The sequence below is a fragment of the Ylistrum balloti genome, unplaced genomic scaffold (assembly GCF_031769215.1).
Source record: "Ylistrum balloti isolate Yb309-2 unplaced genomic scaffold, AGI_CSIRO_Ybal_v1 Utg370888, whole genome shotgun sequence".
NCBI classification, from domain to species: domain Eukaryota; kingdom Metazoa; phylum Mollusca; class Bivalvia; order Pectinida; family Pectinidae; genus Ylistrum; species Ylistrum balloti.
The window spans coordinates 62,874-134,962 of NW_026782505.1; the positions used below are offsets into that span (position 1 = coordinate 62,874).

The 72,089-nt window shown below is 34.9% G+C and overlaps 4 protein-coding genes across 6 annotated transcripts; 2 read left to right on the plus strand and 2 right to left on the minus strand.

Moving 5' to 3' along the window:
• Window positions 1–3,338: 3,338 nt before the first annotated feature.
• LOC132559297 (limb region 1 protein homolog) lies at window positions 3,339–20,788 on the minus strand. The gene is made up of 15 exons (XM_060223912.1): window positions 20,717–20,788; window positions 15,639–15,732; window positions 14,844–14,877; window positions 12,451–12,590; window positions 11,515–11,618; window positions 10,767–10,893; window positions 9,544–9,624; window positions 9,211–9,275; window positions 8,541–8,655; window positions 8,148–8,240; window positions 5,973–6,049; window positions 5,546–5,623; window positions 4,688–4,761; window positions 4,187–4,344; window positions 3,339–3,568 (listed from the first exon to the last, which is right to left on the minus strand). Exons 1-15 carry the CDS (start codon window positions 20,786–20,788, stop codon window positions 3,339–3,341), a joined length of 1,542 nt encoding a protein of 513 aa, XP_060079895.1.
• Window positions 20,789–21,174: 386 nt separating this feature from the next.
• LOC132559292 (methionine synthase reductase-like) lies at window positions 21,175–38,270 on the plus strand. 3 transcript variants are annotated; one of them, XM_060223906.1, is made up of 14 exons: window positions 21,175–21,218; window positions 22,699–22,880; window positions 23,264–23,414; window positions 25,494–25,611; window positions 26,491–26,926; window positions 27,984–28,133; window positions 29,204–29,292; window positions 29,686–29,842; window positions 30,590–30,770; window positions 32,139–32,181; window positions 33,152–33,365; window positions 33,850–34,064; window positions 34,678–34,913; window positions 35,494–38,270. In XM_060223906.1, exons 2-14 carry the CDS (start codon window positions 22,731–22,733, stop codon window positions 35,571–35,573), a joined length of 2,220 nt encoding a protein of 739 aa, XP_060079889.1. In that variant the 5' UTR covers window positions 21,175–21,218; window positions 22,699–22,730; the 3' UTR covers window positions 35,574–38,270. The 3 variants fall into 3 exon arrangements, with proteins under 3 accessions (XP_060079889.1, XP_060079891.1, XP_060079890.1); XM_060223908.1 differs by having other exon boundaries at window positions 34,681–34,913; XM_060223907.1 differs by having other exon boundaries at window positions 29,207–29,292.
• A 1,377-nt stretch (window positions 38,271–39,647) lies between these two features.
• LOC132559299 (IQ calmodulin-binding motif-containing protein 1-like) lies at window positions 39,648–52,927 on the minus strand. The gene is made up of 14 exons (XM_060223913.1): window positions 52,819–52,927; window positions 51,069–51,231; window positions 50,455–50,593; window positions 49,848–49,947; window positions 49,329–49,428; window positions 48,138–48,233; window positions 46,800–46,874; window positions 46,489–46,597; window positions 45,804–45,913; window positions 44,390–44,532; window positions 42,202–42,350; window positions 41,896–42,027; window positions 40,336–40,492; window positions 39,648–40,024 (listed from the first exon to the last, which is right to left on the minus strand). The coding sequence occupies exons 1-14, from the start codon at window positions 52,925–52,927 to the stop codon at window positions 39,834–39,836; spliced, it is 1,773 nt and encodes a 590-aa protein (XP_060079896.1). The 3' UTR covers window positions 39,648–39,833.
• A 350-nt stretch (window positions 52,928–53,277) lies between these two features.
• On the plus strand, window positions 53,278–60,383 carry LOC132559293 (checkpoint protein HUS1-like). The gene is made up of 7 exons (XM_060223909.1): window positions 53,278–53,395; window positions 54,466–54,593; window positions 54,923–55,099; window positions 55,304–55,411; window positions 55,887–55,911; window positions 58,852–58,983; window positions 59,852–60,383. Exons 1-7 carry the CDS (start codon window positions 53,344–53,346, stop codon window positions 59,935–59,937), a joined length of 708 nt encoding a protein of 235 aa, XP_060079892.1. The 5' UTR covers window positions 53,278–53,343; the 3' UTR covers window positions 59,938–60,383.
• The last annotated feature ends 11,706 nt before the right edge of the window (window positions 60,384–72,089 follow it).

Below are 72,089 nucleotides of genomic sequence, written 5' to 3' on the forward strand. Positions count from 1 at the left end.
CTGGTCTGTGAATCATTTAGCCATCAGTACTTCAGTATACAAGTCACTCAACATTAGGGGTCAAAGGTTGATTACAATGTCAATAAGGCATTAATGAAAACTTGTTACATTGGCAATCAAAATTTAAGAATGGATTATAGATATTTTTTGTCAGAAGAAAACCAACCTACAGTGTATTTAACCACCACTCCATACTGATTTACCAATGGGCAACAACATCACACAGATAATCATGTCTCCATATCTAACAGGGCAGCCTCAAAGTACTACACACATCCGTACAAATGATCTTTCCATCACAATACACATGTATAACAATCATACTTTTTATATGGCTTTGTTACAAACCCTTGTAACCAATTCATTCCCATATGTCTATTACAAAACATTTATTTTAAAAATAAAGAAAAAAAAAACAAACATTCCACAAAAATATATAAATAAATAAAAAAAAATGCATAAATAAGTTTCTTTGTTCAAAGAAAAATCCCATACATAAATAAAACCAATTTTATCATAAAAAATAACATCAATATTTGCATTGCTAGGCTTGACACTTCACCACTTGTATAATTACAGCATGATCACTAAAGGCTTCATTGTATTAACCTTATAACCAGTTACTTTCATGGAGACAATATTTTCACTTTTTGTGCAGAGCAGTAAAGTGATAGAAAAAGTCTTTATCCTTGAAATAAGAAGTGTGTAAAAAGTATCCATGATATAATACTGTAACTAAAGTCTAACGACAAATTGGTAATGTCATTTGTCTTATCAACTGTCTCCAAGTCAAAAATAATACTAGAAAGGTACATTGACAGAAATGATTTGTTACCTGGTAAACAGAATACATGCTGATAAAAACATAATTCATTTCCGTTTTCATTAATTATACTGGTGTTAGTCTGATTAATCAGCGATGACATATTTGAAACTTTACATTGCAAGCAATTGTTGCAAAAATTTAGACGTCCTATTACATGAAGAATGCAAAAATTAAATTGGTTAAAAATTCAACTTTTTTGGTAACCACTGTGAAAATTCTGACCCATGAAAAAAAATTGGCTATATGGTAATTAACACGGTAATCATCAATAAACAGCTAACAGTAGTATAACTGAATGTGGTCACAGTCCAAATCTAGTAATTACTGACGGTACACCCTAGTCTAATTCTCCCAGTAATTACTGACGGTACCCCTAGTCTAATTCTCCCAGTAATTACTGACGGTACCCCTAGTCTAATTCTCCCAGTAATTACTGACAGTACTCCTAGTCTAATTCTCCCAGTAATTACTGACAGTACCCCTAGTCTAATTCTCCCAGTAATTACTGACAGTACCCCTAGTCTAATTCTCCCATTAATTACTGACGGTAATTACTGACAATACCCCTAGTCTAATTCTCCCAGTAATTACTGACAATACCCCTAGTCTAATTCTCCCAGTAATTACTGACAGTGACCCCTAGTCTAATTCTCCCAGTAATTACTGACAGTACTCCTAGTCTAATTCTCCCAGTAATTACTGACAGTACCCCTAGTCTAATTCTCCCAGTAATTACTGAAAGTACCCCCAGTCCAACACTCCCAGTAATTACTGACAGTGACCCCCAGTCTAATTCTCCCAGTAATTCCTGACAGTGACCCCTAGTCTAATTCTCCCAGTAATTCCTGACAGTGACCCCTAGTCTTATTCTCCCAGTAATTACTGACAGTGACCCCTAGTCTAATTCTCCCAGTAATTACTGACAGTGACCCCTAGTCTAATTCTCCCAGTAATTACTGACAGTGATCACTAGTCTAATTCTCCCAGTAATTACTGACAGTACCCCTAGTCTAATTCTCCCAGTAATTACTGACAGTACCCCTAGTCTAATTCTCCCAGTAATTACTGACAATACCCCTAGTCTAATTCTCCCAGTAATTACTGACAGTACCCCTAGTCTAATTCTCCCAGTAATTACTGACAGTACCCCTAGTCTAATTCTCCCAGTACCCCCAGTCCAACACTCCCAGTAATTACTGACAGTGACCCCTAGTCTAATTCTTCCAGTAATTCCTGACAGTGACCCCTAGTCTAATTCTCCCAGTAATTCCTGACAGTGACCCCTAGTCTTATTCTCCCAGTAATTACTGACAGTGACCCCTAGTCTAATTCTCCCAGTAATTACTGACAGTGATCACTAGTCTAATTCTCCCAGTAATTACTGACAATACCCCTAGTCTAATTCTCCCAGTAATTACTGACGGTACCCCTAGTCTAATTCTCCCAGTAATTACTGACAGTGACCCCCAGTCTAATTCTCCCGGTAATTACTGACAATGACCCCCAGTAAAATTCTCCCAGTAATTACTGACAGTGATCACTAGTCTAATTCTCCCAGTAATTACTGAAAGTACCCCTAGTCTAATTCTCCCAGTAATTACTGACAGTACCCCTAGTCTAATTCTCCCAGTAATTACTGACTGTGACCCCCAGTCTAATTCTCCCAGTAATTACAGACAGTGACCCCCAGTCCAACTCTCCCAGTAATTACTGACAGTGACCCCCAGTCTAATTCTCCCAGTAATTACTGACAGTGACCCCCAGTCCAACACTCCCAGTAATTACTGACAGTGACCCCTAGTCTAATTCTCCCAGTAATTACTGACAGTGACCCCTAGTCTAATTCTCCCAGTAATTACTGACAGTGACCCCCAGTCTAATTCTCCCAGTAATTACTGACAGTGACCCCCAGTCTAATTCTCCCAGTAATTACTGACAGTTATCACTAGTCTAATTCTCCCAGTAATTACTGACAGTACCCCTAGTCTAATTCTCCCAGTAATTACTGACAGTACCCCTAGTCTAATTCTCCCAGTAATTACTGACAGTACCCCTAGTCTAATTCTCCAAGTAATTACTGACAGTACCCCTAGTCTAATTCTCCCAGTAATTACTGACAGTACCCCTAGTCTAATTCTCCCAGTAATTACTGACAGTACCCCCAGTCTAATTCTCCCAGTAATTACTGACAGTGACCCCTAGTCTAATTCTCCCAGTAATTACTGACAGTGATCACTAGCCCAATACTCTTAACACCAATAATCTAATATTTTACTATTGTTACTGATTGTACAATCATCAGTACAACTTACTATAAATTGGTAGACAAAGCTTAATTAGAAGGAATTCCTCATAGGAAGTGATCCTGTCTGTGTGGAATTCCTCTTTGTTGTTATGCTGTGGGGGAATACATCACTATGTGATAATGGTCTCTGTGGGATTTCTTGTGTAGATTGCCGTGCATGTCGATTGTCATATGTCCAAATTGTCCACAAATGGGAATTTATCACAACTAATCTTCCTTGACGGATGTGTAGCTTTGGGGTTTGGTTTTCTTTTCCTTCTGAGACACCCAGGTCCACAGTCGGTTAAACACCTCTGATCTCACTGTGCCAGTAAACTTGTTGGTCAAGCACATGGTCGTTGTAGTGGCAAAGACAGCATTGCAGGTGAGAATAAGGTAGAAATTACCCAACCAGTCCATACTGCCAAAGTTTCCAATCAGGTCAAAATTTGTTATACCTGCAATATCAAGACCATCAAAGATCACTTAAGTATGAAAAATAACAAAGGGCAATAAGAGAGCTATGATTCCATCCTAGTCGTTAAGACCTATCTACCTCGGAAGTTTTATATTAATACCTCTTTTATTTAAGAGTAACACTCCAGATGCAATTTAACTATGAAAAGGGCAATAACTCCTAATTCTATACAAAAAAAAGAGTGATGGTTCTTGTGCACTGCACCTCTCCTTACTGTAATTTGTTTTATGTTGAAACTTTTTCATAGTTTTTGTGTTATGCTCTGGACAAAATTATGATGGACAGATGGATGGACCAAGCTGTGACTTTATGCTCTCCCTTTGGGGAGTAGAAAATCTGCACAAAAGAATTCATCAATGCAAAGATCAGGGAAGTTTAATGAAAAATCAACATATTAAATAAAATAATTGAGAAATGATAGAAAAGTCTTCAAAGAACAACCATTATCCCTCCCCCCTCCTCCTCCAAAACTCAATCCACATCAATTCATTTCATTAATTCACATATACAGCCTTGTACTTATTTAAGTTAAGCCTTGATTTAGATAGATCAGTTCAAATTCAGTAGATTTATCTCCCTTGTTATTGTATGTACTAACCCATGATCCGAGACAGAACTGGCAATGCTGAGCTCAGGATCAACAGCACAACACAATTGCCAATTATCTGAACCATGGACGTATCATGTGACACAGGTGTAAGTCTCCGGAAGAATGGCAGAGAGTAGAATCCCTCTATAGATGCAAACATAACATATCTAGACTGCGTCAAGGAAATCCTAAAGAATCAGAAATAATGAAAATCTCGACTATTTTCGAGATGAAGTTCTGTAAATATTCTGCACAGGACACAGGATCTGGCTTCAATTCAAACTAAGAACACCATCACATGAACTTACAAACTTATTTCAATTCCATCAGACTTGCATGAACACAGTGATGTTGAGTTTATAATTTTTTTATGCATTAAACATGGTTTCTTGCAAAAATCTGTACTGTACTAAATCAATGAATATTGGATTATCTCTTCTTAAACGAAGATCTTTAATAGAGTTATTTATATATATCTGTGGTTATGAAGCTTTCTGATGGAAAGGATACAGGATTAGGACTATCTCCAGAACAGCACCAACAGACCCTAGAGCAGATAAGGACGAGATTCCTAATACCGTCTCCTGTAACAAAAATAAAATTATTTAGACAAAGAATGAAGGTTTTCTTTCTTTAACAACATGTTATTTTAATTCAATGAACAAAACATTACACTGTATGTATGGCTGTATGGATTAGTATCGGCCTGGGTAACATGATATAGCTGTGTTAGGATGTCACCTACACCTAGTAAGTTCACATAAAACAGGGTATCGCTTAAAGTCATATTGACCTTGATGTTTGACCTTTTGCTCTGATCAGAAATCAGTGTTTAAGTTTGAGATTGATCAGTCCACAGGAACTGTCATTACTGTCCAGAATGATGATCAAGACCAATTTTCTATTTATAGTATAATTGACCTTGTTGGTGACCTCTAAAATCAATCCAAAGCCAGCACTCTGATCAGAAATCAGTGTTTAAGTTTGAGACTGATCAGTCCACATGAACTGTCATGATGATCTAGACCAATTTTCTATTTATAGTATCAGTGACCTTGATGATTGACCCTTCAAGTACAAAAATAATCACAATACTGTGCCAGTGCTGAGCCTGCCAAAGTCCAGCAGTGTTACATTTACTTAACAGAAATGATTACACACATATTGAATAAAGCAAAACAATTCATACCATATTATGATTAAATAAAGCTATGTCAAGCTTTGCAGAATTCATGGCTCCTATTGGATACCTGTATAATGCCTCCACAGAGATGTGACTACTTAGTTATGGGTTGAATACACTGTGATAGCGTCACCATTACAGGACAGAAATGTATGACTAAGTTCTGGCAGTATATTGTTATGTACCTTGGCTCCAACAGGAAGAGCTTTGATTCCCACCAGGAGTTCAAAGAAATGATGTGCCACACTTAACACACACAATACCTGAAACATACAAGACATCAATCATTGTTTACTCTGAAGATTATTGTTAACTTAATAAGTTTATCAAAATGTCTGTAATAGATTTAAAATCAGATCAAGAACATTTATTTAATATGAATTATCTGCCCTGTTCATTAATCAGGAACTTGGACCATACTACAATCTGTTCATGTCAATATACTAGTACATCAATTCCTGCCGTACCTAGACCTAACAATATACACAAACATCATGTCATTTACCCAACAGAAGTAGGTGTGATTGTACTTCGTGATGAATAGAAAATAGAGAATTTCATACCAGAAAAAATACCAGACAGACAAGATAAATGTTGTACTGTATACTCAACTGTTAATGCTAACAAAGCCAGAATGACCAGTGGATATCCTAGGTTCCTTCTGAGAGGAGATATTTTTTTCCTTTTTTCTACAACAGAAACATGACAACTTTGTATACATAATGACATAACATAAATAGTTTAATACTGGATTTTGTATGTATATAAAGTTTCTAAAACAAACCATTGTTTCAAACAAAGCAATCAATGGCTAAAAAAGACTTCTACAATTAGGATTATACTGGGTAATGTGCTTGTACAATTAGGGTTATACTCTGTAATGTGCTTGTACAATTAGAATTATACTCTGTAATGTGTTTGTACAATTAGGATTATACTGGGTAATGTGCTTGTACAATTAGGATTATACTTGGTAATGTGTTTGTACAATTAGGATTATACTTGGTAATGTGCTTGTACAATTAGGATTATACTCTGTAATGTGTTTGTACAATTAGGATTATACTTGGTAATGTGTTTGTACAATTAGAATTATACTCTGTAATGTGTTTGTACAATCAGGATTATACTCGGTAATGTGTTTGTACAATTAGGATTATACTTGGTAATGTGTTTGTACAATTAGGGTTATACTTGGTAATGTGTTTGTACAATTAGAATTATACTCTGTAATGTGCTTGTACAATTAGGATTATACTTGGTAATGTGCTTGTACAATTAGGGTTATACTGGGTAATGTGTTTGTACAATTAGGATTATACTTGGTAATGTGTTTGTACAATTAGGATTATACTTGGTAATGTGTTTGTACAATTAGGGTTATACTTGGTAATGTGTTTGTACAATTAGGATTATACTCTGTAATGTGTTTGTACAATTAGGATTATACTTGGTAATGTGCTTGTACAATTAGGATTATACAATTAGGATTATACTTGGTAATGTGTTTGTACAATTAGGATTATACTTGGTAATGTGCTTGTACAATTAGGATTATACTGGGTAATGTGTTTGTACAAGTAGGATTATACTTGGTAATGTGTTTGTACGATTAGGATTATACTCTGTAATGTGCTTGTACAATTAGGGTTATACTGGGTAATGTGTTTGTACAATTAGGATTGTACTTGGTAATGTGTTTGTACAATTAGGATTATACTCTGTAATGTGTTTGTACAATTAGGATTATACTTGGTAATGTGTTTGTACAATTAGGGTTATACTAGGTAATGTGTTTGTACAATTAGGGTTATACTGGGTAATGTGTTTGTACAATTAGAATTATACTCTGTAATGTGTTTGTACAATTAGGATTATACTCTGTAATGTGTTTGTACAATTAGGATTATACTTGGTAATGTGTTTGTACAATTAGGATTATACTCTGTAATGTGTTTGTACAATTAGGATTATACTTGGTAATGTGTTTGTACAATTAGGATTATACTTGGTAATGTGTTTGTACAATTAGGATTATACTTGGTAATGTGTTTGTACAATTAGGATTATACTTGGTAATGTGTTTGTACAATTAGGGTTATACTGGGTAATGTGTTTGTACAATTAGGATTATACTCTGTAATGTGTTTGTACAATTAGGATTATACTTGGTAATGTGTTTGTACAATTAGGATTATACTTGGTAATGTGTTTGTACAATTAGGATTATACTTGGTAATGTGTTTGTACAATTAGGATTATACTGGGTAATGTGTTTGTACAATTAGGATTATACTGGGTAATGTGTTTGTACAATTAGGATTATACTCTGTAATGTGTTTGTACAATTAGGATTATACTGGGTAATGTGCTTGTACAATTAGGATTATACTGGGTAATGTGTTTGTACAATTAGGATTATACTCTGTAATGTGTTTGTACAATTAGGATTATACTTGGTAATGTGCTTGTACAATTAGGATTATACTGGGTAATGTGTTTGTACAATTAGGATTATACTTGGTAATGTGTTTGTACAATTAGGATTATACTTGGTAATGTGTTTGTACAATTAGGATTATACTCTGTAATGTGTTTGTATAATTAGGATTATACTTGGTAATGTGCTTGTACAATTAGGATTATACTTGGTAATGTGCTTGTACAATTAGGGTTATACTGGGTAATGTGTTTGTACAATTAGGATTATACTCGGTAATGTGCTTGTACAATTAGGATTATACTCCGACTTTGTAGGGATCTAAAATGATCTACGTTCTTACTTACCTAACTCAGCTTTATCTTTTTCAATTTCCTCCAGCTGTTTATTAAGGGAGTCTTGTGTAGTGTGGCCGTTTGCTATAGTACTATGTTGGTGTTGTACTGAAGTGGAATCAAAGACAGTTTTCTAAATAAAAATACCATGGCATTTCTAGTGTCATTTCAGAGTAAAATATTACTGTTATCAAAGTTTAGAATTTTGACAGGAATTTGGGAACAAGTTTTAATCATATTATATAATAATGATATAGATATTCTTTCTTGCTAAAAAATGCATAATATTCATAAAGCCATGCTAATGAAATCTGAAAACTGAAGAGGAAATTTGTTCAAAATGTGTGCTTCCATAGACCCGAGTGATAAATGGTTTCACAGCATAATTTATTTTGATAAGAAAATTCATTTCATTCCTTACACATATTATGCAATGAAGACACTTACATTCAATTTTTCTACGTATGCTTTCTTCTTGCATTTTCAAAGTGGCAAACTCTTCATCTATATCTCTTAAGAACTGTAAAAATAAGCCACAATAAATATCAGGGAAATGTGGTCAATAGATTATAAATCCATGTACTTGTCACATAGACAACCTGTTAACCAGTCAATTCACCCATATAATATATTTTCCTATATATCACTAAGGGTAATATACCCTGAGGCAGTTTTCATTGGATGAATAAGTCAGAAAGTGATCGTGATGTCATAATACAGACAATAATTAAAAATGACATAAAAAAATGGCTACTTCTGTTTGATAGCGTTCTCACATATCGACTTGTCAAAATGTAGGCTTTTTAAGTTATGTGATAAAAAGTACAAAATTTGTTTTCATTTGAGCCAAGGTTTGCAAGAATAAAAGTTTCCCCAAGACTTGTGGTTATGAATTTATCATCAATGATCATAGTGTCAATTATGCCTCATTTCTTTCTAGGTGCTTTGAGTTTCACTCTTTAAGAAAGTTATATATGTATGTCGGGAAAATGAAAATTTCTAAAATTTCTCAACAAAAAGTCAATATATCAGAATAAAAGATGATAAGTATAAGTAGAAAAAGATAGGTACAAACCTTTGGTTTAACTACAAGTTTACCCATCACAGTAAACATCCGGGCAAATCCCACAGGTGTACATACTATAACATAAAACAGATGTCATCAGATTTTATCAAGAAAAGGCCTAACGGTCTCCATCACTCACAACTACACCAATGTCTGCTCCCATCTCTAGAGATATTTACCTAATTATTCATCCTCATTATCCTGAATTAAAGATAAGATGAAAGAATGACACTGAGACTCTTGTTCTCTTGCACATTGAAATGTGTCTCACCTTTGTGATGGAAATGATCTCGGACTTTCTCTTACACATAAGAACGACGTTAACACAATCAGAATACTTACAAAGTAAGACAATGACGCCAATAAATGATATGATTGCGTATAGATATGGCAAATAGAAGTTCCAAACATCTGACAGAAGATCTGAAACAAAAAACATAAACACTTTCAAGAACTGCTTCCTGACAAACAAGGCGGGGACTAAGCCCTGGTTTTAAGGATGTGTGCACCACTCAAATTGTTCTTCTTGTATTTACAATCATTGTATTTTAGGGGGTTTGACATTCTCTTGTTCATTTGAATGATGATGATCTGCTATTTATTTCTATTTCATCACAGATATGTGCTCCGTTAGCCCATTTCTTCCTGAATGGAAAACGGAAGTAAATGACAAGACATGAATACACTCTTGTTCTTTTATTTTTAAAAATACATCATGTATCAAAAATCTTCTATGCTGTGGTGCATTCTACAATTAGTACATTAACAACTTCTGAAAGATTGGTGCATTTGGTATAAACAACATTAAAATGTAAAACAAAATCAGCACAAACAAAAATCAAATTTTTGAATATTGCTTTCAGTACAAAGAGCTGAATTCAGATTTAAAAACCATATAAATATAACTGTATACTGTGTATATACAACAAAGATTTTCTGAACCATGTCTGATTACAATTAAGATTTGGTTAATATGATTTTTTTCACTTTGTCCACCATAACATATACATGTATAAGCAACAAAACACATACCACATACTGCACTTTAACTATCATTAGTCAGGTGTGAATTTTCTGCTTAATTCATAAAATGTTTATTTCTGTAGTTTTCCTACCTTGAATGACTTAGCCAGCTTAGCTCAAAACACAAATATATTTAAAGAATTACAGATAAAAAATGCTTATTGTTGGAGGATTTGTTTGAATTTCAACAAGCAGACAGGAATGGACAGTATCAGTGTTTGTAAAAAAAATATTTAACAAATAAGTATTTAAATTTCATCATAACTATTCCTTGATTTAGATGAGAAATTAAATGATGATACAAATTACTTATATCCGAAGACTTTTGCAAGAATTATATGGTATCAAATTAGTCCAGGTACACCTATATATCATCACTGACCAGTGTTGATAGAAATCCTCATGATTTGAATATAATTTACGATAATTAATCATTAAATTTAGAAGTAAAAGTAATATAAAGACAGCAGTTGCCAAGACTCATAATTCTAAACATTGAATTGCCTGGTAGATTAGTAAAATGAACAGGAGTTTACACTCACCAAATAATCTTTGTTTTTTGTGGATGTCATCGTCAAACAGGGCAGAAACTACCCACACACATCCCACAACAACAAGTATGAGAAGGAAGAGGACGATGATAGACTCGTAAACACGCGCCTTCACACCCTGAAACATGATCACATGTCATCAAGTCATCAACTCCAGAAACGATAATTCATATGTAATTTTCATTTTCATGGAACTTTTAACATGATATGATATAAACATTGTATCTATGTTTTCTACAGTCTCAAGGAAGACTTCTGCCATTGGCCCATGTTAATTTCATATTAAACCAGTGGTCAATTTGCTTGGTCAGACTGTATCAGTTGGACCAAGAGAACTTGTGTAATTTCCTCATGTATATTTGGTGAGCTGATTTATCCAAGTACAAATTAAAAAAATTGTATTGTTTTTGGCACTGTATAGTACATCTCTGTTTGTCTGTAACATGTTAAGAAATGAGTAGTGTGACCATGCAATATAGTTTCCTTATTTTGATAGTATATAGGGATTAGAAGCTGTCATTTTTTGTTTTGGTAACATCCCTAATCTGTTGTCAGTTCCATTAGATATAAATTTGTAGTTATGAATGGTCAACATGTCTGTTTTAATATGCATGACCTCTGTAATAGTTGCCTTTGATACTGCATATTTTTTTTATAAAGATAAATAGAAAAAAAAGATATTATGAATAAATAACATTGGTATCTGTACAAAATAATGGAAATATAAAAATCATCTTACCTTCTTGCATCCTACAAAACCTTCTGATTCCGTGAAAAAATAAGCAAATGGCATGAAGAAAAACAGTGAAACATTGGACATAGCAAACTGCATATTCCACAATCCTGAAAAAGAAGAAAGGGTTATGTATATGTATTGTGATGCGAACAAAAAGATGTTTTGTCTTTTTTTTTCATTTCATGAGAAAATATCAATGTAAAAAGAGGCTGAGTCGTCTTGACAGTTACCTGAGATCAGCCATATTGAATATAAAGGTTATAGGTTGATGTGTCATTAAAATAAAATTGTGACATTAATGTTAATAAGTAATATGTTTTCAGCCCTTAGGGTTCAGCCAGTGTCAATATTATGAATACCATCAAAACTGTCATCCTATACTCATAATTCTTACCAAGTTAATTTCTATGGAAGATGAACAGCTTTATTTTCAACAATCTAATTTTCCTATATAAACTATAGAAAATTTGTTCACCTTCCCAAAGGGAAATCTGAGGCCCTGGGAAAGTGCCCTTAGACTTTTCATCCATGAAAAGCATTTGCTTCTATCATATCTGGCTGCTCAGAAGAAGATTTTCGAAATTTGAGTCATTTTGACCCCTTTTTGGCCCTGCCCCTCGGGCCCGTGTATGTGGGGACTATACAATTCATTATTTGGTTTATCTTTGAAGCATTCATAAGGACCTGATGACAGTTGTACAGCGGTCGAAACATCTCAACAACATTTAGATCACAATACAGATCTTGGATGATGAGGAGCCTTCATTTCCACATTTTATGTTCACACATGTCCATCCAAGAAGATACCACTATTTGTTGGTTCTCGGATTTTTCATTTCTCATTATTTCATTGATACCAACAACATTGATTCTTTTGTGGAAGTATTACTGTAATTCTAATCAAGGAAATAGAAAGGAATCATGATAATTCCAACAAACCATGAATAAGGGAGCTGTTGAGCCACTTGACATAATAACTTTTCGGATAATGGTGCAGCACTTCATTTGATATAATGGATATGGGCAGCAGTAGAACAGCACCAACTGACACAGAGAGGGTGAATGTACACAGCCATAACCTGAAACACAAAGAGGGTGAATGTACACAGCCATCACCTGAAACACAGAGAGGGTGAATGTACACAGCCATCACCTGAAACACAGAGAGGGTGAATGTACACAGCCATCACCTGAAACACAGAGAGGGTGAATGTACACATGGACAGGAGGAATGTACACATGGACAGGAGGAGGAATGTACACATGGACAGGAGGAATGTACACATGCACAGGAGGAATGTACACCATCAGAGTATATTGAAGAAATAATCTAGTTCCTGTATGTAGTTCAGATCAATATTCAAAATGATGGAAAAACATAACAAGTCTATGATTATTACACATTTGCCTTAAATTCTGTTGTCTTGAGAAATGAGAACTTCACCTCCTGGGCAGCAAAGAGTGATCTCAAATTCTTTCTCCCCTTTTGATTATGATAGGAAGATGATGATAATTTTGGGCATATTCGGATATTTATGAAAATTGAAGCTCTCTTCCTGTACTCAGAAAATGTATAATATCTGTACCTACACCTATTCTGCCATAACATTTCGTTTTATTTCCTTATATCATACAACTTGCTACTACACATATCAAAATTAATTAATTAATTAATGAACTGAAACAAGGGCTGTCAGAAACAGGTTATGTTCCCTGCATAGGGCAATAAGGGCAATAACTTGTATTATCATGCAATAACTGAGTTATGGTTCTTGTACACTGCACACCTCAACAAAATCTATCTACTATGAAATCTAATGTTGATATCTCCCATAGTTTTTGTGTTATGCTCCAGACAAAATTAAAACGGCCACACAAAGCAATGACTTATGCTCTCCCTTTGGGGTAGCACGACAAAAACCACTTCCTTTCAGGTTGTTATATTTACTTGTCTGGTATACTTAATTGTTACCACAGTACCAGTAAACTGTACCAGATAAACTCTGTGTTATATCATGAACATGGAACACTACACAACTAACAATCTTATCTATGACACCAGCCAAAATATTTCACCAATACAAATCTAGTGAAAGGGTCGAAATTTGGATGAAAGCATTTGTGACAAGGTACAAGCAGAATGTGGATATGAATCACCACATAGTCTGTTTACCTAGGTGGTGTGTGATACATTACAGGATATGAAGTATTGTACACTCATACCACAATGATCACTTTCAATTCATATATCATAAAATGACCAGTATAGTGTGCCAACGGAAGACTTGGTATTTACTTAGCCCAATGATATTTCAAAAACCTTAAGAAATCTATCAAGAAAAGAGAATACTATGTATGGAAAGATAGAGGTACAAACATTCAAGCCAGCATCATGCCATATTCAAAAGTTAAGGGAACATAAGCAAGGAACATAAGCAATCCTCTCCTACCTCCGATATTTGTCTAGATTTAAGTTATTGCTAACTCGACAAAATCATCACTAAAAAAAACACAGAAATAAACAAGTATAGAAAAGGAACCTACAGGAAATCCCAAAGGGACTGGAAAATGTACTTATAAAATTCAAACTACTCTATGAACTGCACAGCAGTAAAAACTATCTTATACTTTGTCTTTTATACTGGAAACAATGAAAATACAGAATTTATTACACTCGGGACTTTTTTTTCCAACCATTTGGGATGAAGCATTTTTGCTTCATTTTAGGAAGAAAATCAGTTAATTGCAAAGGAAATTTTCATGAATTAATTTCAATTGTAGGGAATTTGGCTTAAATAAGAAATAATATCAGTGGGAATTGGACCCATTATCAGGACCAAACAGTCCTTTCAGGGCAGTCATATATTGTCATATTTACAGGAAATGACTTACCTGTCCTCAGTAATTGTTTATGTTTACACAATAACCACTATCTACGATATCATGTAAACAATAACCTTACTTTTGTGTTATTGGGGAGGAATTTATCACAATTCAGTCCTGATACAGCATCTTATCTTAAGGTGAAATTAATCTGTCCATAAAACAAACAACGATCTCAAAGGTGGCCATTGTGTATGCTATGATTCAAAAACACCCTTAACATGTATTATAGTCCACAACAATAAATAGATTGCAAGAGGAACTCTTTGATTTTAAAAATAACAAACATAAACAGAAATTGGACACATCAACAGCCAACCAATTTGTACAGAGAAATGCACTGCTTTGAAAACATTTAATTCTAATATCGTATACACCATGTCATACTGAAAGTTTAATGTACACAATGACAGCAGAACCTAACCATGATGAAATGATTACAAACTTACGCTATTCTGTATACGACAGCATCTTCTTCTCCACCTACAGAGAAAAAACAGGCATCAAGTCAGAATCTACACTATCTCACATGTATATGTCAAACACATTCAATGTTTAACTGAATTATTCTCAAATCAGACAATATCAAACTTAAGATACGTCTATTATCTTTACCAGTATCTTCTATAATTACTAAATGTTCCTGCAGTATGTAATGAGAACAGGCAGCATGTTAAACAATAATTGCTACCAGTGGGAAAAGGAAACCTTTTCACATCATCCTCTGTATAGCTATCATTAGGTAGCAAGTATATCTGTTGTTTGCGGGGAACCTCATTTCCTGTATTTCACAGTTAAATGATTAGATGAAAAAGAAAACAACTAGTAGTACTTTACATAACCTATTGTAAATTACCATTCTATCTACAACTAAACAATAATCAATTATAAGTAAGCTTACACTGATATCAGAAGATAAGTAAAAAGTTTCATTTTTTTTTCAGAACTGGTGGTAGTGTGTATGAGTCCAAATACTTGTTGTATTATACCCATTTTCAAATAGCATTCTGACTATGGATGAGTCATTCTACCTAGAACTACTAAAATAGAAAATAGTCCTTATATTTAAGTGCATAAAACTTTATCAAAATACCCACATACCGGCTGGCAAATTGACAAGGACAAGTGTTATGTGATATACATCATTGTTAGGGGATAATTAACATACTGCCAACACACTTTACATGTCAGTCTATCTCGTATCTTTGATTTAAGATTACATAACAGAATTGATTTTGTCATACCTGCGTAGGTGTCATCAGAGTCCGCTTTTCTTTTGAAATAGCAGATTGTAATGTAGGAGCTCACATACAGTAGGATGAAGAGAAGCATGAATATCTACAATTAAGAGAAATCATTATTAAATCGTTATCACCTCAAATTAACGTTAGAAACAAGGAGAATGAAGGTAGAAAACCTCATCAAATAGTAGTAAAGCAAGCCTCCAGAATGACACAATAATTTCTAGCAATTTCATGGAGAGGGTTTGAAAACGATATCAAAGTATATTAGAGTGTGTATACATATGTTCATGTAGAAGGTGCATATCTGATACTATATATCGAGGCAGGCAGTAAGAGCAATTCATAGCCAAGTTTTTCTCTGCACAACAAAGCCAGGTCTCTTATAACACAGCAAATAGATGGATCTTGTTGCCTACAACCAAGTAATGAAATTTTCAATAAAATATTTGGATGTAACTAAAATTTCATTTTTTTCCCCTTCTTGGCTACATTCACATACATGTACTCAAACTCAAATGGACAGATAGTCATATACATCACAACAGAGAAACTACAGGTATCATATATAATAACAAACTTGGTCTTTTTAATTAGTGGAAAATTATTTGATGACCACGAAAATATAAAATAGAGAGTGAACTGATATATTCTGTGCATATTTACATTTAATTATCTGAATCTTTTGTAAATCTTGTGTTGACAAGCAGGTCAATCCTCAAATTCCTCTATCATTGAGACTGTCCTTTCTAAGTGATGTCACCATTTGACCCATGACCAGTAGAGTGCAAACAAAACAAAACCTAAAGTGAGTGTGAGAGAGTGATAAAGATGCTCTGGTATTTTTTCTTGTGGTAGCAGGAACTACAGCTAATCAAATCTAAGATTACATATGCCATATGCAAACTTGTGTATGTATAAACATTGGGAGAGAGGGGGCTCCAACTGGCTACATTCACATACATGTACTCAAACTCAAATGGACAGATAGTCATATACATCACAACAGAGAAACTACAGGTATCATATATAATAACAAACTTGGTCTTTTTAATTAGTGGAAAATTATTTGATGACCACGAAAATATAAAATAGAGAGTGAACTGATATATCAAAATCCAAGATTGCTGCTTGCTGGTCATCTTAGATCTTGTTCAGTTTCTGAATGAAATGTTAAAAACATAATGGAATTTGAGAATGATGTTTCAAAAAGCCCAAAAATCCAAGATGACTACCAAATGTCAGACATCTTGCAGTGATGTTTGTTTGTCTGATATGAATTTATAACTAGCGATATATGTATAGCCAGTAAGTGTGAGAATAAACAGGTGATACATTAAAATTCCAGAAAGAAATTCTATTTCATGACTTTCTTCAGGTCCACCTATTTTCTATAGTGTGTATAACTCATGTTATCTTGTATTATGATAAGTTATTGATATTTTATTGAATGTAATGTTTTATCGAGCATAACATACTAATATTCATCATAATAGTTCTAGCAAATATCTGAACTGTAGTTTAAATTTTACAGCAATATGTAGAAAGCTCTCAAACACTTATTTTACATCAAAATGTTAAATTATTCACAACTGTTGAATCACGGTAAACATTCAATCTAAGTTAACTTATGCATGGAAATATTTATATATGTTAAACAAATCTCAGCCAAAAGTAAACAAAACATGTAAATAACCAGTGAATTAGCTGCCAAGTTTAAGTGATATCTAAATGTACATCAGTGTTTAAAGTGTTTCCAAACTATTACAAAGTATAGGGGACGGCTAGTCATGTTGCCAATAATTCAATATTGCCCATAGGATTAATCTTGGTTGTTTTAAGACTGTGTAAATGTACCTTTTACAGAATATGACTAGGTGGCTAGGTTCTATCATTGTTTCAGTCAGTAATTTTTTTTATGTACTAATACAACACAATATTTTTCCTAGCTATCTTATTATAATTATTCCACTGTGACAAACACGGTTTTAAGGTAAACCTTTTGATATTCAAAACTGTTAAGAATTCTGTCCAATTTTCTATGTATTTCTATAAATAGATTATTATAAACAAGAGAACAATGTAAAGTGCAAACCTATAACCTACACAAAAATGCTAGGTGTTATTACAGCAGTCAAACAATCAGTATAACTGACACAAATTATGAAATCTGTCATGGTTTATAATTTACGTCATGATTTGATATTGCAGAATACACAAAGGTGTTTTCTGTGTCATGTCCAACAAAAGCTTTATATGTAAGCATATATATAATATTTCAGATGGTGATAAATCACAATCCACACAATGCAAGAACCTGCAATGCATTTGGTGCATAGAGTTGTAGGGTTGCACTACACTTTAAATTTCCAGATAAAATTATTTGTCTACCAAATTTTGTTCCATGATTCTTTTATCAATTGCACAATGGATCAAATGACACCAATATGATGTAAACACCTGGTATGAAAAGCTTCGTTTTCGGAGAACTTGTTTCATACATGATCATTTAACAAAAACATTTCCATATAGATTACACTATGAAAGCTTGATGTTCGGTACATGGCCTTATAGAATGGTCAATTAAATTCTGTAACAATTTACATATTTGAGGCACACATTCCTATCATAGTTGTTGCAATTTTTACATGTAGTTAATTTGATATAATGAATATAACAAGTCTCCTAGTTAGTAGCATACAATAAGTCAACTATGTCCTATTTTCAGTATTTTGATTTTATTACAGGCTTTAAATTTAAATAGGTCAAAACTCAATAGCATTCCTGAAATGGTCTTTAACCCAGCTGTGTCAGGGGGACAGATAGGGGATTTAAACTTATACCTTGTTACTGCTCTATAATAGGATAGAGGACAGATGTTCTGGTAGTTTTTTTTATCAAACCCAATATAATACACCACAAGAATCTGTTGGTGTAATTACATAATTATTTCAATATCTCTATCTTGTCACTAGCTTACAATTAACACCATTTGGAACTGTCAGAATAATGCTTAGTCAAGGGTGGGGTGTCAGTCAGCTCTAACTACCATTGTTGTCTGACCATTCAATGAGGTGGATCTTTATAAAAAGGCAAGAGAAATGGACAGAGTAACATTTTAATAACTTGAATGAGAATGAGTCTCTCCTGCAGGTGCTAGGTGTTGTACATACATGTAACCACTGTAACTTATATCCATGTCTAGTCACTTTTAAATTGTAGTATATGTACTGTATGCATACATTTACATTGTGATTATTACAGAAAACGATTTTTTTTAGAATGAAATTTACCAGGTAATAATAAAGCCGTTTTTAGGCTTTGATTGTTTAATGAGCAACAGGTTATCTAGGATGATATCTAATACTGACAGGATATTTCTCAATACTTCCTCACAAAGAAATAATAAGGATAATCTTATAACAGGTGGAGAGGCTTTATTAGAGCTGAGTCTGGTTTGTTGATGTCTTGAACTGAAAATTTTGTGATGTCTGACTACAGGTTGTCTTATTGATTTCAGCTGTTGGGAATTTCCTGTAGTAGTAGGGCATTTGCTTTGATGTTATATCATTATATTATAACAGATTATTCAAGACTCACCGATTGCTAATTCAAACCTTACACTTAAAGCATGCATATGTGTAGGATACTTTCATTTATTTGTCTCCATCAAAATTTAATCAATGGAAAGTGTTCTCTATTGATTTATAATTTAATCTATACAATTTTATCATTTTGCTAGTCTATATTGAAGTATCTGCATGGTTATTGTGATTGTGTGATATGTATGTTACAATTATATATACCGGTACTAGATAGTATAGTGTAAGGTCTTTTCAATTTGACCCATGTAACCTTGAAAGTGATTCAAGTCATATATTTCAACAAACTTGTAACCTTTCATCCTAGCATGCTTTTGTCTAAATATCAGTGACCTAGGCCACATGGTTGATAAGAAGAAGTTGTTTAAAGGGAAAAGTTGATGGACGACTTATTTGAGCTACAACATTAGCTCACTTGTTCTTCAGACATGTGAGTTAAAAAAAAAAGTAGAAAATACTTAATTTGGTATCATTCATTGACCAAAACTAATCATATGAAAACTTTCACAACTAAAAATGAGTTTCAAATTAATGCCATTGGGATCAACTTTATAAAAAGGATCGGGGACTGTCTATTTCTCTTTATAAAGCTACACCAATGAAATATGAGAACAGGCCTTGCTATGATTATATACCATTTTTTTTCAAAAACACATAACTCATTTATTTTTTCAAAATAAACATTTACTAGAAAGCTGGATAATTTTCAATTTCATTGTGCAAAGTTTTGTGATAATTCATTTTTTTAATTTCTGACATCTTAACAACCATATATTTAAGCTATTTACAACTGAAATATCATTCTATACACTCTGTCCAAAATACGGGTAATATTTCAAATCTCTGTTTGAATCACATAACCTTTTATAAGTAATTTGAAATTTATTAGTTATCATATTTGTATTGAAAATGACATTCACTTTATGATTGTTAACAAAATTATTCTGGTCGGACGGTCATTGCTAAGCCTGCATTAACTACTATAGAAGTGAATGACGCACAGGCTAGAATATAAATCCTCTGTCACTGCAAGCTAGTTTCAATATTTTTTTAAAATTTTAATTTAATTTTCGGTTGCAGATCTAGAACTGTCTTGAAAACGTGAATTAATAAAGTCAGCTAATGAAATGTCGGACAATAAAAATACGACGTAACAAAAATATTATCATTTCCAAAGCTACATCATCATTACAGCTAGGAAGACACGTGCACATAGCCTATCGCTTTACCTGTTTACGGGAGATTTGTGTAAAATGTCACTGACGCACCCTTATCTGTGCGCCATTGCATTAATACAATTTAATGTGAGTGTGAAAAGTACATCACAATGTTTACAAGACGGAAAGTATACAGTCAATGAGAGACGACACTGAAGTACGCCTACAAAATAGTAGATGCACTTCATTATCGATGTGTCTGCAGCTGTTGTATGGAAATCGAGGTAATATACATTGACAGTGATACTGCACAAATACTTACAATGTATTCTCGGACAGCATTATGAAATACCTCCTCTCGCTTATCTACATCCAGATCCACGTCGTTTTCCATTTTGATTCGACAGATCTGTTAAAATCATGGAGTGCCAGTAAAGTCGGTCATCCCTTCTTTACAGATCACTGAAGTGGAAACATAGTCAGCATTGTAATCATTCCGCCATTTGAATAAATTACCCACAATTCAGTTTGTTATTAAAGTTAAAGGTCGGATGATATCACACAATGTAAAAACAAGTGGAATCATTAACCGCATTTACTTGAAGGTATCAATATATTTATGCACAATATGAATGTTGAATTAACAAATGAAAATATCCTTAGCAGTAAGAACTTTGACTACGCATTAGTATACGAGTAGAAAAATGTAGTAATATTTTCTTGGTTCCGTATGAACAATCCTATATATATATCCACATTGAACACCGACTTCCTTCCAAGCTTCATTTTCACTTCCTCCGTCGTCGAGTGCAGACGAAACCTAGGTAAACAAAACAACGTGTTCCTTTCCAACTGGTTAGCTGATGTTTATGCTGATGCAATACCATCTTGTCATGACGCATATGTTCTTGTTGACCATACGGCGACAAATGTCAACGTTTTAAGGTCTTGTGGTCTGATCTATCTTCAGAAAAATGATTGCGTAATCAAAAACAAAACACTTTAATGTTTAATTTCCTGTCTTTAGCGTATCAGTTTCGGACCCCTTAAAACTCTTATCCCAAAAGCAGTGTATTGATATAAAAAAGACCCATTCGATCTATTTTAAGAATGAGAGTGAATTCTTCTCTGTGGCCAATAAGTCTGTCGACATACCCATTGATTGTTTGGTTTGCTGTTTACATTTTTTCTATCTCCAAGGTTCCTCTTGGACCCTAGGTATGCTTGTTTGAGTTTTGGACTGATCAGAAAGATACAATAGCTGACTAGCAGTTATTTTGGGTTTTGGAAATAAAAGATTGTTGTCACTATTTCTTGAGAAGTAATTGATGGATCTTTCTCAAACTTTATGTGTTTGTTGCCCTTAGTTCCAAGTTTCCCCTATTAATTAGGGGCTGGTCCGATAAAAAAAAAAAAAAAAAAAAGACTGACAGGTAGCCATCTTTGATTTTGCAGTTAAAGATTATTATTGCCATTTCTTTGAGTTATTTTCAGATTTCTTGTAATGAAGAGAAAAAACAGAAAATACAATAAAAGAAAGGAAAAGATCAAACAATGATGTGCCTAAGATCATCTTGGAAGTCTTGCTTGTTATTGATGCTGAACTATAATATATATGAATGGGTTTTTGTGCAGGTACATGAATATACTTATTGTCAGATAAATATGGTAAACAAATCATTTGAGAACATTGCAAAAATTCCAATTTGGTAAAACCTGTTTGGTTCCAAGCATGACTTCTGATGACTGATATCTCTGTTATAGTTTGTATTGTTACCATGACTTCCGATGGCTGATATCTTTGTTCTGGTTTACATTGTTGCCAAGACTTCCGATGGCTGATATCTCTGTTCTTTTTTACATTGTTACCATGACTTCCGATGGCTGTTATCGCTGTTATAGTTTGTATTGTTGCCACAACTTCCGATGGCTGGTATAAATGTTAAAGTTAATATTGTTGCCATGACTTCTGATGGCTGTTATCACATTCATAGTTTGCATTGTTGCCATGACTATTAATCACATTTACCATGACAACTGATCATGTTATCATTACACTGATTACAGCTGTTGGTATACTAGCAAGATGCTGAATCCTAACTTACAATACAATGTGCCTAATACATCTCTGTTGTTGTCCAATCTCATTACATTAAAAGGAAATGTGTACAAGTCGAAACTTATTATTGTTCTAATAATTTTGTTTTTGTACTATCAACATTATATAACAGAAAAAGGAAGAATGAAAGTGTAAGCTGAATTGTTAAATAATGACTCTTAATTCCTTTTTTGTTTTTTTTTCAGATGATTATAACTGGGTATGACTTTTAACCAGGATGCCAGTTCCGTTAAAACCTGACCGTTTACTTTTATTATATGGAACACAGACTGGTCAAGCTGAAGCTATTGCCAAGGAGATAGCAGAAAAGGTAGAGGCACAAGGACTCAAATTTGAGATTCATGACCTCGGGAAGACAGAGAAAAAGGTGAATTTTGTTCACAAGGGATTTAATTTCTTCACCAAAATACAATGTGTTCATGATTCTGAAAATATACATTCTTATTACATTTACATAGCGTGTTTTACTTTGTCACTTTATACCATTTACACTTACTGATATTGTTCTGATGTTATTACATAATTTAAATTGAATAATAAATTTACTATAGATAAATATGCCTGTTTATGATAGATAGATATGCCTGATTAATGTTTATGATAGATAAATATGCCTGACTAATGTTGTAGTGTAAGCAGGGTGATAATATATCTTTCCTTGTATTCATTTGGCATGGCTGATATATCACTTTATCAGACATGCTTTCATTTCATTAGGATTGAGGTAAAAAGAATGTTTTGATTCTACAGTTTAACATAGAACGGGAGACGTGTGTTGTGATTGTCACCTCCACAACCGGTGATGGAGACCCTCCTGATACGGCCCTCAAATTTTTCCGACGATTGAAGAAAAAGACATTGCCAGATGATTACCTTACCAATCTGAATTATGCATTGTTAGGTAAGTAATATTGATTCTTAAGTTGAATCATGTATTTCTGCCCACATGGTCTGTAACAATGCCTAGGGGTGTGGGGAGGAGATGAGGGCTTGTGTGGTATACTTAACTAGTAAATGGAACCAACGAAATATCAGAGAAATTCACCACGATATAGAACACAACAGATGAAATTTACACACCTTAATCTCACTGTGAATGCAAAACAAGACAGACGGATTACAGGTCAAATCAGGCTGGTGTCAGATGAAAATGCCATTGGCATATATTTAATTCACTCTCAGGTGACCGTGACATTTTCTGGTTACAAATATGCAAACTCTAAACTCTATGTCTTTGTGTAAATTTAGTCTGTTGTATTTCAAGTAATGTTTTTCTTGTAAAAATCTATTTGTTATAATTTTTGAAATTCTCTCAGGTATTTTATTTTTTCCAAAGAAACATTGTTACAGGAACATGCATTCCTGCCATTTTTCCTACCTTTTACTTTGAATTCATTCTTTTTGGTGATAATAAGAAAGCAATATCTGTTCTCATTGATTTGTTGTATAAAGTTCATCATGACACCACAGGTACATTATTTTTTTTATTCAGCTGCTTTAAGGACGACTGTACAGATATTTGTTAATCTTATACAGGAATATATTAACATGTATTTAAAAGTTTCCTGGTGTTGTTATCAATTGTATGAATCATCGAGTGTATTAGTGTGAAGTATGAATGGTGAAAGTTTTAAATTAATATTTACCTATTACCAAAACACAAGTGGAGCATAGAATCAATATTTGTTTTTACTATTGAAAGACTTCTCCAGTACTTGGTTACCTGGTGGAGATATTGAAATCTGAATAATTTTTTAAACTTAAAGAATTTAAAATCATGTGTTATATTTACTTAACTATTCTAAAAGGCCATGTAAACTAATGCATACTGTGAACATGTAGAGATTCCTACAAGGTCACAGTCATAGCAGTCAAATCAATATTGATTCAGGATTGTTGAATTCACAAAAGAGGTTTATGAAATAATCAATAATATCTGTGATATATTTTATACATGTCACTGGATAAAACCAGGGGACAATACATGTTACAGAACAATGACATCATATGTTCAGTACACCATCATCAGATGGTCCGTCTGTCCATAAAAAATTGATTTCTCTTTTTCTGGAAGGAATTGATCTTCCTCAAATTTAATGTGAAGGTTTCCCTTGGTCCCATATTATGTTCATTTGATTTTTGGATGAATTAGGAAAAAACAAGATGGCCAACTTTGATTTTGACAAAAAGTTGGTTTTTACCTTTTCTTAAGAAGTACAGGGTGGATTTTTCTGAAATCTTATTCATACGGTTGCCGAGGTCTCTAGTTGTGCCCTGTTGATTTTTGGAATTAGAAAAACAAAATGTCTGACAGATGGCCATCTTGGATTTTGACAATGAAGTTTGTTATCACAATTTCTTGAAAAGCACTAGATGCATCTATCACAAATTCTAGAGTATTTTGTATGCTATTGCTACAGCTGTTGGAATACTGTCAAGAGTTCCAGTCAATTTATTGTATCTGTAACTTTATTGTTTAAAACATGACTTGACATTTTAGGTTGATACATCACACTTAAGTAATGATACATACAAAATACATACTGATGTAACTTACCACAGCATAGAGAGGATATTTCATGAGTGTCAGTGTATAAAACATGTTGAATTAAATATGTCATGAACTTTTTTAGGAAGGTGACTAATGAGTGTAATAAATTCCATACTGCATCGACAAAAGTGTAAGATTCTATTTATCATTTAACTTGTATTTCTTAAAATAAAGTTCTCAAATTCATTTCCCTGCAAGATAATCTAATTTCGACTCGTGGTATCCTAATGTTTTTCAGTAGAAAGACAATCATGTGATATCCTCAAAATGTGACTTATTTATTAAGTCACAATAGTGTTATTACACATTATGTAATGTGGCTTGCAATATTTATGACATGACAATATAACAGGACACAGCAGAATAGTTTTGTGATCAACTTGATAAGACATTAACAACAGAAATTTGTTTCAAATGGTTCGTTTTCAGGTCTTGGAGACTCCAACTACACAAACTTTTGTAATGCTGGTAAAACATTGGATCGTCGACTAGAAGAACTTGGAGCCAAGAGGTTTTACCCATCTGGTTGGGGAGATGATGCAGTAGGGTACGGCAATACATTTAATTAGGAATTCGTTTGCTCCTGGTCAACTTATCGGGGATCTGTTAAAATGTTTAAATCTGGTTCAAAAAATAATTTTTTTGATATATTTTGATGGTATTTAAACCATTATAAATCATCATAGGCATTTATCATCTTGTATATTCACTGATAAATAAATTAAAAAAAAGGAACATAACCAGGCTACTTAAGGCTACCAATGATAAAAGCCAAGATTCAATTGTTACGATCACAGGGAGTTGTTATGGTAATGGCAGATGTTGTTAGAGTGTTGAACATTTTTAAAATTATTTCATTTTTCTGATGTCACAGTGATGTATAATAATATTATTAAAAAGAGAATTTTGAAATGATGTGCTTCTTTGCTGTAGAACTTTTGAAACTTAATCTAAACTGCATCGTAAGAGGTACATTGTTTTTCACAAAGGTCGACTTTCCAATACCATACTTTGCAAATGTGAGCAAAAATAATTTTTTTTCTAATTCTTAAGCATTCTTAGTAAAACCATTTTGAATTGAATTGAGAAACTGAACTCATAGAAATATCCTAAACTGTTAGTTTCAGAGTAGATTTTCTATTAACTAATTTCTGTCCATGGTGAAGTATAAACACAAGGTGACCGTCATGGTAGAAGAAAAGTTTGTGGTTTAGAGGGTGGAGAGGGATTTCACTAAGTCTGCTTTGTCCAACACAATGATTATATAAAGTAAACATTCATTGCCTCCTATACAAATGTCTTGTGTCCCTTTTACACTGGAAAGTTAGTAAATTATTTTGAAAACATAAAATACTATGTAATCATGCCTATCAATAAAACCTTTCATTCTTCTGCTTTAACTCATAACTGTGTTTCCATTTCATAGTCTGGAAGTAGCTGTAGAGCCATGGATGGAAGGGGTAATTCCAGCTCTTTGCGAATTTCTTGGACACACCTACAAGTCTGGTCTTTGTTCTGACAAGGCAGCAGCTGATGAAAAGACATTAAACACAATGGAAAAATCAAATGAAAGTGACGTTTCAAAAAACCTGGAAAATTCGGAATTTTTGAAAAACGGACAGAATACAGAAGAGAATGAAGATAATCTTCAAAAGGAACCTGGAAATAATTTTCAGAAAGAAATCAGTGATGTAAGGACTGAGAATGGAGCCAGTGGGAAACTGTTTCCAGAAAATGAGGAGTCAGAATGTCAGGTGGCCTCTTTAAAGACTTCAGTGTTACCATTGTGTAGGGAGACATTAACGATTCCAGTGCTGTCCCCAGCATATCTCAGTCTGGAATATCTTGACACAGAGATGAAAGTATGTATTAACTAGGTTTATCTAGGTATTCAAATGTGTAATTTAACGTTGATGAAAGTATGTGACACGGTTTACCAAATTATCACTTATCATGGTAACTGTTTCATGGTGAAAGCAAGAAAAAATAAACTTTAATATATAAGATTTAGTTTTGGACCTTGGATATATACATGTATTGTAAGCACATTAAGAATATATCTTATAGATCAACCAGAATATTTACCTAGGTTAGATAAATCTTTCACATTTATTTAGTAGTTGAATCAGTTTTAAACATCTGTGGATTTTTCTCATATCTTTTGAAAAGATTTTTCATTTAAATTTTGGGGAAAGTGTTAAGCGGGTTAGATGCACTAATTGTGTTGAATATGATAGTTCATTTTGTATAACTGTATGATTGACAGACTTCTGACAGGATGACAAGCAGTTAAATAATTTACAAAAAAAATACCGCTAAGAATGCACAAGTTCATTTTTACTTCCAATTTCTGCAAGTGATATTTGATAGAAATTGTAATCCATTTTCATCATGCCTTCATCTCCTGTCTTCTGTTGTAAAGCAATTGTAAACAAGATGTCATTTATATTTGTACTATATGATTCTGATCTTGCATCTAATCAGATTTCTGTGGCCATTGGTCAAAGTTTAGGGGTAAAAGAACTTAACCACATTGAGTGAAAAGATTGTGAACAAGATATTTTACAAGATATCTCACAAACATCATAATATTTTATTTCTATATGTTAAACACTGAGCTGTAAATCTTAAAAAGATATTCAGTGTCCTATGTCGGGGTCAAAGGGTAGAAGTCAAAAGTTATACTGGACCACTTCCATTGGGAATACATGTATATATGAAAGTCTCTATTCACTCTTGTCTTTAATAAGTTTTATATAAATTTTTAGTAATTTGTTACAAAAAGCAACATATCAAACAAGATCCAATTGGATTTTGACAACTCTTGAATGCTTTATACAGCTGATGCAAATTTGTGAAAAACAGGTGAAAATATTTCGTAATGAACTAGTCTAAGAGTGTATTGATAATTTTTTATAGGATAGCAATACCGATGAAACAGCCATACAGAATGGTGTACCATTTCCTTCTGCTGCTTCATCAGTAACCATGGCAACAGTTTTATCTAGCACTGCGATGACACACCCAGAAGCTTTGAAAAAGACTATCAGTCTACGACTAAGCATTGAGGTTTGTAATACCTAAACACATTTAATTAGCCTTGAACGTTTAAATTTCAATTGTAATCTCTGTTTATTGAAATCATTAAACCTTCTAAATCTGTAAAATCTCCTGTCAGGATACACATATATCTGTTTGTGTATCCTAGCAGCAAGAGTATCTCAGTAGCAGCAGAACTTTGTTTCTGAATCTGAAGAGCAGGAGATCTCTGTAAACTCTCTGAATCTCAGTAGCAGGAGATCTCTGTGTATCTCAGTGGCATCAGAACTCTATGTATCTCAGTGGCAGTAGAACTCTGTGTATCTCAGTGGCAGTAGAACTCTGTGTATCTCAGTGGCAGTAGAACTCTGTGTATCCCAGTGGCAGTAGAACTCTGTATCTCAGTGGCAGTAGAACTTTGTGTATCTCAGTGGCAGCAGAACTCTGTGTATCTCAGTGGCAGTAGAACTCTGTGTATCTCAGTGGTAGTGGAAATCTGTGTATCTCAGTGGCAGCAGAACTCTGTGTATCTCAGTGGCAGTAGAACTCTGTGTATCTCAGTGGCAGTAGAACTCTGTGTATCTCAGTGGCAGTAGAACTCTGTGTATCCCAGTGGCAGTAGAACTCTGTATCTCAGTGGCAGTAGAACTTTGTGTATCTCAGTGGCAGCAGAACTCTGTGTATCTCAGTGGCAGTAGAACTCTGTATCTCAGTGGCAGTAGAACTTTGTGTATCTCAGTGGCAGCAGAACTCTGTGTATCTCAGTGGCAGTAGAACTCTGTATCTCAGTGGTAGTGGAAATCTGTGTATCTCAGTGGCAGCAGAACTCTGTGTATCTCAGTGGCAATAGAACTCTGTGTATCTCAGTGGCAGTAGAACTCTGTGTATCTCTGTATATTGTAGCGTCTGACAGAAGACCATCTTGGCTTTTGACAATAAGAGTTTCCCTGGGTATTTCTCGGAAAGGACAGGAAAGATCTTCTCAAACTTCATAGGAGTTCTTGTTCATAGTTACTGTTCTGTGGAAACATTACAATGATGAAGATTTAGATACCATAAAGATGTTCTGTTTTTAATGATTATTTCAATTATTTTTGTAGCAGGACTCTGCATTTGACTACCAGCCTGGTGACAGTATCTCTGTGGTGTGTTCTAACAGTGAAGATGAGGTTACCAGGATCCTACACAGGTAGGAACAGTGTCTCTGATATATGGATTTTATAAAATATTTAAATCATACTATAAGGAATTTTCAAGTAGTTTCACTGATAAATTTCTTTGGAATATTTTTATAGTTGAAAGCATATTTGAAACTGGTTAAATTGAGGCCAGATCTGCCATATAGATATAGCAGTATAGAAAAATCAGTTTTGTGTCATTTGTATTCTTTACAGTCTTAGGCCATGCACTGTAGTCCCCAGAAATACTTCTCAATCATATGAACTCATAGATTAAGAGTATCCATGAATTCAATGAAATTTTACAGTAGATGATCCTTGTCTTAATCTATTATTAGGGCAAAAGCAGTTAATCTGGGACATATTCTGTTAAACAATAAGTAGATCACTGTTGTTTGTTACAGACTTGGTGTTGTGGATAAGGCAGACAGAGTGTGTCAATTCTCCATTATCCCAGGTACCAAGAAAAAGAACCCTACAGTGCCACAGTATTATCCTTCAGCAACCTCCTTACACCACCTGCTTAGAACTTGTGTTGACCTTAGAGAACCCCCAAAGAAGGTTAGTCTACTTAGAAATAGAAATCCAAACTTTTAAACAAATTTTAGGCTAAAAGTAACACAGGGTTTCAACCTATTGTCACAGCCTCAGAAAGTAGAATTTACTGTTAATCCTAGCTTTCTGATTGGTCAAATTTTCCAAAAAGATACCAAAGTCACCTAGCGACTGTTATATGATATAAATAGCACTATAATCCTTTGAAACAGTTTTATGCATGCATACAGTCACTATGAGACAAGTGTTTAAAGTAACTAAACATTTATCAAAGGTGACAGGCTAGGTGTTCTGATGTTATTCAGATTGAGATTTCCATCAATCATGAACTAGCCTTGCTCTTGTTTGAAGTTAATTGCCCGAGACTTGATAATATGGCAGAACACATAGCATTATAGCGATATATCTAAAAGTCAACAGGTGACAATCAGTGACAAAAAGATTTGTAAAGACTCTTTTAAGAAAATATCATTTAAAGTGTAGTAGGGGGCATCATCAATATGATCATAATATACATTTATACCAAGTTTTGATGTTAATATTGAAAAATTGGTCGAGTAATGGAGAGTTAAATTTTCCTCAATTGCCAGTGGCATATGTGTGTATTGTGTATCACACTCTTCAAACTATATATCTAAAAATAATAAAACAAAATGAAGACATCAAAAGATATGTACTTCATATGATAAAATACATTAATATACAAAGTTTCAGTTTCATATGTTGGATTAATATGTCTGATTTCTGTTGTAGGCCTTTATCCGAGTCCTGGCAGAGTATACAACAGAAGAACAAGAGCGTAGACGACTTCAGGAGCTTTGTAGTAAACAAGGCAGTTCAGACTACTTACACTTTATCCGTGAGGCTGGTGTTAGTGTATTTGACCTCCTCCTGACCTTCACCTCTTGTAATCCACCAGTAGAAAGACTTCTTGGTAAGATATGTGATGTAAACAATCAATAGGTAAAGTTAAGAAGATTTTTCATTTATGGCCGGGGGCTGTTGTATATACCACCTAACAATTCGGAAGGCAATTTTTGAAACTTCATACAAATATCAAGTATAGAAAGACCTCATGCAGTGTTGAAGCATTCTAAAAAAAGATGGAAGCTCAAAAAAGAGGAACATCATCTTATTTCTACATAATTTGGTACTTGTGGGTTTTAAGGTAAAGAACAAAATTCCAAATTCATTTAAATCAACTTGTCAATTGAAGTTGTACATAGTTGCATACAAATTAACAAAATCATCTCTTTCTGACCTTTCACTATTATTTCACATGGGGGGGCAGGGGCATTCATGTCTTACAGACATTTTCTAGTTTTCCTTAAAATAAATTCAGTAAAGAAGCTGGTTGAAATTGAAATGGATGTGTAAAAACTTTTCTCCAAATTTCCTTATTGAATAATGATATCTGTTTTTGGTGCACCATCATGAGATGGCGGGTTATTCAAATTGCCCTACGTCTGTGGGTTGTTGTACTCGGGAAGTACTGGATGGATCTTTCTCAAATTTGATATGTATGATTCCCATAGTTCCTAGTTGATTTTGGAACTGATCTGAAAAACAAAGTGGCCGAAAGAAGGCCATCTTGGATTTTAACAAGGAAAGTTTGTTACCACTATTTTTTGAGAAGTACTGGATGGTTCTCTGTGAAATGTATGTTCCCCTTGGTCTCTAATTGAGCCCATTTGATTTGTAGGGTTGATCGGAAAATCAAAATTGCTGACAGGCAGCCATCTTGGATTTAGCCTCATAAAGTTTTGATCACTATTTCTTGAGAAGCACTGGATAGATCTTTCTGAAATTCCACATGTTGGTTCCATTTGGTCCCTAGTTGAGAGAGTTTAGTTTTGGAACTGAACATAAAAACAAAATGGTCGACCAGTAGCCATCTTTGATTTTGACAAAGAAAGTTTGTTATCGCTATTTCTGAAGAAGTACCACATGAATGTTGCTCATGTTTCATATCTTGGCCCCAAGTTGTGCCAAGTTAATTTCAGGACTGGTCAGAGAGAAAAGATAACTGCCAGGCAACCATCTTTGATTTGCTAGGTAAAGATAATCATCGTTTTTTTCATCGGAGGAATGTTCAATTTCATGTTATTGAGAGCGAAGATGGGAAAAGATCCAAATTTTAAAGAACAAATAAAGATAAATCAATTGTGGGTGCCAAGATCCCTTGGGATCTCTTATTGTTATCATGGCTTGTTTGTAAAAGTACATCAAATGAAAAACATGTTTCTTTTGTCCTGTATTGTCCCTAACAGAATGATTTAGAATTTGCACGTTTGATTTTCAGAACATCTACCCAGGTTGCAGCCCAGGCCCTATTCGGTGTGCAGGTATAGATATTAGAAAAAAACAATAAAATGAATTTGATCATTCCTAAGTATCAAAAGCATAACTTTGCCCACAGTTAACGAAGGATCATGAAACTTCGTATATACATTGTTTGGCTCTCTGGGGCGAGAAGGACGGGGCCCAATTATAGCGGGGATTAGAGAGAGTTTTATTTTTAATCCAACACCTTTAGGTATGATTGGATTTGTCCCACATATGGTCTGAAGTGTTCTTGGGTAAAGGGAATCAGTTTTGTTTAAACAATGGATTCGAGCCGTCTGGATTGGAGGGGCAGGGCCATATTTGGAGAGGAGAACAATTTGTTTGAAATCCTATTTCTCTGCTAGGACTGATTGGATTTTACCCTAATTTTGTCTGAAGCATCCTTGGGTGATGGAGCCTTCAGGACCCTGAGGGTTGGGGCCCAAAAGGGGAAATTTAGCAAGTTCTTGAAAATCCTACTGCTCCTGTAGGAATGAAGGGACATTACCCAAATTTGGTCTGAAGCATTATTGGGTGCAGGGAAATCAATTTTGTATGAATGTATAAATGGCAGTAGAGGCAGGCCCAATAGAAGAAATAAAGCAAATTCTTTAAAATCCTACTCCTGGAGGAATGATTGAATTGTACCCAAATTTGGTCTGGAGTATTCTTGGGTTAAGAAAAATCAGTTATGTATAAATGGTGGTTCCTGGCCCCCTGGGGCAGGAGGGATGAGGAAGCATGTTTAAAGAATGGTCGATCTGACTTTGGTTTGAGCACAATGCCAGGATCCAATAGGGAAATTATTTCAGAAATCATTTGCCAGATTTGGAATTCTTTGTTAAATGACTGAAAGCTGAATAAGCATTAACAAGATGAGCAATGCATGCCCATTTGGCCTCTTGTTTATGTGAAAGGTTTACATGTAGATTACATGTGTCTTTTATGTGCACATTTCACCTGTAGCTACTTTGTTTTTTTTATGAACAGTTCACCCGTAGCTGAACCAGGTGTGATAGAGGTGGCCTTCAATATTGTGGAAATCCCCAGTGGTGACGGCCGCATGTTTGACCGAACTGGTGTGTGTACTGGAATGCTTGACCGATTGACCAAAGTTATTCAGCAGTCCTATGTTGACCAATGTCTACCCTCTGAGATTGACATCTCTGAGAGAGTGACCAGTTTGAAATTATCACCTATGAAGGTAGGCAACAGAAGTTTTAACAATCCACTAAATTGGCAGTAACACATTAAGCCATGGTTTGTTATGATAATCTTATACAATATATAGCAACCTATTTAATTGGAAACTAACTCTAATAAACTTTGATATTTAAATAATGATTTTACATGATTATACCTATGTCATTTTTACTACAGGTTATGCATGAAACTTTAATATTTGAAAAATGATTTTGCACTATTATACCTATGTCATTGTATTACAGCTAGGTTCTATAAACATTGAAGTTTTCATCTGTCACATGTGACTATAATAATGCACTATATGGTTAATTTGACTTGTTTTCCATGTCTTTCTAACACTGATGACTTGTTTTTTATGATAGGGATTATCTGTTTTCAGATGTGATTTGTTTTGATGAATTGTACACCGAGATAAAGTAAAAAGATAACTAGCTACTTCCATGATTTTAAATAATTGAATTGTAAATTTCTGTGCTCAACAGATCCCTATATTTGCCCGGACCAACCAACATTTCCGTCTGCCAGATGATCTGACCGTGCCACTGATTTTAGTGGGACCAGGAACAGGTGTGGCGCCATTCATTGGGTTTTTGCGACACAGAGAGGCTCTCCGTGCGAAGATGGAAGACCCTGCTATGTACGGAGATACTTGGCTCTTCTTTGGTTGTCGTCATAAAGACAAAGATTTCTTATACAGGTGAGTTACAGGGAATAAAAAATTACCTAAAACTTAATATGTAAATCCCAATATTCACCCAGTTGTGTGTAATAAACACTTACATTACACATGATGTTATACATACACACTCATTTGTGTATTGTAGATAAGGGATAAACCTGTATTCAAGCTGGGTGTAATTATATAAATTGTTGTTATTTTACCTTAACTGTATGTGTAAATTATTAACTTTTTTTGTCGATGGTCAAATTTTCAGTCTTAACAAATTCTAGATGCTATGGTCATAAAGTAGACATGTAGTTTTGAAGATATTCAGTGATGTGTGTATTTCAAAAATTTTTCACAACGAAACACATGTGAATATACACGACAAAAATATACACATCTTCTTACATACGCCGGTTCATCATGGTAATATCCACATAATATTGTAATAGAATACAAATTATAAATGTCCTCAAAAGTTAATCTTATAATACATAACCAGTTTATACCTCTTTTTCCTCCTCAGTTTTAGTATTAGGTACAAGTTATAATGTGTTTTGGTAAATACCAACTTAATTTTTTACCAAAGCTTATAGATTATATTGGCTTGGAAACTGTATCAGAAAATAATATCTTTGTTTTATAGAAGAAAGTTAGCTAGCTTTGAGGAAAATGGAATTTTAACAAGGCTGTGTGTGTGTTTCTCCCGTGATGAACAAGACAGTGATGAGCCACGCTATGTTCAGGACAATATCTTTAGACATGCCGTGGAGTTAATTCCCCTGATTGACAAGGGTGCCAAAATATTTGTGTGTGGGGATGCCAAAAATATGGCGAAGGACGTGAATGAAACTGTGATAAAGTCCTTGCAGGAAGTGAAAGGTTTGTAATATTTATATCTTGATTCTATCAACCAAACAAATTATTTCTAAAAACTTTGAATCTAGAAAGATATACTTGTCAGTAATTTCATACCCCAATACTGATAAGTACTTTTGAATAATAGTGTTAATTCATGGTTTTGTGAATAAGGGGTTAAATACACAGGTATTTAGCCAAAATTCACACAAGTGAAATGCTAAAAACACACTTCTAAAAGAGGAACGCCTTAATTTTTTCTTCTTCTGGAAAAACTTTGCTTAAATATATTTTTTAAAAATATCTAAAATTTGAGAGGACTCTCTCAGAAACATTTCTCACAAAATGAAATCAAATCCAATAGATGTAAATTTGTGGGTGTTTCATGAATTTTATTGAGTAAAAATACATTTAGAATAGTCATTGATTTCTGATATAGGATTATATTTCATAATAGAAAAATTGCAAATTGTGATGAAATGGCTTGATTGGAAATTTGTAAGCATAGAACTGTATTAAGATTAGATACTAAGATTACATTGAGCTCACTGCTTTTCAGCTTTTATCATGACTTCAATCTTTCATTACACCTTCTCATTTTTAGGCTTAGATGTTGAAGAGGCAAAGAAACAAGTGATGAGATTACGACTCTACAAATTCTACTTAGAGGAAGTGTGGACTTGAAACAAGTGCTGATTTGGTCCTTGTTAATGCTGTGGTGTCTCAGACAGTCTTCTTTCTTCAGTATATACTTAAACAATTTAATGCTGATATCTCTTAAACTTAAAATTGTCTTCAAATTAACTATTGTTGATAAAGTATAAATCACTGTAACTGATTTTAAAATTAGAAAAAGTTAAAAAGAAGAATATTTTTAGGGAGATCATTATTTCAGCTGTTTTAAGATTCTGTATGAAATGAGAGCATGATTGTAAGTAATGGTTACCAACTGTTAAACTTTTCTGTACCAGTTTAAAGTCCAAATTCAGACTATAATAATCTCATTAAGGCCCTGCTCATAAGTTTGTGTGCCCTATAACAATCACCGTGTCCGTCTGTCCACCAGCACTTTTATTTCCATGCGATAACTTTAGTTTCCTTGGGTCGATTAAGCTCAAACACATTGCTTCTGACAGTGCATGCATGGGATCGCTTGTCAGCTTCAAAGGTCAAGGTCACTGTTACTATAAAGAGAAAATCAGTTTCCATGTGAAATCTAAGGTTTGCTTTGGCCGAAATAACCCAAACTTCATACAGTACTTTCTTACTGAAAGTGTTTGCTTAGGATTGCTTTACAGTTTTGAAGGTCAATGGTCAAAGATCAAGGCCACTGTTACTATAAATAGAAAAATAAGTTTCCCTGGGATAACTCAAGTTTGCTTTAGCCAATTATACTCTAACCTTATATAATGCTTCCTTTCTAAAAGGCTTGCTTTGGATTGCTTTTCAGGTCTCGGGGTCAATTGTTCAGATAACTGTTACCCTAAATAGAAAATTGTGACTTATGTTGGGGTCCCTTGGGCCAATCAAACTCAAACTTCATACAATACTTTCTTACTGAAATGCTTACTTTTCAGTCCTAGAAGTTGAAAGTTGAGGTTATTGTTACTATAATGGAAAATCCATTTTGTGGAATAACTTGAGTTTGCTGTAGGCAATCTAACTCAAACTTGATGCAATTCTTCATAACCAACAGTGCTTGTTTGAGATAGATTGCCATTCAGGTCAAACCACATGGCCCTTGTGGCCGGTCATTGTTCTAGTTTCAGTTGATAAGTTTCTTGATTGTTGTTAAAAAAAAAAAAAATGCTCTTCTGAAAAAACCATTGAGTAACTTTTCAAATATTTTTGCCTACAATCATCAAATATTTTGTCCATTGTCTTTCATCAGCCATACTTATTTTTTTTTGTTAGCGTATTAGTAATGTAGGAATCTTTATCAAATTCTACACATAATAACCATCTTCTAATTGTGCAACTTTTTCACAGAGTGAAAACTTACATTTTGAAATGGCAGCAATTTCAGATCCATCATTAGTACATACATAACATTTAAGATGACCATATCTGACTGGGAAAAAATTTAAAATGGCCACCTTCCCTTGTTCAGTATGTCAACCAAAATAACTTGAATGGACAAGTTGATGAATTTGGACAATTATGAAAGAGAAATAACTACTGTATTTCAGAAATGTGTATATTTTTGTCTCCGATGTCGTGAAATGAACACATTTCGTTTTGATATGTATAGTAGTTTTGTACCTTACCACATTTTCCTGATTGTGAGGTTTGGAAATGGTCAAAGGTGTATGTACCTACTGAGGGAATATGTTGTGACTATGGACTGATGTGTGAAACAATATTACATGATATGTAAACTGTTTTCTGGTCAGTGATAAAAGGATGCTACCTTATATTGAATACTAACATCCATAGTTTCTGTTCAACTGAAAATCTGATTGTTACATCTCACTGACACCTATACAGAGTTTGCCACACAGTTCAAGATGAGTTGTCAAATTATTTACTAGTACATGTTTTTTTGATGAGTATATATTTTTTACCCTATATAACCGTTATACAGCCTAAACTATGTGAAGCATATATAGATCAGTCTTACAACAGACACTTTAATGTTTTTAAGATTTTGGGATACATAATTATTTACACTGGTTCGGGGAGTCTACTGATTTTTTGGAGGTGAACGGTATCAATTAGGTTCAAGCAACACCAAGAATACACACAATTTTCTAGTTAAGTACCAATAGTAAAATGGTTTAACAGTCAAATTGTCAGGTATAATTATTTTACTATTTATGTGACTAAAGACAGAAGAAAGATGGTATTAATTTGGGTCTACATTGATATTAACAAATAGTATTCAGATCTGCTTGCTTGGAAATTGGAGTGTTAGCATGGATCAGCCTATTATGCTCTACTTGTTGTAACTTAACTTTAATTATTCAACCTATTGGAAGAGATTTTGTGTATTTGGACTAAATCTTTTACACCATTGTTGAAATGTACCATTTTCACCATTGTCTCTATTTAAAGAAAGCACAAAAAAAATCTCTTGTTTTTAGGTAATAGAATGGACAACTCCAACCAAGACGACAGAAACTTGATATACTTTGTGGTCATATTTTGGGGTAAAAAAACCCATGAAATTATGTTGAATTAAAAAAAATTGGTAATTATTGTTTCAATAATTTTCATCTTATATTGAAGTGTAACAAGTAAATGGAGAGAATTTGGAGGTTGTTTATTTTAATTGTAACATGCAGAATGTCCGAGTACAAAAATGAAAAAAAATTGTCAGGTACCTTATTTGAGGTAATTCTTTATCTATACCTCTTTTAATAAAACTTTTTTACAGAACAATTATTTTGTATGTTGTTTTTATATAGTACCCTGGCATAATGAAGTGGTAATTTATTATGAGTTTGTTGTCTCACCTGACCATACCTACCTTATCTAGACCGTATCCAACTCTGATACTGGTACTTCATCTCAAAGATGCAACAATATCATGAACCTTGGAACCTATACTCCTTGACTTCTAGTATTTTACTATAAACTTTTCACTCTAAACAAAAACCAAGATCCCATAGGGATCTTTAAATCTGACATCTTGATCGTTTTCTAAAATGTTGCACATGAGACACTTGATGCGGGCTGAGATTTGATTTAAATAAGGAGTGTTCCCATACCACAGTATGATATTGGCTCATTTCTCACTTCAGGTCACAAAAAATATTGAAAACGCAAACTGCATGTTTATTATTTTCATATTTATTCATTTAAATATATTTTACAGGAGTTCATATCAAATGTAGTCGATATAAATAGTTAAATCTAACACAACTCACAGATTAGCTAAGGACCTTGTGGTATTGATGCGTTATTGTTTCCGTTGAAGGACATAGCCATCAGTAAAACATTTCCACGGACATTTTAATGCCACATCCATGGGAATGGTTTCTTACAAGAGCCTTGTATTCTAAATGTGAAATTCAAAATAAATAAAAACATGTAACATTGCTACCTCTTTCTAACGGTCAACTTACTGGATGGATGATGTAGTTTGAGATTAATTTCTTTGAATGCATTCAGTCAAGCACCAACAATAAGCAACTTGGAGATTCTAACACAAATGAGATCTTGTTACACAACACGATCTGCATGACCATTTACCAAATAACTGATTGGGGGCAGAGTGATAACCCACTTGCCTTTCACTTAGATGTACAGAGGTTTAATTATTTATTCTTAATTCTGCAATTCCTTATGTCTAAAGGTTTTTCCAGGGTCTCCTGTCCGATCACATAGGTTTTCCCCCCGAGTGCAAAAGTTTCCTTTCACACTTCCTTGTGTTCTTCCATCGGGGCCAACAAATGTGATTAATATAAGTTGGAAAAACTTGTTTGTGGGTTGTTGTAAAATTCTAAAAGTTTTTAATCTTTTGTGAATTAAGATATGTAAAAAAAAAAAACTTTTTTCATTAAAATAATCTCAATATTTAAAAAATAAAAACCTACTTGGTACTTAGTTTTAAAGTAATGTACACCTCCAATTTTACAACTTTTCAATAGTTGTATTCATACATCAATCAGTTTAGTGTGTGTAAAATAACTCGAAGCCAAAAAATATTCCTTTGATTCCATTATCATACAGAAGTGCCAGTACCACTAGATCTCAATATACATATATACATACATACATACATACACACATACATGTATGGTACTTTTACCTTCAACATTTAAATGAAAAACACAAAATTAATGAGTGAAGCGGCAACTGTTAATTCTTTATCATGTTTATGTTCTGGCTTCCTCATCATCTCTTGAGAAAAATCATCCAGATTTCCATGAAACACTCAAATTACAGAGTAAATTAATATGTAAATGAGATGCTAATTGGGTGAACCACTGATGAGGAGATCTAGAAAAGTATTTGGTCCTCCTCCTCATACTCCTTGTCCATGTACTGGTCAACAAGTTTTTTGTACCATGGCTTGCGTAAAATCTCTATCTGAGCCATGTGATCTGTTTTAGCCTTCATGGACACTGGAACTGACCGACTTGAGAACATTTCCATGTCTTTCTCTGTCGCCTGGTTAAGGTCAGGAGCCACTGTAAAACAGACATATTTATCGTAATGCACGAATACAGAGCTAACAAAGGAGACACAGTATGTGAGACATCTTATTCCACTGAACACTTGCTTCACTACAGAAGTGGCTAAAACTCCTTCATCTTGCTCTCAAGTAAAACGGAAATAAAATATGTTCTTCATTGAAATGTTACCCTGACAACTAAATGACTTATGGCTAGTTTGTGGAACATTCAGAGAAGTGTTGGCTCAACAGATAAGACTTGTATCAGGGGCAACATTAGCAGTATTGGGATAGTGTACCAACTTCATATTTCTGTTTATAACTTACACGACAGAAGTTCAGAGTCTCTGTCGATGCGAGCAACCAAAGCCTCTCTGTGGGTCTGTTTCTCCCTGTTTGGACGTGCAGTCATGTAGTATCTAGCCAACATCTCCGAGGCTTTGTTATGAATCATCTCTAAGTCTTCCTTCTGGCAGTAACGTGCCTATCAGAGTAGATTTTATGTAAGAATCATGAATTCCCAGGTACTACATCTATACATATTCTGTTAATATGCTAATGGTCTAATTCAGAGGTACAATTATGAAATTTTTGATTACAAACAAAATAATCAGTAAAGCTTATGTAGATAATTGATCTTAAGCATAATTAGGAACATTATTTCCACTTAGTATTTGCCAAGTTTTTACAGATTAGTATTTGCCAAGTTTTTACAGAATAGTATTTGCCAAGTTTTTACAGATTAGTATTTGCCAAGTTTTTACAGAATAGTATTTGCTGAGTTTTTACAGATTAGTATTTGCCAAGTTTTTACAGATTAGTATTTGCTGAGTTTTTACAGATTAGTATTTGCCAAGTTCATACTGTTTATTTTTTGATGAGTTTTTACTGATTAGTATTTGCCAAGTTTTTACAGATTAGTATTTGCCAAGTTTTTACAGATTAGTATTTGCTGAGTTTTTACAGATTAGTATTTGCTGAGTTTTTACAGATTAGTATTTGCTGAGTTTTTACAGATTAGTATTTGCTGAGTTTTTACAGATTAGTATTTGCTGAGTTTTTACAGATTAGTATTTGCGAAATATTTACTGATTAGTATTTGCTGAGTTTTCACAGAATAGTATTTGCTGAGTTTTTACAGATTAGTATTTGCTGAGTTTTTACAGAATAGTATTTGCTGAGTTTTTACAGATTAGTATTTGCCAAGTTTTTACTGATTAGTATTTGCTGAGTTTTCACAGATTAGTATTTGCTGAGTTTTTACAGATTAGTATTTGCCAAGTTTTTACAGAATAGTATTTGCTGAGTTTTTACAGATTAGTATTTGCCAAGTTTTTACTGATTAGTATTTGCTGAGTTTTTACTGATTAGTATTTGCCAAGTTTTTACAGATTAGTATTTGCTGAGTTTTTACAGATTAGTATTTGCCAAGTTTTTACAGATTAGTATTTGCTGAGTTTTTACAGATTAGTATTTGCCAAGTTTTTACAGATTAGTATTTGCTGAGTTTTTACAGATTAGTATTTGCCAAGTTTTTACAGATTAGTATTTGCTGAGTTTTTACAGATTAGTATTTGCCAAGTTTTTACAGATTAGTATTTGCTGAGTTTTTACAGATTAGTATTTGCTGAGTTTTTACAGATTAGTATTTGCTGAGTTTTTACTGATTAGTATTTGCGAAATTCTTTACTGATTAGCATTTGCGAAGTATTTATTTAGTATATGCCTAGTTTTGACTGATAGGTTTAGTAACAAACATGATTTTAACCGACGTACATGATTAAGATATACATATATGGGGTGTCATTGAGATATGCAATAATTAAGACAATGGATTGTAAAATTGATCAATTTTCCACAACACATTTTTAACAAATACCAACTTACAGGATTTTCCTCTCTGTATGCACGAATTTCTTTCTGTAGCTCCACTCGTCTCAGTTCATTTAACCCAGGTGGCTTTAATTCTGCTCGGATCTTTTTCTTTCTCTTTTCCAATCTTTCCAGCCATATTTTAACCTGTCATGTAAAAGTGTTTTCTTGATACATCAGGAAATAATGCATGTGTCATGTCATGTAGTGTTGATGGAAAACAGACTCTCAATGTCGAGGTCACAATCACATAACAGTACATACCCCACGCTATGGGATATTCATATTAACTATAAATTTAGTTTGAATTTGTGTTCTCACCGCTTGCTGTATCTTGATAGCTGCTTTGACCTGCTTGGCCATGTCTATCCGCTCTTTGTTGGATTTTCGTACATGATGACCACGCCACATCCTCTGTATGGTGACTGCTGCATTAGACTCCTCCTTCTGTATGTAACCCTCCACTTTGGCTGTGAAATATAACACAAAGGAAAGTGTAAAGAATGCACCACTGAACTGACGTGGCTGCCATACAATGTCAAAATTCTGATAGCAGTAAAACACATTTACTAGGCTATCCAATGTTATACACTGACTCTCCAGTCTGATAGGGCTGCCATACAATGTCAAAATTCTGATAGCAGTAAAACACATTTACTAGGCTATTCAATGTTATACACTGACTCACCAGTCTGACAGGGCTGCCATACAATGTCAAAATTCTGATAGCAGTAAAACACATTTACTAGGCTATTCAGTGTTATACACTGACTCACCAGTCTGACGGGGCTGCCATACAATGTCAAAAATCTTATAGCAGTAAAACACATTTACTGGTTAGGCTATTCAGTGTTATACACTGACTCACCAGTCTGACGTGGCTGCCATACAATGTCAAAATTCTGATAGCAGTAAAACACATTTACTAGGCTATCCAATGTTATACACTGACTCACCAGTCTGACAGGGCTGCCATACAATGTCAAAATTCTGATAGCAGTAAAACACATTTACTAGGCTATTCAATGTTATACACTGACTCACCAGTCTGACAGGGCTGCCATACAATGTCAAAATTCTGATAGCAGTAAAACACATTTACTAGGCTATTCAGTGTTATACACTGACTCACCAGTCTGACGGGGCTGCCATACAATGTCAAAAATCTTATAGCAGTAAAACACATTTACTGGTTAGGCTATTCAGTGTTATACACTGACTCACCAGTCTGACGTGGCTGCCATACAATGTCAAAATTCTGATAGCAGTAAAACACATTTACTAGGCTATCCAATGTTATACACTGACTCACCAGTCTGACGTGGCTGCCATACAATGTCAAAATTCTGATAGCAGTAAAACACATTTACTAGGCTATTCAGTGTTATACACTGACTCACCAGTCTGACGGGGCTGCCATACAATGTCAAAATTCTGATAGCAGTAAAACACATTTACTGGTTAGGCTATTCAGTGTTATACACTGACTCACCAGTCTGACGTGGCTGCCATACAATGTCAAAATTCTGATAGCAGTAAAACACATTTACTAGGCTATTCAATGTTATACACTGACTCACCAGTCTGACAGGGCTGCCATACAATGTCAAAATTCTGATAGCAGTAAAACACATTTACTAGGCTATTCAGTGTTATACACTGACTCACCAGTCTGACGGGGCTGCCATACAATGTCAAAAATCTTATAGCAGTAAAACACATTTACTGGTTAGGCTAGTCTGACGTGGCTTACAATGTCAAAATTCTGATAGCAGTAAAACACATTTACTAGGCTATTCAATGTGACGGGGCTGCCATACAATGTCAAAATTCTGATAGCAGTAAAACACATTTACTAGGCTATTCAATGTTATACACTGACTCACCAGTCTGACAGGGCTGCCATACAATGTCAAAATTCTGATAGCAGTAAAACACATTTACTAGGCTATTCATGTTATACACTGACTCACCAGTCTGACGGGGCTGCCATACAATGTCAAAAATCTTATAGCAGTAAAACACATTTACTGGTTAGGCTATTCAGTGTTATACACTGACTCACCAGTCTGACGTGGCTGCCATACAATGTCAAAATTCTGATAGCAGTAAAACACATTTACTGGTTAGGCTATTCAGATGTTATACACTGACTCACCAGTCTGACGTGGCTGCCATACAATGTCAAAATTCTGATAGCAGTAAAACACATTTACTAGGCTATCCAATGTTATACACTGACTCACCAGTCTGACAGGGCTGCCATACAATATCAAAATTCTGATAGCAGTAAAACACATTTACTAGGCTATTCAATGTTATACACTGACTCACCAGTCTGACGGGGCTGCCATACAATGTCAAAATTCTGATAGCAGTAAAACACATTTACTAGGCTATTCAATGTTATACACTGACTCACCAGTCTGACGGGGCTGCCATACAATGTGAAAATTCTGATAGCAGTAAAACACATTTACTAGTTAGGCTATGCTATACACTGACTCACCAGCAGGAAGGATTTCTATAGATTGGAGCTGTTTTTCCTTAAAGTCCCTCATGATTCTCTGGCGATTTAGCTTCAGTTGACGTTGGAGCTCCATAGCTTCCTTTGCTTGCTCTTTTCTTTTCTCCATCATAGTTTTCTTTTTCCTGAAATGTAAATTCTATATTTATAAAAACAAATCTCAGCATGGAAAGAAATATTGTCTCAGTGTCCATGAACACAAAAATACTTACAGGATGAGATTTAGATATAAGAAATATTTACCTGTATCTCTTAAATAATTTCAATAGAACAAGGTTGAGTTTATGTACAAATGCTAATTGATAAGTTGTGAGTCTCATATTTAATGGTTTGACAGGCATATTGCATTATATTTCAACATAATCCCGTTCAGCATTGATACATTTTGTCAGCATTGTTTATAAACCTCAATGCCACTTTTAAAGAAGCCTTTTTCTTGACCGTTCTGAAATATCTCCACTGCATGGTCCTTTTCAATTTTGGAAATAGATGAAAGTCTGATGGAATGAGAAAAAAGTGAATAAAGTGGATGTTCAATCAATTTAAAGCCACAATCATTAATGGCAGCCATGGCAAAGACAGACTTGCAAACAGGGGCATTGTCCTGGTGGAACAACACACCGTTACTGAGTTTTCCACGGTGCTTGAGTTTAACATTTTCTCATTACTGCCTAACAAGTGATGCATAATATGTGCCATTGATTGTTTTTCTTCTCTGCAGATAATCTACCATCAGAGCACCATTAGCATCCCAGAAAGTCTAGGTCATAACCTTTCCAGCTGATGGAACAGCCTTTGCCTTCTCTGACGGGGGTGAACCAGGGTGGTTCCATTTAGACTGTTGTTTGCCTCTGGTGTAAAATGATGGACCCATATTTCATCCACTGACATGCACCTCTACAGAAAGTTAGCATTATCTGCCTCAAAAAGGTTCAGTTTAGCATGCGACAAAGTTTGCCTGGTGTGCTTCTCAGTGCAGGAAGAATGGAATATACTCTTCCCTGTAAAATCCCAACTGTACTGACTATATATCTCTCTCTGTGACTTACCTGTCAGTCATAACAATATCAGTGGTTTCAACAATGACTGGCCTTTCCAGGACAGGTGTCATTCCCAGTGTTACTATCATATCAGTATGGATACCTTTACATGCTAAACCTTTCTTATGCAAATATTGAACCACTGCTCTTTCAGCCATTTTTTTCCATTTCGCAAAAGGTAGTTTGCCTTGTTTATTTTAGAGTGCCACCTTTTTGTCATAAACTTACAAAATGACACTAGTACACAGCCTTAAAGAGTCAGAGAATAGTAGTGCTGAAAAAGTATATTCCTTGCATAGCTTCTTCCATACAAAGCTCACAACTGATCAATCAGCCATCGTATAAGAAATCCTTACCTGTACGTCCTATGGAATTTTGTAAATGCTTTGTTGGCTTTCTGTAACTTCACTCTGGTAATGTAACTACGCCATCTTGTTTGGATGATAACTGCTGCTCGAGTCAATTGCTGCAAGGAATTGGAAACAGTACAACATGTCTTGCTGAAACAAATTTGTCTTTAATATCACCTCCTTGTCATTACTTTGATTGATTCAATATACTTAAAATTCCAAAATTCATAAATCTCAAATGAAATGGAAACAAATGTAAGATTCTGTTTATCACATAACTGAGATACTTTGCAAACATTCATGAAATAAGCATGTTATTAGGCTGATACGAGTCAAAACTGTGATATTTGGACTCCATATCTCTTTCTTTGGTAATGTCACAGCTTATGCTGTGATTAATTCACAATCAAAACAATGGGAACCTTCAGCCAATCACAGCTCGACAAAGTTATATTACATTAATGTAATATCAAAAATACATTATCGAAGCTTTATTACACCGACATAAGGGGAGTTACCAGGTGTGTGATAAATAATGTCTAATCACTGATCACAAGTTATCACTAATACAATCTACTATGTATGTGATGAGTGAGTAAAGCTCAAATTCCTTATGAAGTCAAGTTAGTGTGAAATTGCACCCAGTGTTCCTGATTTCTGAACATGATAATGTATTAAGATTGGTCCGTACCTCTAATTCTGCCATCTGTGCATTGCCTGCCTGTAGCAACATAGTGAGGTCTTTCAGATCCTTGCCGAAGCCTTTTCCCTCCCATTTCCCCAGCAGTGGTCTCACTCCTCTGTAATACAACCATATCAAGGCAATCTTCACATGTAAGCACTTTAATAAGCCCAGTATAACAAAAACCACATTGTTAAATAACTATCACAACACAACCCTTATAACAATACTGCTAAATAAGTAACAAATAGCAGGGTGTTTACTCGACAAATCCAACCTCAACATTTTCATCAAATTACCCATATGAAAACATTACTTACCTGTATCTTGTACATAAGGTATCTACCATAGGCTTGTAAAAATCACAAATTCTCAGCACACACTTTGTTGCTGCGCTGAAATAATAAGCAAATCAATGTAAATAACAACCCATATTTATCTGAATCTAAATTTGTCGCAACAAATTCACTAAAAAACTCAATCACAGTTATTTTTGCACATCAACCTCATAATAAAAGCATTTCATACAATATTATGCAGCCCCACACCCAACAAGCCCTCAAAAACTTTAATTAAAAAAAAAAAACCCAAAATATGAAGAATGATAATCACCCCAAATAATTGGTCTTTAACAGGAATTTTTGCTGAGGGTTTACAATTCATGGCCCAGAGTTACTGACAGATGGATGGTAAAGTCACATCTGTAATGGCTGATTACTTCAAGTAAGCTTATATACCCTAAGCATTACAAGAGATCCCCAAGGGATCTTAATGCTCACCATTGTTTGATCTTGCAAAATCAAAGATGGTCACCTGTAGGCCATTTTGTTTTCTTGATCAATCCCAAAATTAAAATGGCACAACTAGGGACTACTGGGAATCTACATATGAAATTTGAAAAAGAGATCCATCCGTTCTAAAGAAAAAAGAGATGACAAACTTCCATTGTGAGAATCTATGATGGGCTTCTGTTTTGCTTTTCTGATCAGTCCCAAAGTGAAAAATACACAATTAGGAAACAAGGGAAACCTGCATGTAATATTTGAGAAACAACAATAACAAACCTTCTTTGTTAAAATCCATGATGACTGCCTCCAGGACATTTTTGTTTTTCTTCTGACCAGTCTCAAATTAAAAAGTGGCAAAACTAGGGGCTATGAGGAACCCACACATCATTTTTTTTCAGAAAATATCTTTCAAGTACTTCTCAAGAAGTGGCAATAAAAAACTGAAATTGTAAATTTTTTGTCAGTTGTTCCTGATCAGATTCACAATTACATGGGCACAACTGAGGACCAAGGAGAACACATGCATTAAGTTTCAGAAATATCTAGAAATAGCCCAATATCTAAAATTTCGTTTACCGGATCACTCTCAAAATATAGTGGGCAGAAGGAACCAAGGGAAATGCGTATATAAAATTTGACAAATGTCCTTCATAACTTTATGAGAAATAGTGATGACAAGGATTGTTTAAGGATGGATTGACCACAGATGAAGGGCGATTTGAAAATTCCACCGTCTGATGAGGTCTGGCTAACAATGTATGGTTTTTGAAAAGGAAAATGTCTTCACAAAAGGCTGAATTACATAGAAAGACAGTTCACGGATGATATTCTGAAATAAAAAATGAAATGACCCTTAATATATCAACTTACGCTCCAATGGGAACTTCATTGTTGACTGATAACTTATACACCAGTTCATCCATAATACTATTGACAAGTTTAGGGTTCAACTCCTTTAGTAGTTTCCTGTAACATAAACCAAACTTCACTTAACATACATGTCTCCTAACACAGCCAACAAAACATACATGTCTCCTAACACAGCCATCAAAACATTACATGTCTCCTAACACAGTCATCAAAACATACATGTCTCCTAACACAGCCATCAAAACATACATGTCTCCTAACACAGCCATCAAAACAAACATGTCTCCTAACACAGCCAACAAAACATACATGTCTCCTAACACAGCCATCAAAACATACATGTCTCCTAACACAGCCATCAAAACAAACATGTCTCCTTACACAGCCAACAAAACATACATGTCTCCTTACACAGCCAACAAAACATATACATGTCTCCTTACACAGCCAACAAAACATATACATGTCTCCTTACACAGCCATCAAAACATACATGTCTTCTAACACAGCCAACAAAACATACATGTCTCCTAGCACAGCCATCAAAACATACATGTCTCCTAACACAGCCATCAAAACATACATGTCTCCTAACACAGCCATCAAAACATACATGTCTCCTTACACAGCCATCAAAACATACATGTCTCCTAGCACAGCCATCAAAACATACATGTCTCCTAGCACAGCCAACAAAACATACATGTCTCCTAGCACAGCCATCAAAACATACATGTCTCCTAACACAGCCATCAAAAAAATCGTAACAGTATATATTACATTAACACGGGAACTTATCAGTTTGTCGGATTAACCACTACTTAAAAATACTTGCATAATCAAATCAAATTTATTTTGGCAATTTTTCATATAAGCTAGATATTCATCATCCACAATCTTGTAATAAAATAACATCAAATTATTAAGACATCAAGAAATCGGGAAAGCATGCAAATGATCAATTTCTTTTTCACTATAACAATGAACAAAAAACTACAAATAGGAATATTTGTATCATATACATGTACACGGCTAACAGAAACTTGGCACTTTTGTGACTAAGGAGGGCACTACACAGCTAAAGCTAAAGCCGATATGAACAAATAGAATTAAAGAACCAATAGCCATCAGTCTCTTTAAATACTGTGACAAAAACAAGCACACACTTTGAGAAGAAACATTAATATGTACCGATTGACCCTAAGAATTTTGGGAAGAAGATCCATCACTCCTGCAACAGTGTCAGCATCATCTGATATCAGCAGCTGTAATAACCATGGCGACTCGATCACTAAAAACAAAAAATTGTTCCTTCATAAAAAAAAACTTTCTGCACTCATTAGTTATAAAACTGTATAGCTCTTAAGTTATCCTGTTAAGTATAATAAATCTCTTTAATATCTACATTCTATTGTATTTCTAGTCCATATATTGTTGGGAAAATATGAATAATTATGTAAAGCGAATTTCATATAAATTTTACACTTTTAATGAACCTATGATAAACAATATGATAATTAAACTAGCTGTTACAAAATAATTTTGTAAATGCTGTAAAATATAAACTGCACATTATCTGCAATGTTCTTAAATACTTCACCACACTTCAATCACAACGTTGCAATTTATTAAAAAAACAATGCAATACTGCTTGTTTAAATTTTATTCCTCAACAATAAGTTATTCATTCAGTGCCTGATAATGACCTACCATTCCTACAGATAGCAACATGACCAGAAGCTATGTACGTAATAGATTCCAACACTCCCCTGTAACACACCATTAATCGCTGTCGCTCTTTCTGTATTGCCTAATAAGGTGAAAACGAAATTACTGTTAGTTACCATGAACTCAAAATAATACCACATGTTATAGACTAATTACAATACAGACAGGAACAAATTACAGAAAAAAAATAAAGTATGGAAGAAAATAAATGCCATGGCCACTTTTGAAATATTGAACTCAATTACCAGTATACATAATTTTATAATTGAAAACTATTTATGACAACATGTTGACAATGATAATAAACCTCAAGTGTTGTAAACAAATAAAATCCAACTAATTGTTTGATGAGGAAAAGGAGAAAGACAAGCAATGCCACTAAAACTGTGGTGTATGATAAGCTTGTGTGTAATAAGTGTGTAGTTTATTTAGGTGTTACAAAACATCTTCTGGTAATTCGACTCTAAACAAAAATTACTACAGTTAAAATAAAAAATTCTTGTCCATTTTATGGTTTTCCAAAAATTCTACATTCAATGTCCAGCTTTACCTCAAAGAATCAGCTGATAGTGTTTCACCCATAACTTACTGTGACATTTGGCACTTTGGAATATCGAGTCTGTATCCTGCGTGCCAGAAGGAATAGGTTGTTGATGGCCTCAGGAAGACTCTCTGTCTCAAACTTGTTCCTGGCTTGCCCCTTGAGTTCCATGCCAGCACAAACTTGGCTGCAAATATAAACAAGACAGTCTTTGAGATTAAGCTACCATCTTAGAGTAAACAAAGAAACTCAAAGCTTTAGATTTTTACTAGTAAAGACTACAATGTTTTGGTAGTATACAGATAGAGCAGCTGGTCTCCAAACATTGTGCTACATTACCTGAGGACAGCAGCCAAAGACACAGTTGTCTCCCTTGTCTAACACCATCTACTAAAGTGTATCATATAGACAGAGCTGCTGGTCTCCCAACAATGTGGTACATTACCTGAGGACAGCGGCAAGGGACATAGTTGTCTCCCTTTGTCTGACATGATCTACCACAGTGTAGTGTATATATAAACAGAGCTGCTGGTCTCCTAACATTGCCGTACATTACCTGAAGACAGCAGCAAGGGACACAATTGTCTCCCTTTTCTGACACGATCTACCACAGTGTAGTATATAAACTGATCTGCTGGTCTTCCAACCTTGTGGTACATTACCTGAGGATAGCTGCGAGTGATGCTGCTGTCTGCCAGTCATTATCTACAATGCTGAAGTCTTGCTTTAATACCAGAATGAGGACATGGAGGAGGTTGTAGTCCCAAATCTCTTGTCTGAACTTGATTGCTTCTTTTGAGCCAACAGGAACAGAACTTAATATTCCTGTAAAATATCAATTCAAAGAAATTAGTGAGAGCTGTCAACAAACCATATACATAATTAGGAAAATCACTTGTTGTATATATTCTTGCCAGCACCATTTGCTGCTAATGAAGACAGTGACAACCTTGTTATATTTTCTTTATTTTTTTTTTATTTATTTATTTTTTTGGGGGGTGGGGGAGGGGGGGGGGGTTAAACTGGTATGTCCACATGAGAGCTCATCCTGAAACTTATAGGCTTACTAGCCATAGTTTCATCAATCTTCATCATTATTCCTGATGATATATGGGTGATCTAATCTAATTATCTAATCCTCTCAGTATATAAAAAATCCTAAACAAATATACAGGCTGGTATGATTACATGATGGTCTGGCAATTAACATGCTAGTTTGTAAGTGACTAGGCTCTTGCTATTCTGAAATTCCCTTGATTACGACCTGATATCCTAAAAATCTGATGTTGTTGAGATCATGTATATGTATTTTGTGCTGATAATGTTGCAAGACAACAGGGTTACAAGTAAGACCTATAGTCACTGGCATTTCTACTGAAAGACAGATTAATTGTAAATCCTATCAAATACTGTACAAGTAAGTAGTGAGAGACATCCTCAAGATGTTAACGTCTGCGGCAAGAAATGGAAATATCTGATATCAGGGACTTATAATACATAATGTATCATATGTCTCTGCTGATATCAATTGATTACAGAACACATCTAAAATTTATTTCAAAAAGATACATAAATGGAATTTTGACAACTACTCTATCTGCATTTTTATGATGAAACATTTGGAAAATATTCTTATTCTGTAATCTATAATTAATAGTTTATAGACAAATAAAAAAAATGGGCTGACATTCTTACAAAACTACCATAAACCTGTGTAATCTCTAGGTTTTCTCTCCTCCCTTGCATCCACCTTAAAATAACTTAATCATCCATCTGGAGTTTGGTTGATCCTGAGTTTGATCCTGAACTTGCCAGGCATTTTTTATTCTTTTTACGAACTGGTGCCTGTGACACACCCTTGTTTCAAGTACGCATGATTGTGTCTATGGGGGAAAGACTTCAAAATTAAAGAGGAGGGTGGAATTTAGTAGTACTGGGCAGGGTCGATTGTCAGCGATCAGGCATGTGTAGCTCAATTGATAGAGCATTTGTCAATATGTCAGAGGAGACGAAGGTTTGAAATCCGGTCTGCTTAAGCCTTTACTCCTGCTACATATGTATGCTTTTCTACGAGAATGATACACAAGCAAAATGTATATATCCAATCTTTTTATTATTCTGCCAAAGCTCCAGAACAGCATCAACACATTCTTATATTTTATTCAAACAGTTAAAAGGACCGGATAAGTTACGTTTCATAGCGAGTGAATCTACTTTTTAAATATATTTTTATCTATATAACAGTCGGTGTAAAATAGGGAAAACAAGACTATTCATACTGACGAGGTATATGTGATTTTATATATCTAGAACTACTGTCGAGTACTGCATGATGAGTAAACAGTGAGTAAAATATTGTTGTAAACCAGCCGAAAACCTGACAGAACATGTTTGGATTGAGTGATAACTCACCTTTCAGACTCAGTAAGAGAATTGGAACGCGTCTGTCCTTCGTATCTGCTATTTCTCCAGCTAGATTAAGGATTCGCTTGTCCCGATCGGGACTCGCGTACCTTGACATATTGAAATTGAAACTTTTATATTTTCTATGGCAAAATCAACATTTTGTTTACACCGCGAGTGACGCTTGATCTGTGTCATTCAAGTGTTTTGATTTTCATTGTAAAAGGTCTTTCGCGAAATCAAAATTTATAAATATCCGTAATTTCCTACATAATAATATTAAGATTATCAAAGTCATATGATGTCACTACAAAAATAAGATACTGTTGAAATAATATTATATATATTGCATGATTGACTTATAAATCGGTGAAGGCAAAATCCTATTTATCGTTTCCGGAATGAAGTAGGTCATTATTGACCAGAATTTAGTAAGGCCTCATGGCGGGAGAGCACGAAGAGAACTGTTAAGTTGGATTTAGTGTTATCACTCGTCATGTCATATAATTCAGGTCCTGCAAATAGATTCTCAGAATGAGGTTTAGAGGGAAAATCGTCGACATTGGCTGTATTCAACATTTTACAAGTAAATTGATTTAGGATCAGGCCCTTACACAGGGCCTTGTAGTGAAGTTGCGATATTTTGTTACGTTTGTCACAGGCGCTTGAAATCTAACGTATTCTCATCACGATCTCAAGTTCTGTGTGTGACACAGACATGAATTAAAATGTCAGTGTATTTTGCATTTTGCTTAAAAGATAACCTTACTAACAAAACAGGACAAAGGAGGCATATAACCGTAATATACTGCTCCGCTAAATATCATCTCAGTGGCTCTGTCAGTTTTGTGTAAGATCAGAATCTAATAATTAGTAACTCAGAGGTTCTAAGTTCGAATCCTAGTACAGGCATTGAAATAAATGATAGCCTCTGTTACAGTGGCACCAATGTAGGGAACTCAAGGGAATGAAACAAGACTTAGCACTGCCCCTTAACAGATATTGCTGTAACCCCTGAAAACATTGGTAAAATGATAATCAAATTATGAAATTTATTTAATTATGGCACTGCTGCACCTCCCTCTCTAGATTTTGAATATACTTTTGATCACTTTGGATTTTCCTTGGTTGCCTCCTGGGCTTCAAAATTTAGGCCCTTAGCATCATTGACAAGTCAATTTAGTTCATTGTTTGGCTCCACCGTATTTCACTCTAAATTACAAAAATGTGCTATTCTCTTGTTTCTTTTGTACAATCTTAAGCTCTATCAGTTAAGCTTAAGACTAGTAAACCAGAGGTCAGAGGTTTGAATCTTAACTATACACATAACCTTAGTAAATACCAGCTCAGTCAGAGAGAACTTCTCATTAGCTTGAGCGTCTTTGGTTCAAATCCTAGCGGAGCCATTGAAATAAGTAACGACCTCTTTTACTTACATGATCATTTTCTTAAAGATATCCTTTCTGTTGTAATTTAGTGAAAGCTACAATTATTTTGTGAGTGAAAATTACTGTAGGTAGAGGTAATTGAATGGGATAATTACCCAAACAGTCGCTTATCAGAATACAGTAACTGAACATATATGGTACAAGTTTAGGGTCCGACACTTTGCAGGACCCTGTCTGATGTTACAGTACTGTGTTGTGTATTTTCTAGGAATAGTAGGGACATTGTCCAAGCTGATCAGAACCTGTGTGCTGCGAATAACATCTGGAAACTGGTACTTCATTTTGTCTGAGCGAGCTGTGAATGGAGGAATACAGATTTGGAGTGAACTTCCTCAGGTACATATGCAGTGATAAAAAAAAAACTTTATTATTCAAGTTTGCATCATTTACAGGTAAAAATCAATACAGGTTTGTAAGGTTGTATTTCCTGTTGCTAAAGTTTTACCCTTGACTCTTAGCTTAAATTCCATAATTTCAAATGAAATGCCTGCTGTTTAAACCACATGAATGATTTGGCATTAGAGTCAAAGTTTAAATGGAAGTTCTGGGTCAAGGTCACCTTTAATGGCTATTCAAATGATCAATTTGTCAGCATTTTTACTATGTGGCACTACATGTGCTAGAATTTCTTCTGTATTAATATTATGATTATAATTTCATTTCAGGGACATTTTTTTGACGAATATGCAATGGAAGGTGTTTCTGAGGAAGATAATGAAATTTTCTTGGAGCTTGCCCCAGAGAACTTGATGAAGGCTCTAAAGACAGCGCAGAGTGCTAAGTGGCTAAAGATCAAGCTAACAAAGAAACACACTCCATGTCTGACAGTGGAGGTTGACCTAGTAAGTATTTAATATCATTCATTCACCAGGGGAAAGGTCATGAATTAAAATGTCAGTGTATTTTGCATTTTGCTTAAAAGATAACCTTACTAACAAAACAGGACAAAGGAGACATATAACTGCATGTAGTGTACATGTTGTTATGATATGACAATAAATAACAATTCATATTATTAAAAATGATTGTTGTCTTGATCTTTGCAGCCTACCCTGAGTGCCCACTCTCGTACTGTAGTGCATGACATCCCGGTCACAGTCATACCACGCCGCCTCTGGACAGACTTTGAGGAGCCCGAACTTCCACACTTTGATGTAAGACAGTCACTTTATCACTTTTCATGTACAGTAGAAACATGGAGTGATAGGGTAATTTCCATTGATTCTACTAAATATTTTAAGAAATGGTCAAGGCGTATAGTACTTGCCTTTTTACTTCATTCTGATATAATTTGGTTTCCACAGATTTGCTCTTTGATGAACGGAGATACTGTATTGCCAATTCTTTTTGTGATGAAATTTTCGCTATTTCAGAGTACATTAACACAACCATGAAAATCAAATCCACAAAATAGTGAGACACATGTTTTAGATCAACTTTTATATCCTGATGGCAAAATTTTCATTAGTTATTTTATATGATCGTCTTCTTAGAAAATCATGACTTGTAAAAATTACCAGCTGTACGGAATTGAATTGAAATTTAGATTGTACTGTGAAGATTGCATATAAGTGGTATTTAACCGAGATGAATAAGAAATGTACCTGACAGTGAAGCTGTCTGTTGTAGGTTAGTATTGTGTCTGATAAGTCAGGCAATTGTCATCACTTTGTCTGATAAGTCAGGAGATTGTCATCACTTTTTCTGATAAGTCAGGAGATTGTCATCACTTTGTCTGATAAGTCAGGAGATTGTTATCACTTTGTCTGATAAGTCAGGAGATTGTTATCACTTTGTCTGACAAGTCAGGTGATTGTTATGACTTTGTCTGATAAGTCAGGAGATTGTCATCTCTTTGTCTGATAAGTCAGGCGATTGTCATCACTTTGTCTGATAAGTCAGGCGATTGTCATCACTTTGTCTAATAAGTCAGGTGATTGTTATGACTTTGTCTGATAAGTCAGGAGATTGTCATCACTTTGTCTGATAAGTCAGGAGATTGTTATCACTTTGTCTGATAAGTCAGGAGATTGTTATCACTTTGTCTGATAAGTCAGGCGATTGTTATCACTTTGTCTGATAAGTCAGGAGATTGTCATCACTTTGTCTGATAAGTCACAAGATTGTTATCACTTTGTCTGATAAGTCAGGAGGTTGCCTCACTTTGTCTGATAAGTCAGGAGATTGTTATCACTTTGTCTGATAAGTCAGGAGATTGTTATCACTTTGTCGGTTGCCTCACTTTGTCTGATAAGTCAGGAGATTGTTATCACTTTGTCTGATAAGTTGGGATATTGTCATCACTTTGTCTGATAAGTCAGGTGATTGTTATCACTTTGTCTGATAAGTCAGGCAATTGTCATCACTTTGTCTGATAGATTGTTATCACTTTGTCTGATAAGTCAGGAGGTTGCCTCACTTTGTCTGATAAGTCAGGCGATTGTCATCACTTTGTCTGATAAGTCAGGCGATTGTTATCACTTTGTCTGATAAGTCAGGCGATTGTCATCACTTTGTCTAATAAGTCAGGTGATTGTTATGACTTTGTCTGATAAGTCAGGCGATTGTCATCACTTTGTCTGATAAGTCAGGCGATTGTCATCACTTTGTCTAATAAGTCAGGTGATTGTTATGACTTTGTCTGATAAGTCAGGAGATTGTCATCACTTTGTCTGATAAGTCAGGCGATTGTTATCACTTTGTCTGATAAGTCAGGAGGTTGCCTCACTTTGTCTGATAAGTCAGGCGATTGTTATCACTTTGTCTGATAAGTCAGGTGATTGTCATCACTTTGTCTGATAAGTCAGGTCATCACTTTGTCTGATTGTCATCACTTTGTCTGATAACTTTGTCATTGTTATCACTTTGTCTGATAAGTCAGGTGATTGTCATCACTTTGTCTGATAAGTCAAGATATTGTCATCACTTTGTCTGATAAGTCAGGTGATTGTTATCACTTTGTCTGATAAGTCAGGCGATTGTTATCACTTTGTCTGATAAGTCACATCACTTTGATAAGTGTTATCACTTTGTCTGATTGCCTCACTTTGTCTGATAAGTCAGGAGATTGTCATCACTTTGTCTAATAAGTCAGGTGATTGTTATGACTTTGTCTGATAAGTCAGGAGATTGTCATCACTTTGTCTGATAAGTCAGGAGATTGTTATCACTTTGTCTGATAAGTCAGGCGATTGTTATCACTTTGTCTGATAAGTCAGGAGATTGTCATCACTTTGTCTGATAAGTCAGGCGATTGTTATCACTTTGTCTGATAAGTCAGGGAGTTATCACTTTGTCTTCAGGAGATTGTCATCATTGTCATCACTTTGTCTGATAAGTCAGGATCACTTTGTCTGATTGTTATCACTTTGTCTGATAAGTCAGATTGATCATTGTCATCACTTTGTCTGATAAATCACTTTGTCTGATAAGTCAGGTGATTGTTATCACTTTGTCTGATAAGTCAGGAGGTTGCCTCACTTTGTCTGATAAGTCAGGCGATTGTTATCACTTTGTCTGATAAGTCAGGTGATTGTCATCACTTTGTCTGATAAGTCAAGATATTGTCATCACTTTGTCTGATAAGTCAGGTGATTGTTATCACTTTGTCTGATAAGTTGGGATATTGTCATCACTTTGTCTGATAAGTCAGGTGATTGTTATCACTTTGTCTGATAAGTCAGGAGGTTGCCTCACTTTGTCTGATAAGTCAGGCGATTGTTATCACTTTGTCTGATAAGTCAGGAGGTTGCCTCACTTTGTCTGATAAGTCAGGAGGTTGCCTCACTTTGTCTGATAAGTCAGGAGATTGTTATCACTTTGTCTGATAAGTTGGGATATTGTCATCACTTTGTCTGATAAGTCAGGTGATTGTTATCACTTTGTCTGATAAGTCAGGCGATTGTTATCACTTTGTCTGATAAGTCAGGCGATTGTTATCACTTTGTCTGATAAGTCAGGCGATTGTTATCACTTTGTCTGATAAGTCAGGTGATTGTCATCACTTTGTCTGATAAGTCAAGATATTGTCATCACTTTGTCTGATAAGTCAGGCTATTGTCATCACTTTGTCTGATAAGTCAGGCGATTGTTATCACTTTGTCTGATAAGTCAGGAGATTGTCATCACTTTGTCTGATAAGTCAGGAGATTGTTATCACTTTGTCTGATAAGTCAGGCGATTGTTATCACTTTGTCTGATAAGTCAGGAGATTGTCATCACTTTGTCTGATAAGTCATTTACCTCAGTTAACTTACTTTGGACCTAAACTCTGCTTTATATCATACCCACCATTTTGAAGTTACCAAGAGACCCAACGATAACAAAAATATTCTGTTTTTAATGTAAAATGCTGCATTATCTGGTCCATGTGAGCATATCATTTCTCAAGTTCATTCTCAGAAAGTTTTAAAATTAAATCACATTGATGGAACATACAGAGCTACATTTTACCAGAACCACAGAGCCATTGAAGATAATGGATAATAAAATTACATGATATGTCACATTTGTGGTAGGTTTAACTTTGTACATGTATGTTATTTATAATAATATTTATAATTACCAGTAATCAATGTATGTGTATCCTACATAGGTACTGACCCAATGATGAACCCATCTCAGGACGATAGGGATCCTCACACATTCTTTAAGACAAGGATTGATATTCGGAAGTTATCACAGCTCCTTGCCAGTCAACAGTTCAATCCCACACGAGTGATCTGTAGTAAGTCATGGCTCTGTTTACTCTATATCTCTTTTTTATATTTCAGGCCCCACTTGTATAAAACATCTCAACTTGAGATTATCTAAAGCCCAGATTTTCCTCAGCTAATATCTTCTTTAAAATATCTTGTATGAAAATTCCTCAAGGAATTTCAGGACATCCTAGCCGATGCCTTCCTCCTGTTCCTTGAGAAAATTTTATACAAACCGTTTTTGAAGAGATATCAGCTGAGGAAAATCTCGACTTGAGGAAATCTCAAGTTGAGATGTTTTATACAAGTGGGGCCAGAACTATACCTTTAACACTTATATTTAACCTTCACTTTAGAGTGATATTTTGTCTAAAAATTAATGATATTAGATAGAAGTTCATGCAGTATGAAAAGCTGATACGACTTGCTCAATACTTTATATGTATTGTTTTATGCCAAATGCTTTATGAGAGATAAAGAATGCTTCATCCTTAATTTGGATTAATGTAGATATGGCCTAGAGTCAAAAGAAAATATCTCCTAATATCATATTTTCAGAGAGACATTCATGTTTAGTCGTAAATTATTTTTCTGACATTCTATAAAATTCAACAAAATGCTATATGCAAAAAATGCTCTCTGCGAAATGCATTATGTGAAATTCATTTTGTGTTCTGAATGAAAAATACTAAATGTGAAATAGGCCCTTGTTATTTAAGATGCTGAATGCTCTACAGCTGTACTAGGCCCACATGCAACCATGGACGCTTTGTCCTTTCCATTTTGATTTTCCTCTATTGAACTACATCTTGATCAAAACTTTTCGCATTAAGCATCTTGCATAAAGCATTTCACATGTTGCACCAGCTTTAATGTCTTTACTTCTTTGGTTTTCAGATGTTGTAAACAACAGGACAGTTCACTTTCTTCTTCTCCAGGATGGTGTGTCTCTCCAGTACTTCATGCCTGTCATAGCCTCGTAATATTCCAACCAGCAATACATCTGCATCATGTAGTCCTTCAGAATCGTGTGTCTCACAAGTAGACACAAATGTCTGTGATAGCCTAATGATCTTCATACAAACAATACACCACAATACATCTGTACCATGTACTCCTTCAGAATGATCTGTTTCTCCAGTACATCATGTCAGTCATAGCCTCGTGACAGTCATACCAGCAGTACATATGTACCATGTACTCCTTCAGAAAGATGTGTTTCTTTAGTACATCATGTCAGTCATAGCCTCGTGACAGTCATACCAGCAATACATCTGTACCCTGTACTCCTTCAGAATGATGTGTTTCTCCAGTACATCATGTCAGTCATAGCCTTGTGACAGTCATACCAGCAATACATCTGTACCACATATTTCTCTCATTGACCTTTTTTCAACAGATATTTCTGAAAATTTGTGCTAATGTTTGCTACGACATATATGTATTATATGTACATTGTATATAGTTCATGTATATAAAGAAGACAACAATATTATAACATGTTGTCATGTTTTTATTTATTAGACTTGTCTACTGAAATTGTTAATAAAATGTGTTTGTTTTGACATTGTATGCGATTGAGTAATGAAACTTGTTTTTAATTTTGATTTCAGGCTGCTTATTGTTCTTGAAATGATAGACCTAATGTTTTGGATCTTCTGAAAATGAATTCGATTTGAAACTTATCATTTTAAGCTCACCTGGCCCGGATGGGGCTGAACCCAGTAGGAAAAATAGAACAAGTTCTTTAAAATCCTACTCCTGAAGGAATGATTGGATTTTGTCCAAATTTGGTCCAAAGTATCTTTTGGTGAAGGGAAATAAATTTTGTATATAAGTGGTGGATCTCCGCCCCCTGGGGTGGGAGGAGTGGGGCTGAATAGGGGAAATGGCACAAGTTCTTTTAAAATCCTACTGTACTTGTAGGAATTATTGGATTTTGTCCAAATTTGGTGTGAATTGTGTTTGTGAAGCGGAATCAATATTGTATATAAGTGGTGGAACTCTGCCTCCTGGGGTGGAAGGAGTGGGGCTGAGGTCTAGCTCCACCCTTAGAGACTAAAGTTCCCTTCTTTTTCTCTTTCAAAAGCAAATAAAAATTTGGAGCCCTACATTGCTGGTTAGTTCTCCAAATCGTGAATGAAATGGTAAAAAGACAGTGAATAGGATTTTTACAATGAATATGATATTGAGATATTCCAGGTAAAGTTGAAGAGGAAATGAAGAAATTTGGTTACGGCTGATGGAGGAAGATGTAACTTAATTAGTCCCTTAACAGTAAACTACAGTTGTGTATAGTTTATGTCCATTCGTCCTTCTGCTATCTTGTACGGGCTCTACCTCCAACACATCTTATCACTGGAACTCCATACTTTGGGTATGAGTCCACCTCGGCGACACCTTGTGTCTTGTTTAAAAAGCAGGTTACTCTATCCTACATTTTGACCTTTGATTCACATCAAAGAATAAGTTTGTCCTGCCTGTCGGTAATTTTATTTTTCGGATCAGTCCCACAATAGAGGCGACTATATAGACCACGGAAAGGATACATTTACACACATAATTGATCTATCTAGTGTTTTTGAAGAAATATAGCAATAGCAAAAGTTGTTCGATGATGAACGGACTTGGGGCGGTTTAAACAGCCCTCCATCTGATGATGGTGGGCTAAAAAAAATCAACAGATGGACGGACAAGAAGCGGTTTGACAACCCCACATCTGATAATGGTTAAAAATGAGAACCTGTCAGAAACATTGATACAACTGGACATAGAAACCGGTAATCGCACAACAAATGGATTATTCCGATTTTTTAACCAATCTGCATCTCTCCAAACTTGGACAATTAGGACGTTTCACAGGTTGACTCATAGTTATGTTCAGTTGTGTTGAAATGATTTTTTGTTTAGTTTTTAATCCCCACCAAACATTATCCTGTCCGTGCTATATTTCCTACTCTAAAAAGAGTAGGAGTACTTTCAATAACACCATGGTTCACCTCCTGAGACAGTGTGTTGCATATCAGAATTAGGTCACTGTGACCAACATTTTGTCCTTTGACATGTATCACTTCAGTTGTATTCTAAGTATGTAATTTCATCTCTGGAGAGGTGGCGGGGGGCACTTTAATTCATTGAATGGTTCTGGGTTTTTTTGGGTTTTTTTTTATCAGTTCAGTTTTGAAGTTGATATGTGTTATGTTTAGAGTTTATACATGTCATTCCTTAATTAAAGTGCAATTTAACTAACGTAGATTTTTTTTTGAAAGAATTGATTCAAAGATAAATATGCCAGTGAATATCCAAAACAAAGACGATAATTCAAGAATTACAGTCCCCACCTGACGTACTTTTATGGAAGTCAAAGGTCGAAGTCAAGGTTACAGTGACCTACTTTTGGGAGGACCATATTCTTCCAAACAAGTTAGATTTTAGAGAATTTGCTAAATTTCCTCTAAAGGGCCCAGACCCTTCTTAATACAAAATTTTTTCCAAATTTTAGCCAAGGATGCTTCTTAACAATTTTGGTGGAAATAGATTTTGTGGTTCAAGAGAAGAAGGGATTTATAGGATAAATTGGCACATGATGGATGCTGTGGTATCCTATAAGGTCACTTGGCCAACATCCAAATATTTCAAATGGTAGACATGTGCTGCATATACTATAGTGCTAACATATTATGGAAACCAAAAGCGAAATAATATCTTTCATGTTGCCAAGTAACAAAACTTTATGCTTTAAAATACTGAAAATTCACCTCAGGTATGGAGGAATCTAGCATGAAATAATTATTTAAAGGCTAACCTTATCTGTGTCATGAATGATGTCCTGTATTTTCATTCTTGGTTTTCTCAGCTTAAGCATTTCTACTTCTTTTTCTAAGGAAGCAATCTCCTCTTCCAAGTCTCGAACTTTGAAAAAAAAATCATTGGCTTAATATTCTAGGTACATATAAATTTGCACTAAAAACTCCATTCTTTGCTACTCATCTAAAAAGAAAGTTTAGATTGACTGAAAGCATTATACTTCAACGTTATCCCCACAGTCTGGAATATGGTAGCTGTGATCTAGTGTTGCTAATGCCAATGTAACAGAATTGTCGCTGTCGAACATCACCTCACCATCCAATTCAACTTTTGGTCTTTTTCATCTGTAGGAAAAATCAATTAAAGTGACATTTCCTTTTTCGTAGTTTAATCTTAAGTTAAGGTGAGGGGCAATATTTACATAACTATCATATCGCTATAGTATAAGCCATGAGCGAAAAGGTAAGAACAGGTTGTAAGCAACAGACAACTTTAAATACTGTATTTATCCTGCAATAAGCTAAGGGGCCCAGTGTTTAAGATTGGATCAATAATTGGGAGTGGGCTTAATACAGTGATATAGTTTATTTAGGACATTTAATTTGAAATCTATGAAAAAGACATAGGTGGGCTTATTAGCAGGCATGGGCTTATTGCCGGATAAATACAGTATTTAAACCTCTCTTATGCATTTTCAATGGTTTTGATATATTAACTGACTTACGCCATTAAATAATGTCATGCACTCTCTTTCATGATGTTACAATGTGAAATGTTAAAAAAAGCTAATTCAGGAAGGTTGATATTTTTTGTTAAATTTAACACCCTTACACATGTAAGGAGTGTAGTTATGTATATTTTATAATTGTTATTTACTGTGAATTATCAAGAAATAATGAAGTTATTTTTCAATAATTAATTTTAGTTGTTTGTATGAAAAATGCTAGACAATCCAAGGCTACGAAAAATAACACCAAAGGGGGGTGAAATAATTTCATGGTAGGTTTTTGTGTTTTGTCAAGCTCTAAATGTATTGTAAACAAAACGTTGAATTTGCCAAAAAAAAAATCCAGACTAGGATTTGAACCTAGATCTCACTATGTGAATAGTGTGTTCTGCTTTGAACTATCTGGATGAAAATTTGTGCAAAAATTCAACATTTTTTTTTTATTTGCACGGACAGCTGATGTCTATGAATTACTTTAATAGTTAAAACGTCTGACAAAATGCACGCTCTGGCCTCGAAATGACGTCAACCTAAACAGCTCCGGTAAACAAAAATGTAAAAGGTAATTCAGCGAGGTCCTGAGGTCCATAATTCAAATGGCGGGTTTTTAGACGCCTCCTTATACCACAGTGCGATAAAATGCCACATTATTGACAATTTGTAGCTATATTTTGGCCTTCATATTGAACAGTGAGTACTCATGCCTGGCCCGTGCATTCTGTGGCAGCCATTGTATATGTATCCCGATGATAACATGTAGGTGTCCATATTTACCTACAGTTATCTACGCTGAACTGTTTTAGTAATATTGAAACTGCCAATTCATATGTACTTTTAGCACACATGTCTGTATCGTCTTTTCAAGGAGAAAAACGTAATCGAGTTAGTTCATCCTCCTCCTCCTCGACCGGCTCACTCACCCCCGGGATCCTAAGAGACACAAACTAACTGAACTTTCTGAGGTGTTCACTCTACGAGATACAATGAGTCTTACTCCTGGCCAACCTGGGTTTCAGCCCCAGCCTCAGTATACCACTCCACCTAGTCATCCCTACCCCCCGGGCTACATCCCACCCAGTTCATTTCCTGGGTCGTATCCAATGGGCAGTGCTAGTCCATCGTCGCTGTCGGATAATGATATTGACAGGATTGTAGTGGCTCTAAAGTCTTCTCTTAAGGCGGACATAGCTAACTTAGTTACACAGGAGGTCAACGCCCGTGTATCCCCCCTCATCCAACGTATTGATATGCTCGAACAGGAGAACCGTGATTTACGTCTTCATATAGACGACGTCGAGCAATATGGACGTCGAGCCCTGGTTCGATTCTCTGGATTCAAGGAATCACCCGAAGAGGATACTACAGCCGTTGTCTTGAATGCTGCTACTGCTGCAGGTATTGACTTACAACCCACCGATGTTGAGAGATCTCATCGTGTGGGTAAACCTCGTCAGCAGCATAGTGCTAGTGTACGATCCCCTCCTAAACCTCGGCAAATAATCGTCCGTCTGAAGTCAGTCGATACGAAGTTCAAGCTTCTGAAGGCAAGGAAAGCATTCCGCGATAATGATTCCTTTTCGCACATCTCAGTGAATGAAGATCTCACCAAGATGCGGAGTGTTCTCGCTTATCATTCGCGCCAACTTGTAAAATCTAAAGCTATCCTTCAAACGTGGACGACGAATGGCAAGGTGATGGTTAAAGATCTAAATGCCAAGGTCTTCGGCATTAGATCGGTAGACGATCTGGTTCAGTTTGGACACGTGATCCAGTAACCAAACATACAATAAAGTTCACTATAGATGACCTTAATTCTAGCTTACTACTTTTGACTTTGATAACCTGTCATTTGATAAATCCAAGCACATTTCATTATCAATGAATTAGTTTGTCATTCCGTGTCATTGTATTTCAAAAATATTGATCGATTATGCATGAATTATCGTAATCATGTATTAATTGTCTGTGTACTAGATATCTTGACAGCTTAATCTAATTTCGAAATCAAATAAGATCGGTTTGTAATACACGGTTATATAACTTACATGACCTGTACATACCTGTACTTTTTCCCATCTCATGTGTCAGTATTATTTTTGTCCCGGTCAGCATTGTGTCCACACCGTCACAGTTTAACTGCTATGGACAATTACAATGTATTGAAAAGTCTGCCCTCTTTTTCTTTATCTATGACCCATAGTATCAGATTTCTCTGTTTACAAACATATGTATGTGCACTTCACTGAGTGTGTGTGTGCAGTCACGTGGTCAAGTGCATGCTACCGTGAAGCAGACATATTGGGTTATCCCATATGTAGGTTTACCAGTTACCTGTATCATGTGAGCTGGATCTTATTTACATGTTATAATTCCACTGTTTTCATCAATATAATTCACCTAATGCCGCATAAATAATAAGTTATTACCTTCATTTAATTACTATATAACCACGCGTTGTGTTTGCACATGTAAATATGTAATTATAAAATCAAAGGCTTTCTCCCTGTTGCCGCATAGACAATTCTTCGTATTAACCCGGCCCGTGCGCCAATGTTAGAACCTCAACTTTGACCTCATTGTGTACCTTGCTGTTATCCAAATGCACACGACGTTTATATTTCTCTCTCTACTTCTTCTGTTCCTTCATTATCCTATCCCCCGACCCGTCCCCCACCTTACTATTTATATGATACTGTCGTTGTTCAAACTATATCTGTTGTATTCTGTCCGAGCACACCATTGTTTCATGCTTTTGTACACCAGTACTGATGTGACATAATGCTGATCTCGTTACAATTACACCGTGCTCGGATAGGACTATTTAATAGAAAAGTTTTTCAGATTTCTACGAAATTAGTTAAGGTTATAATTAATGCTAAATCTCAAGACTCTCTGGGATTTTGTGATGTAGCTCATTGTCTTTTGCATTTTTTTCTCCTGTGTGTAATTCAGTTGTTACTTATTATATCAGGCAATGTTGAGATAAATCCAGGTCCTTCGGACAACTCCGACTCTGCCTCTGAAATCTCCTCCGAATCTTCCTACCTCTCTAGTAATGCAAGCGACTATTACGACAGTACTAAGTATTCTTTTGTTCACTTGAACGTCCAAAGTCTCCGGAATAAGATGGATGTATTATTTACCGAACTGCACAACGTCTGCGTACTTTCATTTACTGAAACTTGGCTCCCCACTAATGATAACTTAACAGATTTTACTTTTCCTGGTTATTGTGAACCGTTTTGTTATATTAGATCTGATCGTGTAGGAGGGGGAGTGTCTGTGTACGTAAAAAATGACATACCTGCTAAGCGTCGCCCCGACTTAGAGCTTCCTACTGTTGAATGTGTTTGGGTAGAATTGAATTTAGCAGGTACTACTGTACTTTATGGCACTTTCTACAGACCACCTAATTCTCCAGTCTCTACATGGGATCATATTTCACAATCGTTAGAACTTGCTTTTAATACTGGGTGTGATAATATTGTTTTAACCGGTGACTTGAATGCTGATTATTTAACTAATAACCAATCCGTTCCATATTTACACGAATTATTACACACTTTCAATTTAACCCAAATGATATCGTCTCCTACCTTTTATACTGAAAATTCTTCATCATTGCTTGATGTTATTTGTGTGAGTAATCCATATTTGATTGAGAAATGTTCTGTTGGGGAAAGTTTTCTAGACCAGCCCCTGAGGTATCACTGTCCTATTTTCTGTAGCCTAAATATAACTGTACCTAAGAAGTCGTCAATGAAACGTAATATTTGGTTATATGACCAAGGCAATTATGACATTTTTAGAGAGAAACTTTCTATTGTTGATTGGGATACTGTTTTAACATATGATGATTTAGATGCCTCTGTCGATGGCTTTGCTGATATACTCATTAACACCGCTAAGGAATGTGTTCCAAACAAAGTAGTTACTATACGTAGCAGAGAACCTCCGTGGATGACCAGTGAAATTCGTAAGTTAGCTCGGAAACGTAAAAGATTATTTAGATTAGCTAAGAGATCAGGAACCATAGAGGATTGGTGTAAGTATAAAAAAATTAGGAACAAATGTGTAAATACAATACGTAATGCAAAAACTAAATATGTCCGTAAACTATGTGGAATGCTGGGTAACAATACACGTGGGAAGTCTTGGTGGAAAACGGTAGGTAAACTTATGCTTAACACCAACAAAACCTGTAATATACCACCCATTCATACACAAACTTCTATTTTTTCTGATGACATTGATAAAGCAAATGCATTTAATGAATTCTTCTGTCTCAACTCTACCGTCGATGATACTAATGCTGAACTTCCACCTACTACTAACAACGAACCTCTTCTTAGTCATATATATAGATAGGAATGACATTATTTCTGTTCTATTAAATCTAGATTGCTCTAAGGCAGTCGGACCTGACCTAATTAATCCTAGACTCCTTAAGGAGGCAGCAATAATCTTGAGTTACCCCCTCCAAGTAATCTTCAATAACTCTTTAACTACTTCATATTTTCCTAATAATTGGAAATTAGCTAATGTTACGCCAGTGTTTAAAAAAGATAACCCTTCTCTTCTCAACAATTATCGTCCTATATCATTAATATCTATTGTCGGAAAGGTAATGGAAAGATGTGTATATAAATATCTGTATAAGTTTATTATTGAGAACTCTCTATTATCATCTTCCCAATCCGGATTCAGGGCTGGTGACTCTACAATTAATCAATTACTCGCCATTACTAATGATATATATTCGGCTTTAGATAAAGGTAAAGAAATTAGAATGGTCTTTTGTGATATCAGCAAAGCCTTCGACAGAGTATGGCATGCAGGGCTACTTTTTAAATTACATAAAATAGGCATTGGGGGGAGTTTGCATTTGTGGTTTAGAAGTTATTTAGATAACAGAAAGCAAAGAGTAGTTATAAATAGTAAAACCTCTGAGTGGAAAGTAATAAGGGCTGGTGTTCCCCAGGGGTCAATACTAGGCCCTCTACTGTTTCTAATTTTTATAAATGACATAGTTGACGACATTAACGCAATAATAAAACTATTTGCCGACGACACTTCACTTTATGCTATAGTAGATACTCCGCCTCAATGTGCAGACTTACTGAATGACAGTTTAAGGAAAATATATGCCTGGTCTGAAAAATGGTTGGTTACTTTTAACCCTGATAAAACTGAATCTCTTCTGATTAGTAGAAAACTCAACAAGCCCCATCACCCACCTTTACTTATGAATGACGTTCCTGTTAATGAGGTCAAACATCACAAACATATAGGACTCTTCTTCTCTCATGATGGTACTTGGTCTGAACATATTAACTTTATGATAAAGAAAGCCTCTAATAAACTCGCTATTTTACGGAAATTTAAGTTCAAAATAGACAGAAACTCTCTACAAACTTTGTATTTTTCATTTATCAGACCTATTCTAGAATATGGCGATATGGTCTGGGATAACTTAACTATTCAACAATGTCAGTCTTTGGAGAATATTCAGCTTGAAGCTGCTAGAATTATGACGGGTGGGACTAAACTAACTAGTCATGCTAAGCTTTATGAGGAAACTGGGTGGGTTAGTCTACAATATAGACGCAATGTTAAGAAAACAGTTCAAATACACAAAATGATTTTTGGTCTCTCTCCCCCATATCTCTCACAACTACTTCCTCAGCGCAGAACCGACGCTCATCAATATAATACACGTGATGCTGATAATCTGAGTAAAGTATTTTGTAAAATTAATTTATTTAAGAAATCTTTTCTTCCTTCTTCTATCGACCTTTGGAACTCGCTACCACCACTAGTAAAAAATAACCCCTCTATAAGTAATCTGAAAAACTACCTACACAGACACTCCCGTACTGTCCCTCCTTATTATAATTTTGGGAATCGTCTTGACCAGGTTCATCACGCTAGGATAAGGATGTCCTGCAGTTCTTTAAATGCCCACCTGTTTAGTCGTAATCTTGTCGATAGTCCTTATTGCTCCTGTAGACAGTCACACGAAACTACTGAACATTTTCTTCTATTTTGTTCTAATTATACAGACATAAGAAATGGATGTTTTTTAAATTTGCCCGAAAATTACACACTCGACATGCTTTTGTACGGAGATCCAAATCTAACTATCAATGAAAATGAAAACGTTTTCCGTTGTATACAATATTTTATTTCTAAAACCAAACGTTTCGCAAATTAATAGTACACCTCATTGATCCCAGAGAGTTGTGTGAACTAACACATTTGCGTATGTTTAATTGATGTACAATATGCAATTATGTACAATGTAGCAACTACAGTTTAGTATCATAATGGTATTAAAACACTTCATTATCCCCCTTTCTCCCCTGCCCCCTCCTCTCTCTCTTTCTTTCACTCTCCGTCTTTCTTTCCTTCATATATTTACAAAGTTTATCACTTGTCTATTTCAAACATATTTCTTACTAAGTATGTTGTAAAGTTTTTAGTGTTGTCACCTGCTTGTCATTATTTAAGGAGACAGATTCATATAAGTATGTAATATTTTTTTCTGAATCCTTATATTAATTATGCATATTATGTATACATAAAAATGAATGAAATAAAATATGGTTTAAACTAAAACAAGTATTTGTTCTTTTAGGCATGCCAAAGTCAAAAGCGGAAATACAGAAGGCGTACCGGGAAAGAAAAAAACTCCAGGAGGGAGAAGAATACTTACAAAAAGAACGAGACCGAGTAAAAGGCTATTATGTACCCATATCAGAAAGACCCAAGAAACAACAAAAAACAAGACGAGAAAATGTAAAAAAGTGGGTTAAACTACACAGAGAACGGAAAAGAAACAAAAGGACAATGTGTCCACTCTTCAAAGTCAAGCTCAAAACAATGATGACAAGGATCAATGTGATGAAATCAGTTCAACATCCGACACATTGCCAAACAATGACTTGCTGATAGTCAGACTTCCCTGTCAACAACCTAAAAAAAGAACACGCACACGGATAAGTAGGGCCGTTTCAAAATCCAGACGAGAAATTAAAAAACTAACGGATCAGAACAAAACCATAGAACGGAAATATAAAAGAGTATCAAAGAGGTTAGAGCGTCTAATGAAAAAGTCTCAGCCACAGACAGTTATTGGCAGCAACACTAGTTGTACCAACGATGACACTACGGAAACCAATACAGGTATTACAGTTAATGCTGATGTCCACATGTCCGCCGCAATGACTCCCCGAAAAAGAACATACACAGAACTGAGAGCTGAAGGTGTCACACCAAGTAAATTACCAAAGGTTGTCACAGAACAATTAGTGTTTGCAAATGTGCTAGTAGAAGAAATTAAAGATGCCTGGAAGAAAAACGACACAGATGGAAAGACCATTATTTCTAATGTAGTTTCTGGAAAGTTGCTGGAAAGGTATCGTTTGAAAAGTAAACTGAGCATAAAGGCAGGAATAAGGCGTCATAACTTTAAAACTAAAACAAAACAATGTAATGGAATTGTAAAGAAAATGCGAAACTTCAGGAGAAGGGAACAATTACGTAAACATGTACATAACTTCCTGGAGAAAGATGAGAACAGCAGGATGATGCCAGGGAAGAATGACAAGGTCAAAAATACAAAAGGTAATTACGTACAGAAACGAGTTTTGAATGATAGTTTGGTTTATCTGCACATAAAATATAAACTAGAAAACACAAGTAACATTTCTTTCTCCACATTCTGCAAACTTAGGCCGAAACATATTGCATTGACTAAATATCTAAGTAGGAACAAATGCCTCTGTCAGAAGCACCAAAATATGGCTTTGGCATTAAAATCAATTAAGAATGCAGGCGCAAACATACCGATAAACCCGGACGATTTCATAAGGCAATTGAAAGACAAAAATGTAGACGATTTTCTTGGTGATATTAAAGATCAAGAGGTGTCTTATGCACAATGGAAAAGAGTTGAAATGCAAGATGGAAAAACAAAAACAAAAATTGTCGAAACAAAAATCAGTACGAATGATTTCATAGCAATTGCAAAAAAGCAAATTTGTGAATTTCAGCAACACGTACAACGAGTGAAAACACAATATAAGGCCATCAATGAGCTCAAAGAAAATCTTCCTTCAGGTCAAGCAATAGTTCAAATGGACTTTGCGGAAAATTTTAGTTGCAATTCAGCAGATGAGGTACAGAGTGCATATTGGAACAGCACATCAGTTACACTCCACCCCGTTGTAGCTTATTTTAAATGTGATGCGGGATCTCTGAAACACAAGAACTTTGTGTATGTTTCAGACGATTTGGGACATAACTTTGGAGCAGTTCTTGCCTTTCTCAAACAGTTGGTACCGGATTTGAAACGTGAGGTAGCTAACCTTGAATGGATTCACTATTGGACAGATAGTCCAAGCTCGCAATATCGGAATAAGTCAGCGTTCTATGTAGTATCAGATCACAAGAATCTGTTTGGTGTGAATGGGGCCTGGAATTATTTTGAAACGGGCCACGGGAAACGCCCATGCGACGGGATTGGAGGGACATCCAAACGCACAGCGGACCTTGCCATCAAACAAGGGAAAATTACTGTTCAGGATGCAGAAGAATTCT

Excerpts from the sequence above, each read along its gene's own strand:
- LOC132559299 (XM_060223913.1), bottom strand. The coding sequence starts at position 52,927 with ATGTCAAGGTACGCGAGTCCCGATCGGGACAAGCGAATCCTTAATCTA. Across the intron at positions 50,594-51,068 it reads TCACTCGCAGCTATCCTCAG|CCAAGTTTGTGCTGGCATGG; the intron begins GTAATGTACCAC and ends TTATATTTGCAG. Across the intron at positions 44,533-45,803 it reads AAATTCCATAGGACGTACAG|GAAAAAGAAAACTATGATGG; the intron begins GTAAGGATTTCT and ends TTTACATTTCAG.
- LOC132559293 (XM_060223909.1), top strand. The coding sequence starts at position 53,344 with ATGAGGTTTAGAGGGAAAATCGTCGACATTGGCTGTATTCAACATTTT. Across the intron at positions 55,412-55,886 it reads CCGAACTTCCACACTTTGAT|GTTAGTATTGTGTCTGATAA; the intron begins GTAAGACAGTCA and ends TGTCTGTTGTAG. Across the intron at positions 55,912-58,851 it reads TATTGTGTCTGATAAGTCAG|GTACTGACCCAATGATGAAC; the intron begins GCAATTGTCATC and ends TATCCTACATAG.
- LOC132559292 (XM_060223906.1), top strand. The coding sequence starts at position 22,731 with ATGCCAGTTCCGTTAAAACCTGACCGTTTACTTTTATTATATGGAACA. Across the intron at positions 29,843-30,589 it reads TTAGAGAACCCCCAAAGAAG|GCCTTTATCCGAGTCCTGGC; the intron begins GTTAGTCTACTT and ends TTTCTGTTGTAG. Across the intron at positions 30,771-32,138 it reads ACCAGTAGAAAGACTTCTTG|AACATCTACCCAGGTTGCAG; the intron begins GTAAGATATGTG and ends TTTGATTTTCAG.
- LOC132559297 (XM_060223912.1), bottom strand. The coding sequence starts at position 20,788 with ATGGAAAACGACGTGGATCTGGATGTAGATAAGCGAGAGGAGGTATTT. Across the intron at positions 9,625-10,766 it reads CAAAAAACAAAGATTATTTG|ATCTTCTGTCAGATGTTTGG; the intron begins GTGAGTGTAAAC and ends TTTTTGTTTCAG. Across the intron at positions 8,656-9,210 it reads AACTTGTAGTTAAACCAAAG|TTCTTAAGAGATATAGATGA; the intron begins GTTTGTACCTAT and ends TTATTTTTACAG.